The sequence below is a fragment of the Lytechinus variegatus genome, chromosome 2 (genome assembly GCF_018143015.1).
Source record: "Lytechinus variegatus isolate NC3 chromosome 2, Lvar_3.0, whole genome shotgun sequence".
Taxonomy (NCBI): Eukaryota; Metazoa; Echinodermata; class Echinoidea; order Temnopleuroida; family Toxopneustidae; genus Lytechinus; species Lytechinus variegatus.
This window is the reverse complement of record NC_054741.1, coordinates 71,726,259-71,798,347: the sequence shown is the minus strand read 5'-3', so window position 1 is coordinate 71,798,347 and position 72,089 is coordinate 71,726,259. Positions and strand designations below refer to the sequence as shown.

The 72,089-nt window shown below is 34.7% G+C and overlaps 1 protein-coding gene and 1 long non-coding RNA gene across 3 annotated transcripts; one reads left to right on the top strand and one right to left on the bottom strand.

Moving 5' to 3' along the window:
• Positions 1 to 18,855: 18,855 nt before the first annotated feature.
• On the bottom strand, positions 18,856 to 23,583 carry LOC121408903 (kin of IRRE-like protein 2). Its single transcript, XM_041600609.1, has one exon. It carries the CDS (start codon positions 22,435 to 22,437, stop codon positions 20,932 to 20,934), a length of 1,506 nt encoding a protein of 501 aa, XP_041456543.1. The 5' UTR covers positions 22,438 to 23,583; the 3' UTR covers positions 18,856 to 20,931.
• A 14,419-nt stretch (positions 23,584 to 38,002) lies between these two features.
• On the top strand, positions 38,003 to 55,402 carry LOC121409626. 2 transcript variants are annotated; one of them, XR_005969186.1, is made up of 3 exons: positions 38,003 to 38,044; positions 39,954 to 40,044; positions 55,281 to 55,402. It is a non-coding gene; the product is annotated as an uncharacterized LOC121409626 (long non-coding RNA). The 2 variants fall into 2 exon arrangements; XR_005969187.1 differs by lacking the exon at positions 55,281 to 55,402 and adding an exon at positions 40,383 to 40,538.
• Positions 55,403 to 72,089: the final 16,687 nt, after the last annotated feature.

Below are 72,089 nucleotides of genomic sequence, written 5' to 3'. Positions count from 1 at the left end.
TTTTGTGGGGATACAGCACAGTCCTATTTGGGTATGATCAAAAGTAGAAATTTTTTGTCATTTGGCATAATGTTTTTTTTGTTTGATATGTTAAAGGGGGAGGGGTATTTCTTCATACAGGGCTAGAGTGCTTGAGAATTGATACCTACATTTGTGGGGATACAGCACAGTCCTATGTGGGTATGATTAGAAGTAGAAATTTTGTGTCATTTGGCAGCGTGTTTTTTTGTTTGATATGTTTGAGGGGGAGGGGTATTTTTTGTTATCAATACAGGGCTAGAGTGCTTGAGAATTGATACCTACATTTGTGGGGATACAGCACAGTCCTATTTGGGTTTTATCAGAAGCATAAAGTTTGTCATTTGGCAGATTGTTTTTTTGTTTGATATGTCGAAGGGGAGGGGGGAGGGGAGTTTTGTGATATATATCCAGGGCTAGAGTGCTTGAGAATTGATACCTTCATTTTGTGGGGATACAGCACAGTCCTATTTGGGTTTTAACAGAAGCATAAAGTTTGTCATTTGGCAGATTGTTTTTTTGTTTGATATGTCGAAGGGGAGGGGGGAGGGGAGTTTTGTGATATATATCCAGGGCTAGAGTGCTTGAGAATTGATACCTTCATTTTGTTGGAATACAGCACAGTCCTATTTGGGTTTTATCAGAAGCATAAAATTTTTGTCATTTGGCAGAATGTTTTTTTGTTTGATATGTCGAAGGGGGAGGGGAATTTTGTTATATATCCAGGGCTAGAGTGCTTGAGAATTGATACCTACATTTTGTGGGGATACAGCACAGTCCTATTTGGGTATGATCAAAAGTAGAAATTTTTTGTCATTTGGCATAATGTTTTTTTTGTTTGATATGTTAAAGGGGGAGGGGTATTTCTTCATACAGGGCTAGAGTGCTTGAGAATTGATACCTACATTTGTGGGGATACAGCACAGTCCTATGTGGGTATGATTAGAAGTAGAAATTTTGTGTCATTTGGCAGCGTGTTTTTTTGTTTGATATGTTTGAGGGGGAGGGGTATTTTTTGTTATCAATACAGGGCTAGAGTGCTTGAGAATTGATACCTACATTTGTGGGGATACAGCACAGTCCTATTTGGGTTTTATCAGAAGCATAAAGTTTGTCATTTGGCAGATTGTTTTTTTGTTTGATATGTCGAAGGGGAGGGGGGAGGGGAGTTTTGTGATATATATCCAGGGCTAGAGTGCTTGAGAATTGATACCTTCATTTTGTGGGGATACAGCACAGTCCTATTTGGGTTTTAACAGAAGCATAAAGTTTGTCATTTGGCAGATTGTTTTTTTGTTTGATATGTCGAAGGGGAGGGGGGAGGGGAGTTTTGTGATATATATCCAGGGCTAGAGTGCTTGAGAATTGATACCTTCATTTTGTGGGGATACAGCACAGTCCTATTTGGGTATGATTAGAAGCAGAATTTTTTTGTCATATGGCAGAATGTTGCAGAAATTTTTTGTCATTTGGCAGAATGTTTTGTTTGTTTGATATATTGAAGGGGGGAGGGAGGGGTTGGAGGGGCATTTTGACAGATATCCAGGGCTAGAGTGCTTGAGAATTGATACCTACATTTGTGGGGATACAGCACAGTCCTATTTTGGTATGATCAGAAGCAGAAAGTTTTTGTCTTTGGCATAATGTTTTTTGTTTGTTTGATATGTTAAAGGGGGGGGGGGGGTATTTCTTCATATATATCAAGGGCTAGAGTGCTTGAGAATTGATACCTAAATTTGTGGGGATACAGCACACTCCTATTGGGGTATGATCAGAAGCAGACAGTTTTTGTCATTTGGCATAATTTTTTTCTGTTATGTTGAAGGGGGGATGGATTTCTTCATATATACCAGCTTTTTTTTGTTGCAAAATTTGTATTGTATATGTTGAGAGGATGACTTTATATACAGGGCAAGAGTCCTTGAGAATGGATAGGTACATCTTTGGGGATACAGCACAGTCTTGTTTGGGTGTAATCAGAGGTAGAATATATTTGTCATTTTGCAGAAGTTTTTCTGTGTTTGATATATTGTGGTGGGGGGAGGGGGTTAGAATCTTCATAAGTATAGCTAGAGTGCTTGATAATTAATACCTATATTCCGAGGATACAGCGCAGTAAGATTTTCATAGGGAGAGATAGACCAAGAAAAAGGAAGGGAAAAGAAAGAGAGAAAAGAAACAAAAGAAACAAAATGAAAGAAAAAAAGGGGTAAAATATTTAATTTTGTGAATATTCTGTCTATATCACCAAATTGTATTTTCATAAATTTTGCTTGCTCACTTTAAAAAAAATTGCCGCCTTCCACGTTTGGCCCCCCTCATTATTTTTTGCTCATTATGCCACTGGCTTGAGTATTAATACACAGGAAAGAAGGGAAAGCATAGGCAATAGTACAAACATATGCAGGAATAGTAAAATAAGAAATTTTAAGAAGCAAAAGTAAATGGGAAAGCCTGCTAATTGCAGTAACAGAAATAATATTAAAAGTGAAATGCCTTTTGGAAAGCTAATACAAATTCAGAAGCAAATTTAGAAGCAAATGCAAATTGAGAACCATGAGTAAATGCGGAACTTAACAAATGCAAGGTGAAAAAATTTCAATGGAAAAGTGTGAAAACAAGTGAAAATGAAGTGTTAGACGATTGAAAAATGTAAGTGGATCTTCAAGTACAAATGCTAAAGCAAAAGCAACATGAAAAATAAGTCAAATGCTGGTGGAAAAGCCAAAGCAGAAAAAAACTTCCCCCTAAAAATAAACGACTGTGAAAGAAAATCTGTAGGATTAGTGAACAAAAACAAAACAAAAAACCTGCAAAAATTAAAAAGGTAAAACTATGTACAAAAGTAAATGCAAAAGTAAAAGAAAAAGCTGAAAAAGCTGAATCAGGAAAAGAGATGAGGCATCCATGCTGTCAAGCTCCCAATTGCCAAAACCTACCATCACAGATTCAGCTGAGACAAATGTATTGATGCTACTGATCAACAAGGAAGAGAGAAAGTGAAGAAGAGATAACAAGTTGATTCCAATTAAGAAGATGGCATCATTAGTCAATAGGAACCCCTGCTCATACCAGCTACCTATCAAGCTTGCTATCATCATCAGGAAAAAAAAAACATTAAGATGAACATCCTTGCCAAGCGGTGCCAAGCACGTACGTACTTGGCATATGGTAATGACTCGGCTCAGCGGCTGCATGTTTAATGCAAATCATATTAAATTGTGCGGTGTAGTGCGTCGCAGTTGGCGGCCTATCCCGGCATCCAAGTGCGTACCTCTCTCTCAGCCGAGACACGACAATCTTTCTGTTAGTAGCACTGTCAGACCCTCACCCCTTGACTTGGTTCCTAAGAGCCTGAGATGATGCAGCAATGTTCCAATTTTTTTTCAGTTTGCAAGTGAGACAATAATTGCCATTTGTCAGTGCACTGCACACTTAGTGTCGGGTTGGGTTTGTGGTGTAATTGATATCAATAAAAGGGAGGTCATATAAGACACCAAGGTAAATAGATAGGATTTGTGCAATATGGCATTCAAAAGGCATTCATGTCAATATTTTGTTACTGGGTGCTTCATGGACTATTTTTCAATGATAAGACACCATCTGTAGTAGTAGTCTGTATGCATGAAAGCTTCACTCATTAATTTCTACAATAGAAAATAAAATCTTGACATTTGTTGGGGGGAGCTGTAATATGGTCACCTAAAGGCATGGTCACACCGCCCGAGCGTTGTTGGAGCGGTCGTGGAGCGGAGAGAAAAAAAATCATCACCGCTCGCTACCGTTCACCATTTTCTATTTCGATTGTTTTTTTTTGTTTTTCGATTTTTTCCCCAATTTTGTGAGCGAAATTCGACTCTCTTTCCCTTCCGCTCCACGACCGCTCCAACAACGCTCGGGCGGTGTGACCAGGCCTAAACTTAGATTTGCACCTATGTTTGATTTTGGACCCAAAGTTTACTTACAAATACAATTGATTGCAAATTTCTTGCAGTACTCCAGTAAACCCATTAAAATAAGAGGAAGATATCATTCTGGTTGCCCAGTAGCATTAATGGAAATAAGGTCATGGATCTGTGTCTAATAAAATGCAAGAGAGAAATGAAAAATGGAAATGAAAGATTGATGATGGAAACTAGAAGAAAAAATAAAGATGTACGGATTGAAATTGTCATCATCTTACAAATTGTAAATGGAAATTATGTGCATTATATGTATTTGAGAAGGAAAAGAATATTATGCGACAGATTTTAAAAGATTGAATTGTAAGGAGAATAAATGGAACGTTCCTATGCATGAATATTGAATAAAGATATAAGAAAAAGTTATAAAGAAATTTTATGTACATAGAATATAAATAATATGTAGGAAAAAATTGGTTCAGTCTGCAATGGAAATAAAAAAAAATCTTGGCATTTGTGTGTCAGGATAAAAAGATCTTTACTTTGGTAATTATTTATTGGAGATAGAGGTAAAAAGAAAAGGAAGACATATGTGTAATTTGAAGATCAAACAACATGTTTTTCTAAAGCGAAGAAGGAAAATGACATAGTTACATATTATAGAAACATTACAGATGCTTTCATTATCAATTGATAGATGAAAACTGTAAGATGTTGACTTAGCAATCAGCATTTTTAAGGTTTTGCCAAACTTAAATGAAAGTTTTGGACATATAAGGCGGTTTCAAACCGCCTCGATCACAAGAATCCCCGTTAAATTACGAGAACTTTTTAAGGCTAAAAAATACCCGTTAATTATTCCTGCATTTACACCGCCCCGAAACACATCCTTCGGGATAAGTTCCCGAAGTTACGAGCATGCGCAGTGTGGTCTGATAAGCAGGCAAGGCGGGAGATTCAAAATCTCTAGCCCAGCAGCCACCCAAGCCGCCGCGCCCAACGACACGCTGGGATAAAAGTTCCCGTAATTTGCTTTCACATCGCCAAAATACCTGCGACCTTGGAAAAATCCCCACGAAAGTTCTCGTAATTTCGCCAAGTACCTACTATTTAGCGGGTATTTTCTTTCGGGGAGATTACGCGTAGTTTGCTTTCACATTACCAAAATACCTGGTATTTTCTGATCGGGGTAAATTTCCCGATCAGAGAATACCTGGAACTGGCGAACTTCGAGGCGGTCTGAAACCACCTATAGTCAGTATTGCATCAGGGATCACCTGAAAACACATTTTTGTCTTATCTTGAATTTGGTTTCTTATTATAGCACATATTAAAGGAAACCTATACATTACACTTAACAACCCCGTCCTCCCTCCAAAATAAGAGAATGCCACAAATGCATGTTTCTAAAAAGTTGAAAAACTAGTTGCATTTGACTTTTGGATTAACAAAATAAATATCTTAGTGTATCAACTAAAGCACAATTTTATTTCACATCATTCAAAACAAAACAGATAAAGGATAGACATGTTTTATAGATCTAGAACAGTGACAGACATTTGCAAAGATAGTCCCTGTCATACTATCTAAGGTAGATGTAGAGTTTGTGCTGTCCATGGTTACATGTAGCCAACATCCATACTCTCTATTGGATATGTAATGAGACTGTAGGTTTATGAGCTTAATATCCACATATTTTTCAAAGATTGAAATACCATTTTCATATTTTTAAATATTTTTTATCCGACTAAAAGCAATTATTGTTGCCTATGTCGGAAGTGAAAGCTTACTGATTCCTACCTCAAGATGTCTCTATATTTCAATTGGTTTTTGTGCCCATCTTCCTTTAAAATAGCATTATGCCCCGATGACTTGTTGTTTTGGGGATGTGAATTAATGCCATTGATGGTCCTAAGTAGCTTGTACTTTCCTGTGCTTGAACTCTCTGAACCATGAACCGTTGTGTCTCTGATTAGGACTATCCCCTCACTGGTAGTCCCATCTTGTTCATTTCTCTAGGTGAAATTAATTGCTCATTTTGCCAGACAGATGTTCATAAAATTGAGGCAAATACACTGACAAGTGGTTGGGTCTGCGACGTGCACGTGAAAATGTCGGGTACCTGTGTATGGGCTGCACAACTTTAAGGGTATATTTAATTATCTTAAAGGGCTTGGAGTTGTTTACAAAATAATAGGAATGGATCAAAAGACAAAGGGTATTGATTTCTGCTGTGTACAAAAATTGAAAACAGTGTGAAACGGGGTGAGTAAAAGTTTTGACAAGTGTGACAAATATAAGAATATGGCATTATATATGTCTTTATATAATAAAACATATATTTTGAGTAAAACTACTGAATAAGATACCATCTTCACTATTTTGTGTATTGGATGAAAGTTGTCCCCTCTCTGCGTGGCAATAGAATCATCAGATGCCAACTACTTTTGAACATTCTCAACTTTCTTATTTTTTTCATTTGGGTGAGATTCCCCTTTTTGGATTTCTGAATATTTAAACAGAGGGATAGATATATAAGGGGAAGGGGCACACTCTAAAAAGGGTTAAAAAGATTGAAAAGAGTAATTAAAGGGAGGAGTGACATAAAAAAAAGAAAACAAATCTCAGGCACGCAGATGGGGACGGGAGGGGGATGGGATTTATGTACACCAAATGCCCTTCCTATGAGATAACCTTTTTCGGCTTGCCAAATTTTTGGGAAACATATAGTACCCCCCTTTATCCTTATTCCATTTATGGAGGTCGGAGTTGAGGCAGAGGGGATGAGTATAGTCGGAACGAATGTTGGACATCTTATATCATTTCACAAAAGGTGAACAAATTTGGGATACATTAATGAATATCTTGCAACAGAAGTATGAATTGATTAGTTCGATATACAAAACAGACCATATAGGCAAACTTGAAATTGATGCCTGCAGTCTATTAAATTTCTAGGGAGACCCCAAGTCATATATAACAAATATCTAGCCCCTTTACATAGACATTACAGCTAAGTCAGTTTAATAACTCTTCAACATATAGTTTGTAGTCATTTTATAAGCAGGACTTGGTGTCCTCTCTTGAATACAACTTTCGGAGCGGGATCCCTTTAATTGTAATCGGTCATCATCATCATGAAATTACCGTTTGTGCTCTGCTACGCCGCGCGCCGCCGAGCATCAAAGTTCATTTGGACGTGCTTGGTCGGGCCCGCCCTGTCATTGCTGCTGCCCCATAGAAACGTTCCCCCCTCTCCCTGTTATTAGGCAAGCCAACCTGGTTTTCAAATTCCCTCCTAATTTCTGTTCGGAACGCATTTGACACGTTTGGGGAGCGGAACGTAGAGAGGGAGAAATGGGGAGAGGAAGAGGGAGAGGAAATTGAAAAGATTGTTAGGCCTGGTTGACTTTGATGTCTTTATTTCAAAACTGGAGGAAAATTGAATGGTTCTCAATGTGGGGTCCCACATTAAAGGGACACTGGTCTAAAAATACAGATTATCTCTCCCCCTTAATTGAAAGTTTCCCAGCTTGATACCCCAAATGAAAGCAATGTTCTGTAAAAACTCTCATATTAAACCTGCCAAGTTTCATTTCCATGGGCATTGATTCAAATTAACAAAAAACATGTATTTTTAGATTTCACATAGAGAATAGGCCTTACATGCAATCATGCACCAGCTGGATAGAGCATAGCCTAGGATAGAAATGTACAGAACATGGAGAGTATGCTAAATGCTTTTTAATCCCCAAATAGGAATAAAACATGATTTAAAGCAATATTCAGTCTACTTTTTATTATTCATATTCCTATTTACTGTGGATACTGCATTTTAAAATACCTTGATTGAAGAATCATGAAATTTGGTATGATTATGTTTGTGTTATTATGTATATCTTTCTATTTTCAGTAGAATGAATCAAAACTTTGATATAATGAGCATTATGAGCTATATAACATGTGCAAGTTAACCTATTCTGGAAAATCAATGTCCTATTTCATATTCACCACCCGATAGGAACTTACCCCTCTAGTAGTACATTATTCACTCCCACCCTAAGAGCATCTGATTTCCAGAGCCAACAGTTACGCCTTAAATGTTTCATCTATGAATGATATGACATTCATCCGTACAACCGAGCAGTCGTCAAATCTAACGCCTGTGCTAACAAGCCCCTAGCACCATTACTGATGCAGCCCCCTACTTCCTGCCGATGTCCATTCACCGCGAGAATACGAATTGACTGACTGACTGACGTCTTCATAGATAATGATGACACCAACAAGATAATCGTGATCATGCTCATGAAAAATAATAGGATTTTCACGCCTGCTTGTTAGCAACTATGGATTCATTAATATTCAACAAAGAGGGTGCATGGTTGTAGCGATTCTACTCAATGAAGCAGGAAAAAAAAAGACTTTTCTTGTGTACAGAGAGAATTTATGTACACACCCAAAGTTAATAGGCTGAGTCATAAAGTGTGATGCATTTTTTATGTATTTTTTGGGGGAGGAAGAAATTAGTTTTCAGGGATAGGTATGCATGGATTGCTTGTTGATGGTATTTTTTTTCAGTCTCATGTTGGCATTATATAACCTATTTGTAAATTTTGTTTTTGAACATACATGTAAAGCCTGCAGATTGAGCATTTTGTGACATACCCTTTTTTTCATTATTTGTTGGTATATAAGGCAAACCATCTATGCCTTGCATGTTATTTAATTGGTAAAATCATATGCAAAATCAGAAAATATTGAATTTTAATTTTAGTTTTAAATTTTAAATCATAGTTTTAGATTTGGGTCAGATGGCTTAATATGAATTCACATCTTCTACTGCCAACATTAAAGGAAGAGGAAACCTTGTTGTGGGTAGGTGATAGAATTAAGAAGGATTCTTATTCAAGGAGAAAGGATAAACCTAAGAAGGAAATGCTATGTATATGAAGTCAGTGCAGAAATGACATCATCTACACAAAATAGCCAATGATGTAATCTCGTTATCAAGAGTTTGACTTAAAAACCCAGGGCACAGACATTAGATCAATAGTGATTCATAAATGCTTTGTTATCATACAAGAAAGCTGATAATTGTGGTTATATTTTACCAGTTTTGTAACAATAGAGGACCACCAAGTTACCCCTTTGAGCCATCCCCACATCACTGGACCATGAATAGGTTCGGTCAATAGCTATGTTTTTACTGGTTTGACTCTACCACAATAAACAATGCCGCTCATTCACAGGATTACTAAAGTGAAAAAGGATGATGCAAATATAAAGTGATTTATATCATTATTTTCAATCACTGATCTTTATGGCAGAACAGAAAATTCTGAAATGTGCATGACTGGCACTGAATTCAGTATCTGTAAATCTATTGATCAAGTTTATAGCACATTAAAAAAGAAATCTCATAAGAATAATCATCAAATTCAATACAATCAGATTACAGTTTACTACATTAAGTGTCTGCATTTGATTTTAGGAGATTAACATGGAAGCTTCTTATTCATGGACTATTATTTAAAAAACTTTAGAGAGCTACACACCGCTAATTTCACCAGCCACAAATCAGTTAGGTGAGGCTAGTTTTATTAGCTCCATGGTTTTATCAATACAGGACATTTATACGCGGCCTCATAATGTCTGATAATATTGTATTTTTAGGACATTGAGATGCAGAAAGACATTATGATTACTGGAAAGCCCTTAAAATTATCATTAAAAAATTAACTGTTTGGTCCCTAAAACTCTAGTTGAAATTCTCCCCAGGGAGTGGAGAATGTGCATAGATTGTGTGCGGGCATACTAAGATCCGATGACCGGGGTAATAAGCGCTTGGAAACAAAGTGTAATAAGCACTATATAAATGTAACTATTATTATAAGAATTTGTTTTTTTTAACAAATGGTGTAGTAGGTGGGTTTTTTTCCCTCAAGTTGTCTCTAATATGCTTTTCACATTGCATTTCCTTAACCCCATACTATCCTTAACCCCCGGACTATCCTTAACCCCATACCATCTTTTTTTCGATTCACACTGTCTTTCTTAACCCCATACTATCTGACTATCCCTCAGTTCATGAATATTTATGATTTTACCAAACAGAGCGTGATTAACGTGCAATTCGACTTCTGTGATTGGTTAATGCTCAATAGCCCTACTTTCCTTAGCCCTGTTTCTTTTTCACACTGTATCTCTTAGCACTGCAATTGTGGTGCTAGTACCACAATAAGCCGGCTAACCCTGCTTTTTTGCAGGGCCAGATAGTACCGTACTATTTACCTTGCTAGCCCACTTTGCTAAAACTTAGTGTGAAAACGAAGTGGGCTAAGCTTAACCCCGGGAAATGGGTGGGGCTAAGACCCCCCTTAGCCCCACCAATTTGGGACAAAAAGTTGAAAGCATATCATATCAGTGTGGAAAGCATATCAGACTATTGTCTGTTTGGTGGTATATTGTGAGTCACTTTTGTTTCTGTTCAGAGTACAGATCTCTTGTGTTTGTTTGTACAAGGCCCTGTTTAATTTCTTTTTTTTGGGGGGGGGGTGGGATCCTGAGCAAACTAAAAAAAAGGCTACCAAAATTCTGTTAGTTTTTTGGCTAAAACCATTTTTTTTATAGAATTCCGTTTATATGTCACCAATAAACATTTGATGAAACAGGATGCCTGATAAGATTTTGAAATGGTCTACACTATCTTCTGGTATCTATACCCTTAAAACAAAAACCTCACAACCATATACTAATTTACAAATAATATTTCTACCTGTGTAAAAACATTTGGCTATTTTACAGAAAAATATGTGTCACATAGTAAGCAAGGGCTATACCCACTGAGTAATTCAATTGACTTACAATTTACATTACGTATTCAACCTTGATTGATGCATGCATTGTGCTTTACCTGTTTTTAAATACATTGTTCTGTGATAGAAAAAAAATCACTACCATAGAGTTAATTATGATTGTTTAAGCTAGAGAAAATTGCAGTACAAAGCACATTGGCTTTAATTCATTCCACTCTGATTATGTAGTGGATTTAAAGGGTGTTTCCCATTTTGTCTGGTATAAAGCCAAGGACCATTCCTATTGCGTAATATTAACTGAGTCACTATTTTCTAATTTTTAGGTTAACTTAACGTTTGATTTTCAAGCAATGTACTGTAGTTGTATTATAGTGGTCACTTTGAAAATAAATAAGTTTAGTATCAGTATTGATGATTTTTTTTAAATATGACTTTGAAAGAGCACTGTGGGTTTTTTGGGGGGGGGGGGGGGTGCTTGATGGGTGTTTCCCAGTTCGTCTGGTATTCAAGAGAGAAAAAAAGGCTTTCCCCACTGAGTAATAATCTGACTCACAAAATTCTTGTAACCAGTCCAGGTTCATCTATTGTTCAATGAGCAAACTAAATGGTGTGGTAGAGGGCTATGCAAACAATGATGAATTCATAATAATAGAAATATGCATTGATGGTTTTAATCTGTGAATCCTTTCGCACAAGTGTTTGAGGGTATATACTGGGCTAAAGAGAGAGAGAGAGAAAAAAAAAGATAGAGCATTTGAAATTCAGTTCTGATTATGGAGTTGAATATGAGGGTATAAATGGAGTTTAAGTCTTTGTTCATGGTTGCTTATTTTAGAGTGTGTATATTGCCTGAAATTAAAGAAAACAATAGTTAAAAGATCAATGTATTTCAATTTACGATTCTCTGTCATATAAGTCTTCGAGGTTATAATTATTATTATTTTTTTTGTGGGGAGTGGCACAAAATAAAAGAACGTGCATAGAATAAGAGTTTTATATGGCTGTGTATAGCACAGAAGTTGTTTCATATATCTTTCTATGGGTTGATTGTATAATTGTATCAGGTGAACAAACTTTTTTATTCTTTTACTTTGTTTGCAATGTTTTAGGTGATCACAGTATTCTAATATCTTAATTTTGAGCTTACAAAACATTTTTATATGTATATAAAAGATTATCTTTCTTGATAATGTGAATGCTATAAAGATATTTCAAGCAAATTATAGTTTCGTTAAGTGTTTGCAGTTACAACAGGTGGAACAAATTAGGCTATTTATAATTTAAAGTGGTTGTATATTGCAATAACAAGTTTTCATGCAAATAAACGATTGATATCAATGTCTTATCTGCTAAACCAACAAATGGAGCAGGTGTTCTGAAGCCTACAAATAAGGACAATTATATTAAGCCGAATGGAGAGGTTATATTAATTTTCAGATCATAACAATCACTTTGCATAGGTGTGCATAATGTATTATTCAATTGTGCAATTCATGTAGATTGTATGCCAAAAATCAGACCTATATATCTTGTGTTTATTAAATAGTGTTTATTTAGATTAAAAATTAAGAAGTGTGCATATTCCAATTGTGAATGTATTTGATTTGCACAAATTTCAAATATTTTTCCTTGTTCCAGCCACCCATAAAAATAGAATACCAGTAAAAATACAGCATGTCTCGCACTGTAAACTAAATGAGCTCTGAAACAGTGATTAAATTAAAACACAGATTCTGTTTTCGTATTGGAAGCATTATAAACACAGCCTAAAATACACATTGCAAGAAAGTGAAGAAACTTTCTTGGTCTGATATATAGTTCTAAGTTCACTTTTCACCAATTGGACAGCAATATCATATGGAATATAATTTTAACATGATTCAGAAACTCCATTGATATTCTGCTGTACATGTACTGTATGTGCAACAACCTTGAAAATGCGTAATGACTTGTCTTCATCATGCAGTTTGTATGCAATTGTTGATATTTTCATCTTTTATACCCCTTATATTTAGCACATTTACAATTTTGTGCAATGCACTGACTGCTCAGACTTAGCGGTAGTACCGGTACATCACAAAAATGTCACAGCTGCATGGCTATTGTTGGAATTCCGATTGATTACGTATGTAAAGATAAAAAAAGCAAAGAACCATTGAGTCATAACGATTTTACACTTTCAACTGTACTGTTCAATCGATAATGAATATCAGATTTGTTTATCTTCCCTTTTTTTTGCTTTTTTTTTACAGATGCACACTACATGGAAATTCATTTATACCTTGGTCACATTTGCTCTACGGCGACTTACGGCGAGTCGAAAACAGCCGTTTTAATATTTTTGTACCAGCTACATATAGATGGTTTGTATACAGATAATTAATAAAAACGATTGTTTTCGACTCGCTGTACGGCCGTGGTAGAGCAAATGTGACCGAGGTATTAATTCAGTTATGCTACAGAGAGAAAATGCAGTCTTTATACACTACATGCCTACCTGTTGTATTCTAATGGTACCCAGGAACTTACATATTATTTTTTTGCATTATTTTTCTTCTGCTTTGTTGAAACAGGATTTCCTGAGCAACATTGTTTGTCAAATCATGACACCTATTTATCTTCAAATTTATGCAATATTGATTTATCATAGTATAGGTAATAAAATTTACGTCGATTAGGAAAACAATAACATTAAGTTTTATATTAGCAGTGGCTCCATAGAATAGGTAAAAGATGTTTGTTAAGAGGTGTTGTGACTCAATGGATAATTCTCTAGACTGTGAACCACAATGTCCGGGGTTCAAATCCCACCGCAGAACTCGCGTCCTTTGACAAGGTGTTTATCTACATTTTCCACTCTCCACTCAGGTGTAGTAAATGGGTGCCCGGTTGGAAGAATTCCTTGAACGCTCAAGCGTCTGATCAGAGTAGCCGTGCTGAAGCTGGGGGTATTATGCACCTCTTAGAAACATTTGTACATGAATTAAGCACTATATAAATGTTGCATATTATTATTAAAATTATTTCTAGTCTGAATAATTGTTTTTTGTGGGTCACTATTGTGGCCTAACCTGATTGTTTGTGGCTTTGATTGACTATGATTTAGTCATGAAAGTGTTAATTGTTCAAATATCTATCAAAATATGTCGGTGGAGGAAAGTGTTTTTGCGCGATTGTCACGGCAGGTGATGGAGAATGATGGACCCCAAAAATCGAGGTGCAAAATTTACGCATACTCAAACTAATTCATAACATGTTATGACCCAGTGGGCTGAAAAAAATCAGCGAAACAAAAAAAGGTCCATCACTGCAAGTTATGATTGATGGGGAAACTACCCTTTAACACGTGACCGACTTCTGACCAATCCTATAGCAAGATTCTTAGTATGTGGAATATAATATGAAATACACATGAACAATAACAACAAAAACAAAAATATGACAAAAAAGATTAAGAAACCAGCCTTCCTACAAATTGAAATAAATAGAAATTCAGGTATATCACCATGAATTTTGATATTGCAAGTAAATCCTACATAAGACTTTGTATTGGTTGTTTTTTCCATAATGTATTAATCTGTTATGATACTGTGTGAATGCAATAGATGACATAAGTTACCTTGAAATAAACAATGATCCTATTGCCCACGTGGGATTCCCTGAAGGCATTCAAGTGTCTAGAAATGGGGAAATAATTGTGTATAGTTACTAGTTGGCATGGTTACAAGATGGGATGCAGACAAGATATATACATACTTATTACGTAATTAATAAAGATCATTATAACATAAGACGGCATTGTTGATAAAATCATTGTAGTCATAGACATGTATATCTGTGCTATTTTCCTATATTATTTATCTGTACTATTTCCCTATACTATTTTTTTCATAATTTTACTCTTCTATACACTTGTTTGTATGATGTATGTTGTATATTGTATTTTGTTTCCATTTCATGTTGATGCTATGTATAACTGATAATTCATACTTTGAATAATATAAAATAAAACATTGCTACATTCAATATACAGAAAATTTATACACTCTATGAATAATTTATTTTTTATTAAGAAACAGTATGCAAATAATAAAATTTGATTATTGTTGTATTTTTTAAATATTACCTGTTGTTCAATTCTATTGTGTGTGTAATACTGGAGTTTTGTATATCTTCACAATATGAGATGTTCAATCTTTCCCTTATTTGATTCCATTTTAAAAGAAAATTCTTGTAAATTTGAATATAATTCTAATGACCTTTTCCAAGCAACTATTATACTGTCTAGATTATGCATTATCAAAATTAAGATATCTAATATGATGATCATATTTTTTTTTAGTTGATAGATGAATTGGAACACATTTTGAAGTAGGGAAGTAGAGAGATTTGGATGAGATACCAATTCAGCAAACAATTATGTTTTCAAAGAGAATAGCTTCAGAAACATTACTGAACATGTCTGAGTGAAACATATAAAATAATAAATGGGATATAGTGGAGGGATATTTGTAAACAGGAATGAATTACATTGATAAACCTTTCCAGAGGGTACCTATTGAGGAGGTAGAAATGAAGACAATCTGGTCATTTATCAAAGCGGTACATCATCATCGAGCTCAGTAATGGACAAGATGAGACAAGGAAGATAAGGTTTCAACTCCTCTGCTGATGCGTATCTATCTAATTTGATGAAATTGTTTCATTTGGAAAGGGAGGCGATGTTGATCGGGCGGGGTTTGGGACTCTGGAGCTGTCGGCGCGATTCCATTGTAGGGATAGTGATACCTGGAGGTTGCTTGGTCTTTGTTCCATTGGAATTTTGGGGATTGACAGATAGAAAGATTGCCATCCCTTGGGAAGGAAGAGGAATAAGCAGAAGGGGGGGGATATAGACTGGAAAGAAACAGTAGTGGTTTAATTAGCCAAAATCCACCAGTGTCTGTGACAAAAGAGTATTGAGTGAGGGGAGCAAAAGAGCAACTTTTTCAAAAATACTTTTTTGAAATAAAACATAATTTTGTGATAGATTTTAACAAAATATGCAGAAAATAACATATCTTATCATTTACCCTTTTCTTTCTTTCTTTCTTTCTTTCTTTCTTTCTTTCCTTCTTTCCTTCTTTCCTTCTTTCCTTCCTTCCTTCTTTCTTTATTCTTTTCCATGTTTTCTTAGTTGTCAAATATTTTTGGGTCCATGATCTCAAAGGCCCGCCCCTCTATTTTAACCACCATCCCCACCACCACCACGATCATCATCATTGTCATTATCATCATCTTTATCATTATCATCATCATCATCAACATCGTTATCATCATCATCTTAATCATCATCATCATCATCATCAACATCATCGTTATCATTACTGTCACGATCATCTTCATCAATTGTCGTCAATGTCAGTGTAAACATCGTCACCATCATAATCATTTTCATTACCACCACCATCATCATCATCACCACCATCTCATATCTTATCACTTCTCTCTTTGTAAAATCATTCAGGATGTTTCTATTGCATTGCACTGTTATGCTGGCAGATAGGAGAAATGCTACCTTTTCCAAATATTGTTAGATGGATGTAAAGACGTGCATTTATACCAGTAATTGGTAATGCATTTGCAGAATCATGATGTTTTTGCCCATGCCATCTTTACATCTGAACAATACAGAGTTTTAAAATCTTTGAAATATTGCCACCTCCATTTGCATTGTTTTTTTCCATAAACTGCAATCATATGATACAATTTTACCATTTCTTTGAGGATTTGGGTATACATTTTTCTGCTCCCATCTGGCCATCTATCATCGGAAGCCAGACACAGTGAAAATCAAATGCAAACGTTCATACTCAAAATTACAAAGAGACTGGTAATGTACGTTGCAATTTTTTTGAAATTTATTCAAAATAATATCACATGTTTGGTGAATTGACATCAATAAGTTACAAACAATTTCATTTGAAATTGTCTTTTCTGTTGAATGATATATATACTGGCAATTTGTGAAGAACAACAACAATAATAAACATCAGCTGAGTGTACAAAACGTTAATATTTTTGTCTGCTTTTGAATAACCAGCCGGTTATATGTGCTATTGCCCAAATGGCTTAATTCATGTTATGATATATTGCGATTTTACATTTACATCAATTATGCGAGAGACATATACAAATATAACTGTCAAAATCATAATTGATCATACAATTGTGGATAAATGGATAATTGATATGATTGAGGAAATGAATATAATAATGGCCCAAGTCCATCTCTTTGTTAAATTGAGTAAAACATGGGATCTTATTTAGTATACATAAGCCCACCTTGTATGTAATTTGTATCCTGAAATTTCACCCAAATACCCCATATGAGTGAAAAAATACTAAGATCCTCAGTGGATATACACACATCCACACACACAAAATAATTACTCAAAATGAACTATCATGGACTTGGGTCATTCTTGTATTCATTGAGAGTGTGAAAAAATGTGGAGAGATGGGGGGGGGGCGTAGGTACAATGTGAGTGAGAAAAAAAATCATAATAGAAGTAGAAAACTGAGGGCAATAAGAATGAAATATGGAGATAGACAGTGAGAGAGAGGAGAGAGAGACAAAAAGAAGAGAAAGATTGAGGGAGAAGGAGGAGAGAAAGGGTTGGGTGGAGGGGGGGGGGGAGGGATGGGGCTGAGAAAGGTAAAGGGGAATGGATCTGGAATACAGGAGCATTGAAGAAAGTTTACAACATTGCAATTCGAAGGCCACTTTTTGAACTAAGAATCAATAAATAATCTTATCAGAAGTTGCAGACTATATTAGGACAGTAGCAAATATGCTTTGCAATCACAAAATATTAAAAAAATACTTAAGATTGGCAGTGTAGACCCTAGTAGAAGACTTATGTTACATCAATGACCATGTTATAAAAATGCTGCAAAAGTTCTTACAGATAATTTTGAAATAGACTTGAATACAAGAACCATCCTCGAAACCCTCAAAATCACAGATCTGTCATTATTTGATAACTTTTCCTTTGCTTTTCTGCTCACATCACTTTCAGAGTGCAACAAGAAAATACATAACAGAGATACATGGCGTGTATAGAGACTTGAGTGTCTTGCTTGAGGAAAAAGTGAGGAGAAAAAAGGCAGTATTGAATTTCATTCTGAAGTTCTGGTGGTAATCTTTTAGACAGCTGTTTGATCGCTGTATAGCATGTGGCAGATTCGTAGTGCAGCCCCTGGTAAACTCATCCTAGCTCAGTTACGCTCTCTCGTTTAATCAAAATCTTAGCCAGGCCTAATAGGAACACCAGCTTCAAGAAAGCATGACTGAATCATATTAAATAACTGCCAATTTTTGGGAAATCATTAACGTTACGTGACCCTTTAAAGAGACAAGGTGAAAAAAGCAGTAGTAATATACAATACAAATACTCATTTTTTTGCAAAGTGAATTGCTGCTGGTAAATGAAGGGAGCCCAATGATATTTATGAAATGTTTTGTAAGTTTGCCTTTTAGAAAGAGAAAAATATTAAAATAAATATATTATGTTAGAGTAATGTGAACAGCTTAAAAACAAGTAATACAGAAAAACAGTATATGCATACTTTGTATTTTAGGTCATTTCAAATAAGACAATGCAATGTTTTGACATACACTGTAGTACATTTTTATTTTCATATTTTGTACCATGTTACCATTCATTATTTTCTCACATTGCCAGATCTACATATTGAATGTTGAATCTTGTAATAAACCATATACTTCCACAATATATCACATCCATTGCAAATATATACAATTGCATCTATACTGTATATTTTTTTGTAAATAAAAAGATGTACATCTGAAGGTATTTTCCCCTTAATTAGCTCATGTCTCCCGACTGTCCACTTCCCCCTGACTTAAGACATCAACTTCTGCCAAGCTGTGCGGTTGTCAGGTTTTGCGCCTGTTTTTTTGCACAATACCTTTAATATGTGATGAGGAAAATTAATTTTTCATGACAAATAATGCAGATGTCGACATAATCTAATAAATTAAGCAGAAGCTTTGACATATATTGCACTTAATGACAACAACAAGGCATTTGATGGTCCTATCCACTGTTCAGTAGCCATAATTGTCCACTGCTTGAGCCTGGCTTCCCGATTAAGTCATTATTTTATTACGGTGGATAGGAATTGAGTTGAAAAATTCAATGGACTAATTGGCTATAAATTGAATTGGGAATAAATGTGTATATGATTAGGTTATTACAGCCATAAATTGCATGACCATACTGAAATATTAAAGAAGAGAATATTGAATTTTACATCTTGATTTTTTATGGAAAATTGTTTTCTAAAAGATAAGATTTTTATCAAGTCATAGTGACATCAGCTTTTGCAGTGGAGATAATTGTATTCAAAGTAACAGAAATGGCAGAAACTAAAGATTGTAATTGCTTTGATTAAGTAATGTTTTACAAAAACATTATAGTATTTTTTGACAAAATCAAAATAACAACCATGCATACATCACAAAGCGAATTATTTGATATTCATCTTGATTTTTTTTATCAAATGTTACTTTAGTTGTCACCATCATGTATGAGAAAATATGCAAGACATTTCTCTCCACAGTTGCATGAACAGTAAGCTGATAAAAGTCACAGGGCTTTACGTTTACGACCAAGACCAACAAAAGTGGATACTTGTATACTTGTTAGCAAAACTAAAACTAATATTTTCAAATTTTGGCAGAAAAAACACTTTCTAAAGTTTATACAGTCTGTGGTTCATTGATCAATTACAAATTTGTGAGATTCGCAATCGATTGCAAATAAGTTTCCGGCAAAATCTTCCTTAGTTATTTATTAAGTATTACCAGCTGTGTTCTGTGTAACATTTTCATGGAATGTGAATTATCATTATTTTGGATATCATTTATACAAACATAGTTTACATGAGGCACATAATGATTAGTTATAATATCGTTTTCAACTTATCTTGCCCGCATTAGGGCTGAGTTATTGGCAAAAGAATGGGATGGTATTTAACATTAAGCAAACATCTAACACAACAGTGTTCATGGATGCAAAAATTAAATTGTAACAATTGAAATTAGAGAACAAATATTTTGAGCCTGCTCATTCATTAAAAAATAAGGTAGGAATTGCAACTATTTCTTTTTCATAAATGTAATTAAAATACAACATATTTCAAATGTAAAACAAAATCACATGTACAAAAATTGATCCAAGTGGATTTCATCAAAAATAAGTGTTTGGATAGTATATTTACTTATGTACATAAATTTTTTAATATAAATGCTGAAATAATTTATAAATTTGTAATTATGCAAGTGATAGATTTACATTGGATTTATTGTTTCTTTTTTGTCTTTAAATGCAGCAATATGTCCCTGATGGTAGCCATAAGGTATGATATAGCACAGTTAAGGAGAAACAACTCTGCCTTTGAATATTGATGACAAATAACCAGCAAAAATCAAATATTACCAAAAATTTAACCTCGATCATTTATTATTGCTGTGATATGCATTCATATATATAAAAAAATGCATATCATTTTTCTGTAACCTCCCATCGGTTTAGACAAATTCATTTTCAGGGCTTTTTGTATGATTATAGATATACTGTATATGAAACTTAAACATTATATTCATTTGAATACCCTTTCATATATATCATTTTGATATAGCAACACTCCATGTTTCTTAGAATTGCCCCTATAAGTCCATTCTCTTGCAGTGCTACCATGCATCTTGCATTACAAATATAAAGAGCAAAACAAATCGGTGATTGCTTTTTAGTTCATTGTGAAGATAGGCGAGCCCATGCTCTTTGAGTCTGATGTTTTTATTGGAGCAGTTAGGGTGTTAGAATCCTCCAATCTGTTTATGCATCATTCAACAGATAGGCATTAGAGTGGACTGTAACACTTTAACAAAGCAAAGCACATCCACCTGGACCGTTAGCACTTAAAACACATTTCAACCATCAGTTGCCGAAGTTTTGAGATGTTTTGTATTTTCTCATATTTCGTAGTAGGATGTTTAAAAGAAATTGCCTGTCATGCTGTTTATTCCGTGATATTGTTGAATGATTGTGGTTAAGAGCCTGCTTTTTTTTCCTGTATAAGATATTTGGATCTAAGCTTGTAAAAAGTTGAAATTTGCGCCAAGGCTATATTTGCATTGTGTACGTACCATCGTCCCAGTCTTGTCCTATTTCTTGGTATGGAGGATCTTCCTCCTCGACATGGGGCACTTGTACACTTACATTTCTTTGCCACACCGGGCGATGAGTCCTCTGCCACGTGTTGAGCTCTCTTAAATGATCCTTAGGCTCAAAATAAATACTTGTTTGGTCCCAAATGGGCCTTTCATGTGGACCATAGTTTGGCCCGAAGGTGGATCCGTAGACGCTGTTGTCGTAGGAGCCTTTGTGTTGGACAGGGAAGCATCTGCAGAGATATCCAAGGGTTATAACAAGCACTATGAGAATCAACAGACCGATGATACCAATGATGATTGCAAGGATTTCTGGGCTCAAGGGCACTGATTCTGAGGCAGAGCTACCAACATCTGGCTTGTATGGAGTGGTGTCTGTTGAGGTTTTTGGTCGCATGGTGACAACGGTTGAAACATTACTCTTTGGAGTGGTGGTTTCTACAATTACAGGCTGGACAATCATCAGCAAGCTGGAAGAGAGACTTCCAATAGCATTACTTACGTTGCATGTGATAAGCGTGCCATTGTCCATATCCCTTGGACTAATGATCATTTGCGTTTTATCCTGAGAGAACTTGACACGCTCTGCAGGGATTTCAGGTGTTCTCTTCCAAACATAATGGCTGGGTCCTGGATTGGCATCAGCAATACATTGGAAAACAAATTCTTGATCAGCATGGACAGCATCATTTGCTTTTTCAAGGCTAACTCGTGGTTTATACAACACATTGAGACCACTTAGGACACAGTGCTCTGAATATGTATCATCGGCCTCGCTACTCGCGTGGCACTCAAATGAGGCACCATTCAAACTTGCGTCTGCCTGAAACCTGTGTCGCAGAGTACGGTATCCTGTTGTAACAGTGTCATCGATTTGAACTTGTGATATAAGAATTCCGTTACGCTTCCATTTGAGGGTTACCGGTGGGTTAGCTCGCTCGGACTTGCACAAGATTGTAACAAACTCACCTTCGGTGTAGTTGGGCTTTGTCAGGGGCTCACAGCGTGGAAATCTACTTCTGTCAGGGAGATGGTATATTTCCAGGCGAGCACTACGGGATCTTAAAACCTCCTGGGTCACCCCTGCATTTGAGATGCTCTCGACCGCACACTCGTAGCTATGATCATCTGATTTGGATACAGAGCGTATGTGAAGGTTATACTGGCCGGAGTTGGTGTTGACCATGATGGAATACCTGGTGGCATTGAGCTGGTGACCAACAATCGCTGTACCATTGCTAAGGAGTATTCCACCTCTGTACCACAGGACCTTATGACGTGAGTTGAGGTTGCTGATGCTACAGTCCATTGTTGCAGCTCTCCCTTCCAGTACTGCAACCGGACTTGGCTGCACTGTAAATTGAACCGCCTGGCTTAGGACTCCTAATGCAAGGTGTAACATTATCAATGCCTTGCTCATGAGCAAGATGTTCAGGTTATCATAACTGACCATGGCCATTTCTACTTCAGTTTATATCTTCCAGGTAAGAAAGTTGTCAAAATTGTTATGTACTCTAAGGATCTGCTTTCACCTGAGCATATTTGAAAATATTATCACTCAATTGAACTAACAAAGGAGAGTCAAATAATTTGTTGAAGAGTTAGGTAAAGTTTGAAGAAGCAACTCACAAAATAGATTCCATTAAGTTATCTCATTGACTGTACAATTCCAATATGAAATTGATTTCAGTGTCCTGATCGAAATGCAAATAGATTAAAAATTCAGAGACATCTCCAGTTTGCTTAAAAATTCAGACATCTCCAGTTTGCTTTGATTCCTGGATGTGAAAATCCTATAGATGTACACCTTTGTAAATAATGTTTATTGCTGCATATCCTTTATTAACACCAAGTACTTGAAGTGATCTGTGGTTCCGGATAGAACAAGGTGATCATCAGAAGAGGTCAAGTTGAATTCCAGAGAAAATTAAGGAAATTAATTCATAAAAGCCAAAATATGAAGAACAATTTTTGTTGTCAATCCTTGTGTATTAACCAAAGTACCGAGTTCCTTCACAACATATGCCGGATGAGCGCTCGTTATCCAAATCGCTGTGAGAAATAGAAAAAAATAAAATGAAAGTATGTGATATTAGTCATCCACTCTCGAACATAATTAGCTGATAAACAACGACAACATTCTAGCGATGAAATGTTATTTACAAAAAGAGGTTGGCTGTCTAACAACATATATCGCAGGTTAGGTGGCTAACTGGAGGTGTTTTGATCGAACAGTGCTAGCAAAGGCAACTAACTATACATCCAGTTTTTCCAAGCAGGACTGTAATGATATCAAAGATAATATAGTATCCCTCTACCATCATGCATATGCATGATTCTTATTCCCCTTTACAATGACTCAGAGCCAATCACAATCCCTCCACTGTGTTGTAGACATTGTGGAGCTTTCTATGAGTGATTTCATTTGCACCCTGCTTTGTGAATCATGCATATTCATGACTAATTGCTAAAGTGCCTGAGCCAATTAGGGCAGAGATGATGCAGTGCACAGCTGTGCGAAGTGTACTCACTGTTGTGTTTATCAAGAAAAGACCCCACACACTCTTCTGCTCTGCAAGCCCCGCCCACCCACACTTCAGGCACACTCCAAGCCTTAGGACACGCCTCCCGCACACTTTTGATGCTAAGCCACACCTACGGCACACTTTTTAGGGAAGTGTGTATTGAAGTAGATATCTTGTCTTGAGCTTCAGAGAATAGAGATAGTTCATACTATTTGACTGAAAAGAGTTCATGTTTATATTTCATGGTCATTTTAGAATGGTAATGAATTGAAACGTACTCTAACATGATTAATGGATGAAGGCACCCATTCTGTTATGTCATGGACAATGCATGAAACTATTAATGTAGCAATGTACTGTAGTATTGCCTTGTGAAGCAGCTATACATATAGATGATCTTCTTGGATTATATTTTCTTGCATTTTTATCTCCTACTTATCTGTAGCAACCTCAATGCTTCTTTCCTGTATTTAGAAATTTAATCTAATTTTATGGTGTTGCTTCCTTTGCTCTCTGTTTTTCATTTTTTTAAAATTTTTCTCTTTGCTCTATCAGTCTAGATATTATATTGTATCATTCTGCCTCTCCCTCTCTTTATTCTTTATCCCCTTTCCCCTTTCTTCAGAAAGACCGGCTACTGTGTGAGATACCACAACCTTTAGCTCACTGGGGTGCAATCTTGCCCCCTTGAGTCTTTTCATGGCATGTGTCTGGTCCGACCTTCATGCACTGACACTGATTGGTTCTCAGGGGGACTATACAACACCCCTGTCTGAAAATAACTCCTTAATTATTCCAGTTGTCTTTCCGTTCATATACTTTTAAATTTTTTTTTCATTCTTTTGGGGTTGTACTTTTGTATTCATAGCAATTTATTGCGCTGACATTAATGTTTATGCTCATAGTTGATGTGGTATTCTGATTATTTCATATTTGATTAGCATATGTCTTAATGTGCCATACTGTTATCATTCACAATGCTTGCATTCATTAAATCAAGTTCAACTTCTTTCTTATCATTTAACATATGATTCTCATCCTCATTTTCATTGTCTATGTTTCTTTGTTACATTAAGTTTGACTTCTAAAATCTTATATCTTTTAAGAGTTGTTTGATTACCAAATATGGACATGTTGTAGCTCTGTCAGTCCCATCTTAAATGTTGTATCATAACACTATTTTGCATTTATCCATTGTCACCCTGTTGTTGTCTTGGGTGTTATAAGAACATGTTTTATTTTATTCATGTAGTGTATATTTTGTATATATATTTGAAAGTCTGTATATATGTGTAATGAGATACCTTAACATATTAACTATTAACCCCCACCTCTCTGCCCTCCATCCGTTCCTTCAGCTTCGCTGCCTCAAATCTCAGATTTCTTTCCACAGTTTCCTCCTGATTTCAAATCTTGTCCCTGGAAAATTGTCATGGGATTTGCCTAATTAAAATTCCTTGTGCCATAAATATATCTCAAATGATGCTTCATGGTGATAAACTTGAGTTTGTATGAGGAGGATGGGAGGTGGTGATGGAAGGGGAGGGGGGAGGGATATAGCCATTCCAAAGTGATGGGAATCTGTTTTATTTGGAATCATGCATTTCTAAGGAGATAGTGATGAGGGGAATTTACTGCCTATTCTAAAGTAGATGCCTTTGATGTGTGCATTATGTTAACTCTTCAGTTGATCTTGAACTGGTATTGTTTGTGAGGCAATGATTCTGTTCAATTCTATTTCATATTTTGCCATAGCACTGTGAAAATGATTATGATGAGAAGGTATTGTATGATTGGTTATCTGAATAGAAAATATTGTTATAGGTTTGTAGTTAATCTAGATTTGAAGAAAGTTTATGATCTATGGAAAGCTAAATTGTGAATGAACCTTGGTGTCTTAAGAACCAGATAGCAAGGTATTTTTTTAAATTTCACTTTCATTTTTTATTACCCACACTGTTTCTGTCGATGTTACTCAATAAATCCGATTCTAAAAATCCACCTAAATCTATGAAAATAATAGGCTAATACCATGAAGATTTTGTGCGAGCTTGTGGTTCTTATCATGAGTTGTGTGCATGTCTTTTAGTGCAAATAAAACATTTTATAAAATAAAGAAATCACAATGAAAACCATGTTTCTTCATTAAATGTGATCTCCTCTGAAGTCCTTGACAATTTCGAAAGATCCAGTTTCAGTAGAGCACAAACCATTTGAAGAGAGCAGCATTATTTAGTTTGTCTTTGGAATATCTTCAATTGGAAGATATCTTTCTATTTGCGTTGACAGCATCAGTGTCACTATCCAGACAAGCATAATGATGGATGTGAGCTCATACAAATAAACCCTAATCCCACAAACGTCTCAATTTGCGGAAAATCTCTCATTTCGATATTGAGAAGGATGGCTTTTATGGTCGTGTTTCACCGGTAACAGAGCCGTATCAAATACCATCAAATATCGGCATTATGGATAATTCTGCTTTGATTTGTGTCAAGGGTGGGTTTTTTTTTAAAAGGGGAGTCTGTGTGGGAATTTGGAGGCCGTATTGAGGTGGGTTATCAATGAATATAAATGGGCACGTGCCATGTCTTTTCTTGTGCAGGGGCGCCTGTGATTACAATGAATGGTTGTCGTGGGATGGTGCACCAGGCAGATTGAAAGAAGAACCTGGGCATTGTCATAGTCTCTACTCAAAGACACAGACTGGTATGGTTTTCACTTTGGATAGCAATAGAGGTTTCAAAGTAACTTTAGCCATCTTTTCAATAAAGTGATAGATTTCTTCAATATTTCTTATTGCTTGATATGTGTCCATCACATCATAGAAATGAGGGCACAAGGGCTTTGTAGCCCCTACTCCCAGTGTGTTTAACTTTTCCCTGATACTGAATATTAGTATGCAGAAGATGTAACAAAAGCACGCTCTACCATCCCCTTCTGCATCCTCCTCTGCTTATGAAGGTAATTTTCTATTGTTGTGCTGTATCATTGTATAGATTTTCAGAGGCAGAATAACCAGTATTAAATATTACATCACCAGAATATTGTCTATCATAATCCATTTAGATCATTGTTATGATCAGGGCCCTGTAACATAAAGGATAGCGATCGATTGCTAATTTGAAAGAACAATTCTGATTGGTTCCTAGTCAGTCTACTGAGGAAAACGATGATCCTGATAGGTCATTTCATTGGGCAATTAATCACTATCCTTTGTGTTACGGGACCCAGATGTTGTTATTTGTCTGAGAGATAAGAAGCAAACCATTTTTGGTTTCTAAAATATTCAATTTTGTTTACAGCCTTATTTAGATTTATAATTAATATACTACAGGCATGTAACTGATGTAAAAAATAAGTCAATTGAAGAATTTTATGAAAAATGTATTTATGTGGAATCTACAGAAAATGATCCTTGATGCATTGCATCTTGTGTTTAGAGATGTGGAAATAATTTCAATTCGAAATTTCAGAATTAAAGTCAAAAGTATAGTCAAAGACTTGCCACTACCTGCATAATAGTCATTTCAATTATGATTTTGTGATTGGTTAATGAAAATTTTAATGGGCTTATGATATCTTCGCCTCACTCATTTGCGTTAAATTAAGACCAGTCATGCGCTCACTAGTGTTTTTATAAAAGTGAGCATATCTTTACAATGCCATAGATTATCTATGTCTTATCTGACTTTTTAACATACATTTTATTTACCGTTTCGTTAGTGATTAAACTCAACTTGTATTTTGGTTGGACTCTGTCTTTATTTGACTGAGGAGGGTTACAAGTCATTGCCCTCTCTGACTCCAATCATCATATTCAAACATAACAAATTAAAGCCTGAAATATGAGAATAGTCAAATTTGTGTATCATGGAATTCCCTTTTCATTCAAGCCGAGATTTTTAATATCTATCTCCTTTTCATGTCTTTTATAGTATTTGGGTCTCCGTAGCGGGCCGACCGGTGGCGGTGCGACCACAACTTGTGCGGAATCGAGGTTAGAGCGGCCATTCATGCCGAGTGACCACCTGGTTCCGTGATTTACCACGAGAGACAATGCCGTTTGTTTTCTGTCCATTGAACTTCAGAGAGCTAGCACCGGGGAAGGGGGCATTGGTTGCGAAAAAGGAGGGAAGGGGATGCAGAAAACGCGGGAAAAGAGGAATGAATAACAAGGAAAGCGCTTCCTTCTCTGTGCATGTTTATGTGCATGAATCAATGCATCTTTAGGGTGGGGGCATTTCTTCTTTTTCCTGTTTGTCTTCTGAAGGAAGTATCTGTAATCATGCTGATGGATTTGACCCAGTGTTCATTATGTTTGATAAAGAATTATTGATAGCTAGATATTGGCTATAATTAAAAAAAAAAACTTAAAGGAAGGCATGGGATACCTTAATAGTCCTTCAGAGTAGTTACGAGTATTCTATCATATTAAACCATATGATTAGTTATTATTTCAAGTGTGTTGGACATAATGAAAATAATGCATAGGCATGCAAATTGAGTTAGTAATTAGGCCTCCTATGGAAAAGTTGGTCAGATATGGAAATATATTGAAAGAAGGATGAAGGAGAATTATAATAAGATATCAAAATATTAGGGAAATTAGGGAGGGGTGGAGGTGAAAGCTGACAAAAGTGGTAAGATAGTAAGAAATTGAAGATGGTCTGGAGGGAATAATGGTTTATGATATTGTAATGTATGAAGAATGAAGAATAAAGACATGAAAGAGAGAGAATATAATCTGGAATGATGACATATTGAATCCATCTTGTAGAACACATTGACTGAACATGAAAAACTCTCAACGACTCCCTCCCCTCGCCTGAAAAACAACAAGCTAATGCAAGGGAAAATATGAATAATAATAATTAAAAAATCCTCAAAATATTGAATTACAATTCTGTTTTTTAATTAAGATTGAAATGAAATTATGAGGCTAGTTCAGTTGGAGTGCCAAAGAGGTCATTATCGTTGTAAGGTTGTAGTAGAGATGATAAATTACCCTGACAGAGAAAACATAATGGGGAGTCCCATCTTCTAATTACCGATGATACGCTTTATCTCTAGGTGGTAGTTCAAATAAAGGTTACATCCGAAGATGATGACTCAGATTAAAGAGGAAATCAAGTTCGATTAAAAGTCGTTAGAATAATCCTTCAGCTTTGCTTTTTTTATCTTTTATAGTAGAATATTCAAATTACATTGGTGATTAAATGAGCAAAATGTTTGAGGAAGCCTTGCCTTAGTATGAAAAAAAATACAGGGTCCAATTGGCTTGATAATATTCAAGGAAATGAAACAGAATGCTATATGAGAACACTTTGTGCACTATTAAGAAGGGTAGGAATTGAGAGTGAGGGGTTTCCAGTGTCTAACCTGCTTTCCTTATTGAAGTACAGTAGATCTGTGGTTTGAAGAATGCTCTCTGAAATTGCTTTACCAATTTCACTTGGTGCATTGGTACAGTGCAAAAATGAGCCTTAGTATGTTACTGAAGAAGTAATCTGTACTTTTATTGTCAGTGTTCTCAAGAATATGAAAGAATATCTGAAATAGATGACAAATTGTGTGTTGTACTTTTAATTATTGGATGATAGTGCAGTTCTCTTGTAATTGTCTTCATTATTACCAGGTTTTATGGATTAGATGTCAAATATATCCGATATTTTGATGTATGATATCCAATGAGGCAAATAATGATAATAGTAATAAACCAGTGCTTATAGAGCATAATCAATTAAAATTTCTCTATGTGCTATATAGAGCTCTCCAATATTACGCTTCCACAGGCAATAAATGAAATGAGGTCAACAAAGCAAAATTTATCTTGGAACATGCTAAATGGGAGAGAGAGATCTAGTTTTTGTTTTGTCTGGCTCACCCCCATTTTCATTCATTCCTCACTATTGCAAGCCATGGTAACTTGAGAGCATTATTTTACAACTTTTACTATGAACTAAAAACCATGCAGAGACAAATAATTTAAGGTTCCCACAGGTAGGGGGAAAGACATACATGTACACATGTATAAAAATGCCCTGTTGTGGAATTAATTAATATCTTGCTATCTGCCTCTTCTCTAAAAACATGGCTTGATTAAATGTGGAAACGCATGAAACAACCTTACGCCACCATTTACTCTACCGTCAAATTATTAATTAATTTGATGAATTAATAAACACATTTTCCTCTTTCTATTGATATGGTTGCACTTATCTAATCATTCGCGTCTAATAAAAGTGTATCCAAGTGATAATCCGAGGCTTTAACAGTGGATGATAATTATCATGATTATCACGATGAGCGCACAGCAACTATGTTTATTATGACGAAAAGGGGTAGAGATGAAATTCTGTAAATTAATTGCCGTGCAAAAGATGTCAATAGTCTATAAATGGATTAGAATTGAGCCCTATTTTGGCATTTAGGGTAGTAAGTGCAGGATGGTTGCCCTTGGGTGCGATAGACCTAATCATTGTGACCATTAAATAGATGAGGACGGCACTCTTGTAGAGAACTGGGAGATTATTGTAAGCTGGTTTAGCAGTTAATAATATTTTATGAGTTGTGAAAGATGAGGAAATATATTGCTATGATTGAGAGAGAAAGGGTGGGGGAGTGGGTTTGGGGGATATTACAGATTGGAAAAGATAAATAGATGCAGAAGCACTTGAGCAAAGGAGTATCGGATTAAAGCTTTAACATGGAAATATGATATTCAAATAGATATTGTGATGTGAGTCTACAATTTAGAATTTAATACAGGATAAAGTAGGATACAGACGGAGAAAATGAGCTGATACAGGATTAGACTCATGGTAATGAATATGTTGTAGCTGTGACTATGACAATTGATTCTGAAGATAATTTATAAAAGTCCACAAAATAAGGGAAAAGAACCAAAGCAAAAGCCATTAAAAAAATTGCTGTAGATATTGTTTGTTTATTTTTGTTTGTTTTTGCTATTTTTGAGGTCTAAAATTTTGTAATTTGATTTGTGACATCATTAGTGGATCGAGGGAGATTATTAAAGGGGAATGAAACCTTTGGAACAATTAGGCTTGTGTCGAAACAGAAAAATCAAAGAATAAGAACAAAGAAAGTTTGAGAAAAATCGGACAAATAATGAGAAAGTTATGAGCATTTGAATATTGCAATCTCTAATGCTATGGATATCCTCCCATTGGCAACGCGACAAGGATGTGTGATGTCACTGTTGAACAACTTTACCTTTGATGGACTATGAAATACCCTGAAAATGTGTCTTTTTGCTTTTTTGTATGGTGATACAAACTCTTTATCCATGATGTATTCTTTAAAAATCTGTATTACATGCCCTCCTGTAGAAAGAATACATGTTCTACTGATAGATGTAATAAAAGAGGCAATTTAAGTGAAATATATACTAAAATAATGGGGAGAGTTGTTCAAGAGTGACATCACACATGTTTGTCGCATTGCCAATGTGAGGATCTCCATAGCATTAGTGATTGCAATATTCAAAAGCTCATAACTTTCTCATTACTTGTCCGATTTTTCTCAAACTTTCGTTGATCTATTTCTTTGATTTTTCTGTTTTCACACAAGCTATCTTGGTCCAAAGGTTTCATTCTCCTTTAAAGACTGAAATTTTATGATGAATTACAGTCTAGTTTAAAAAACAAAAATGTGATTTTCTATGTGTATACACATGAAAGCAGTGATGCCTTGTGCATAAGCCAGTGATATTGCTGAGGAATGCTTGTGACTGAGGCCTATCCCCATGCATTAATTGTTGTGCCGTAGTCTGCAGCTAATTAGTCCAATCTCAGTAACATGATCTCCCGATAATAACCAAGATTGAAGCCTGACTGAGATGCCCCACTGTGTTTCTAGCGGAGACCTGGCATGGACCTGACACCACTAATGGACATCAACTGTTATCCATTCTTGAAAAAAAGACCCCTCTCTCTCTTGTCTCTGAAATGATCGGAAGATTGAATTCGTTCTTCAATACGTATTTTCATTCAGGAATAGGTGAATAATCTTAACCCTCTGAGCTCTATGAAATGGGTCTATAGGAATGACAATAATTGATATGGGCTATTAAGTTATGTTTTAGCTATTTCTTGTAATTTTACTTTGAAGTTTTTCCAGAGTCTTTAATTCAACAAAGTACTATCATATTTTTAATAATTGAATATGAAGTTCTAAGCTGTGCCAAGTATAATATGCATTTTTTGGTGCTAAGAATAGTGGAATAAGCAACTGTGTGAATTTAGTCTTTAGACCCTATCCCAATATACCATTATCATTGCATATTGGGCTTTTCATTGTACAACAAGGAATGTCTGGTGAGAAATGGAAAAAAAATGTTATCAGCCCCCTTGAATAAAAAAAAATGAGATAATGAATATATTTTCAAGATTGTAAGAATTGTGGGGCGTATTATTGAAATCAAGTGCATCTCCCAAATCAATGCTTACTCTAAGAATTTTCATGCCAAGGTAAAGTTAACGATTTATCCCTCCTCTTTTTAGCCTCCTTTTTGAGGTTTTTATTGAAGAGGTTGTTTGTCTCTTTCTCATGTCTCCATCAAAACAGACAGACAAATAAATGGATGGGGTAAAGTATCTGGCTTTTATGGAGAGAATGTGAGTAAGAGTTATATGCATTTATGTATCTAGGATGACAGCTTACGAACGGGACATGTATGGGCTAAATCTGGACATTGAACTCGCAAGATAATAGGCTTTCTTTCTTCCCTTTGTGTAGTCCCACCTGCAGGAAATATTGTAATCATAATTCTTATAGCATCTTACAATCAGTAGGCCTATATATATATCTCTGAAATTTAATAGAAATAATAAATTGATGATGCAATGTGAACAAACCTATTTTGAAGTGGATCTTTATTTCAATGATTATGATATAATTTGTCTTGTATAGTATCACCAATTTTTCAGTGGTGCATGAAACATGTCATACAGTGATAAAAAGTTATTTGATAGCCTTCTTAAAAGCTCCTTTCTGGTATTTTCAAATATTATTGTTGATGAAACTGGCTTATGTACTTTTGTTTGAAAATTAGTATAAAAATAGTGAGATGGAAAGAATAATAAAGATATCATTGTTTACTTTATAGAAATAATCAATTATGAATGTTGAAGTGCAGTGTAGCTAAGGAGCTAAAATTTTATGATAAATATTATTTACCTGAATAGAATTGCTTTGATAGTGTGTTCCAGTAATCCCTATAACAAACAAAGCTATTGAATTTATTCATCAACAAGGCACAATTGTTGCACAAAATAGGCAACACTGCAAGCCCCCAACCATCAAACGGTGCCGAGATAGAGTAAGGCTATGGTAAGAGGAAGTCTGTCTAAAGCTGGCCTCTTGGTCTTATCACGGAGGGACCCAAGCAATTGTGCACTGGACCATCGCCAGGGAATGGGGATAGTCGGAAGGGCTGGTAATTGTTCACCCGTCCATCGTCTGTAGGTGGGACCGAGGCAGGTGATTGTTACACCAAATTAGCGGGAGGATAATGGCGCAACTGACTGTGATTCGGCAGGGAGATTGCCAAATTTTACACGTTTTTAGCTGGTTTGCTTCCAAATTTCTGTCCCTTTTTTTACAAAGTAGTAGACCTGCATCTCTTATTTGCCTCCAAAAGACACATGCAATTTGTTTTAAACACGTCGCATGTGCAAACAAAACAAGTTGAGCAGGTGAAATAATGGGAGTTCCATGTAAATACTGCTTGCTGAAAGTGTGGGTTGGTGTGCTTCAGGCTGTGTGCATTCTCATCCACTTTAGGTTTAGCTCAAAGATATTTATTTGCCTTTTGAATGTATTATCAGCAATCTCATAGGCTGTGAGGGTTCGCCACTTGTATCATTGTATTGCTGTAATTGTCATACAATAAAACATTTATACTTTGAATGTTCTTCTGAAAAAATAAAGCTTTGTAATCCTTGGTGACAGCTCTTTCATACTTTACCTTCTGTTAAACTGTTTGATATAGGTTGATACCAGGTTTAACTGACAGCATTTTGTCTTTTATTGTATGTTATTGCTTATAAGTTTCTCCTTGACTGTAACATAATTCAATTTATTAGAATTAATCAGCGTTGACACACCAACAATAATACTCGTGAATATACATTCTAAGACTTTCTTTCTCCTTTGAATGCCACACTCCATTTAAAGCTTTGAAAATGTGACATAATCCCTGACCCAGCTGACCAGTCAATCTTGCATTTTCCTTGAACTACAATAATTTGTTTTTGCATCTGCATCATCTAAAGCCCCTCAATCCGTGAAGACCAGTCCCTGTAAGCCAACCGTGGTGCCACCCTTCGCCTACCCCCTCTTTGATCCCTTTAGGGTAATGTAAATCCATGCCATACCACAAACATCTTCGGGAGATCTCAGGAACAATTCCTTGTTCAGAAGATGGTGGAAAGTAGTATTGGAAGGGGGGGGGGGGTAGTTTGTTACTATTGTTACTAGAGCCTCTAAACCTGATCTGGGTAGGATACCTATTTGGATTTTAATTCAGAAAAACATGATCTTTTTATACAGCCAAAATATTTAGTTTTCAAAATATGATTTCAAAATCATATCCCATATTTGTTGACTTTGGGTGAAAAGTCACCCCTTTGAGCTTCCCACTCCTATACACCTTAGCACGTATCTACCATTTCCCTCCCACCCCCGGGTGTGTTTAGTATCTTGCCTCTTGGAGTCTGGTTTGGGTAGCATCTTGGGTCCGTTGGGGATGTTAGCTGAGAGGACTATTGAAAGATGTTCAGATCTACTCTAGATTAGGACTGAAGGGTGTTGAGAGCAAAAAAGGCTGTAGTCCCACACCACACAATAGGATTTAGCGCCCTTTTGATTCTGATGGAAGGATAACAGAGCAGATACTTCTCTTGACCCATTAACATTCTTTAACTACAAAGAATTTCCCCATAAAGATGGTGTCTATATTTATCTAGTTACGCCATTCATTACAAAACTGACACTCAATACTGCATGGTTTTGGGAAGAGATATTATGAATGGAAGAAACTCAAACTAGAAAGCATTCTGATTATTGTCAGATGGATTTTCTAGGTTTATACAGTATAGCAATTCATCCATTAAATTTATCATCCTTCTGGTCCATGAAAGATGAATGGGGTGGACCTCACTTTTGGATCTCTGATATACTAAAAGTAGATTTAAAAACAAAAATAAACCGATCTAAGAATATATTCCTGCTGTCATAATTTTTTTTCTTGGTCCATGCCTTTGTTATCTTCAGAATCACCATCCCTACACCTTATCTTTTGGATCCATGAAAATGAGTTGGATGAATATTACTCTTAACCTGTGATAAAAGTAGAAGGAAATGTCTATCATAGTCAGATTTAAGAACATATCAAAGCTGTTATGAAAATAATTTCATTTTGAATACTGAAGCAATTTTCAGTTGAAAAATATGCTGTATTTGTGCAAGAAAACATTATTTCAATTAATTGATTGACTTTGTCATCTAGAAACAAGTTACAAGAACGTTTTTGCTACATGATGTAATTGTAATGCACACCAAAAATTTATAATGAAGGATATGTTTAAATAAGCCAATGTAACAAAATTTAACATTTAAATGTAACAACATTTCTGGCTCTCAACACACATACCTGTATACACCTGGAGCTCGTTGCAGAAAGAGCTGCATTTAAACTCAACTAAAAAGTCAATCGCAAGTGCGTAATATACACCTGTTTCATTGGTTGAAAATCAATTTACATTTGATTTTTTGAGTTGCGTTTAACAACTTTGTAATAACATGCCCCTGATGTTAAACCATTAATTAAATGAAGAAAAAATATTTTGATTTTTTCGAAATTTCCATTATGTCAAGGTGATGAATGGTAAACATTGAAATCAATTTGAATAATGAAATTTTGTAGTTATTAATGTCAATTTTTATTTCTAATGTAATTCACTGTTTTATCTTGTGTAGGAAACTTATCAGGGGTGCACTCACTATTGGTGTAAAGAGTCATCTTCTTTATGAGAACTGATTGGCTAAAAAGTAATGAGTCACTCTGGAGGTATATACTCAGTTCAGAAAAATCATCTTGAAACAGTATTCCAAGCGTTCTGAGAAAATGACAGGGTAAATATAGATGAGAATGTTGTGAGCTGAACCAGATGACATTTAGTGTCTCTTCATCTTGCTATCTTCTTTCATCCTCCATTTGATATCCTTATTTTTACCCCTGCCCCCTCTCTCCCTCATCATCCTTACCCACTCTGAATCTCCTGCCCTCGTTCTTTTATAGTGTATATCCTCCCTTTATCTGCATTCTCATACTCCACATCATTTAATATCTCCATTGTCTATTCCTTACTCCCATAAAAAATCCTTTTGTTCCTGTTGGTAATGATTTGTGCTTTATTCTTCTCTACTTATCACTCTTCTCATTTCCTTTCTTCTGTCCCTCATTTGCTCCTCCATCAGTCCTATTACTCTCATCAGTCATCCAAAAATGCTTCACATCTTCTCCATCATCCTTATTCTGCCTTCCATCTATGACTCTGTCCACCACTCCTATCACTGTCCACCACTCCTATCACTGTCCATTTTTCTTCCCTGTTTCCCCCTCCTCAATATCTGAGCATATCCTATTTTAAAAAAAATTCATATTCAACTTACCATTGTTCCCTTCACCTACTATCTTTGTTACTTCTGTTCATCTTTTATTCCCTATCTTCCACCCCTCTCTTCTGTTCTCCTCAAGCCCCACCACCTTCCCTTTTCCAATCTCCCTGGAATTAAATGATGTTAATATTTCACCCATTCTCACATCCTTTACTTTCATCCCAAATCTCAAACTTGCACTCTCCACCCTTCCTGGACTAGGATGATGATGATGCTATCCCCATCTTTTGTCCAACTCTCTCCCTTTCATAAAAACCTGTGTCTTATCCTCCTTTTCCTCTCCTACCCCAAGTCCCCATCTTCCATCCTACTCTTTCACTCTTCTACCAAAGCTTCTACTTTCATTCTTTGGTTTCCTTTACTTTAGGATGATGTTAGTTTTCCCATTCTCTAAGAAGCCTCCATCTTCCATGGTCTCCCTGGACTAAGATGATGTTGGTCTTGGGTTCAGGTTAACATGACAAAGACTATTGACCATGATCACAAACAGACACAAGTTTGCACTGACTTTATCAGGGGTTGTTCACACAAGTCATTTATTAGTCCAGATGAATAGAGGTAATGTACTTCCGAGTTTTCATGTAACAACTATGGTGAATTTGTGTATGTGTGTGTGTGTGTAAACTTTGTTCTTGCTCTTTATGTTTATTGAGGATGATATTATCTCATAACCCAATATAGATTAAGTGTTATTTTCTAGATTATTTTTCTTCTAAATTGATATGGTATTTGTTCTTGTGCCAGTTATGTACAATAAGGTTATTCAATTCAACAATGATTGAAATCAGTGCATTTTTCTTTTTCTTCCTCCTGGTACATCTTATTCTCTTCATTCTCCATTTTTATTTCACTGTGTATGCAACATAATGTTTGGCACCTATCCCACATCTTCATGTAATAATGATTTCAGATTATTGTTTAATCTTACCGTCATTATTATCTTCATCGTAGTATAATTGATATATATTCGTCACCGAATTAGGCCATGTTTACTGCAACTGTCAACTTTCCAATCTGACATCCACCCACTACCACTCATTAAGGACAGAACTTATCATGAACTTTATATCTTGTGCGAATGACCCCATTCTGTCTTTTGACCACAGTCTCTGTATCTCGCTGATGAGGACCTCAAAATAAGTGGAATTCCCCTCATACTTGCCTGACACTTCTCATTATAATTAAATTTGCACTTTTGCAATAAGGTTCAAATTTCAATCCCATTTGCTTGAAAGTAGGGTGTCTGGTAATGATGCTATTCATACCGTTTCCGACCATATTTGTGCATAGTGCGTGCATACGCTAATTTCATTTGTGATATTTTTACACTTTCACATTTTTTGCCTCACTGTGTCTCCATTTATGGAGTAAAAATCAATACCATGCACTTTCTTCATGTTGACTGTCATTCTATCTTGATATTTATGAAAGGTATAATTTTTTGGAATTGAACTATTCATATTAGTTAGATATTCAGGCTTGATAACACTACATTTTATATTTCTCATGTGAATGATATTTAATTTATTAATATAACACAATGATAATTGTGTTGGTAGTATAGTGTAATCATCCTTTGTAAATGTCAGAATGTATGCCACAGTGATACGAAATATCAAAATCAATAATAATTTTTTTTGCCAATTGCATCTATTTTTAAAACATTTTTTTTATATATGATAATATGGCAACATTATTTCAGTCAATTATATATTTGTTTATTTTGAAATAAACATTCTAAAAGTTTGCTTCATCTTTCTGTGTGAAAGAAAACCACATTCTTGCATTCACTTTCAGGATTTGGGTCTTCGTGAAAATACAAAAAGAGTGAAAAAGGTGAGTTTGAGTTTAACCCACGGTTTCAATCTATTATGCTTTCTACAGTATGACATCCAACAATCAGGAAGGATTTTTTTAATGTTATCTTTCTCTGAATGCTTTACTAAGGACCTGGCTTTACATTGTAGCATGTGAGAACCTCATCCTTGCACATTTTAATTTCTTGAACTTTGATTGACAAATTCTGTATGGTTGTTTGAGGGGATTTACCTGTTGCGACCTGGGCAAGTATTTTCCTCTTGGATTCAGAGGGATTTCCCCTCAAATACCATTGTGTTGAAAGCGTGAAGCAGCAACACCTTTTAATATTTTGCCTCGGCACCAAAATGCTGTTATCTCTTGTGTTTCATTTTGTAAGTTGATTCCTTTTTCGCCCAAATAGACTGGACGTGGCTAAAGAGTACATTTTTAAAAGTGAAATGTTAGATATTAGTATTTACAACAGTGTTTAGATCATTGTCAGCATTAAAAGATATATTTACAGCACAATTGAGAGAAAAATAATTGAGAGAAATGAACCCTTTAGAGAAAAAGGACATTAAAATAATAAATGGGTTAATTCCCTCTGGTCTCAAACTTAAGAAATACTAAGCGGTCCCAATGATTTCATTACTTCATATAGAACTGTAAAAATGATAGACACATAATAGGTTTATTTTATATTGAGAAGTTCAAGAAAATTTTATTAGAGCAACATGAAAATTGTTTGAAATTTATAGAAGTGATTGAATATAATCTTTGGAAAATAGACCTTGTTATCTAAACGGGCCTGGCTAGTATTGTAAACAACATATATCTGCTCATCATAACACAGAGACCTTGTGCACAAGAGTTGTGTTCATACCACAACCGTTCATCTGTAATTTAGGTTTTAAACTTGTAATTTAAAATATAGCTTTTTAAATTATAAGCTACTTCCTACAAGCAGAATTCTCAAATAGCATTGGTTTTTGTAAAAAATAATCTTTTTATGGGCTTTTGGAATTTAGGGTATGATATATCACAATCATTACTACCAAACAGTGAATCACCAAAATCAGAATAATGGATTTCAGAATGAATCATTTTCTTTTTCACTCCCTCTTTCACCCTCTTTCTCTCTTCATCTTAAAAGTCAATTCATTCAAGCCCTATCATCATGATCTCCTATGTGAACATTGCTAATGACAGTTGTGGTCATGATGTTAGGTTATTGCCAGCTAATTATCCTTGTGTTCCAATCAACACATATCAGTTGGTGGATGTCTGGTTGTGGAATCAAGAACATAGCTTGGTTTAGTTTGGGTCAGAGCATGATTTATAACCTCAAGGAAAACATTTCCTTCCATGGATAATTGAAATATAAGATGATCATTAATTGACATGGTCAGTAGGATTAGGGGCAGCAGTTAGAGGGGGAAAGGGCTTGAATATATTAAGCTGTTTCCAATCCCTGCCCCAACTCCCCCCCCAAAACCCCACCCAAACCAAACAAGCCCCAAACGACCAAGCCCCAAAACAAACAAGTCACAAACAAACAAACAAACAAACAAACAAACACACTTTGCTGTTGGCAAGTGAGGCAATCAAAAAGCTTACATATTTTGAAAGGTATAAATTTTGTTATTGATTTGGCATACATGTAGACAGAAATATTTGATATATTCAGTGATTAAGCAAAAGTCATCACAAAAAAATCAGGGTCTAGTCCCCAGAAAGTCTTCTTGGAATATCAGAGAACTTCCATCTCATGAAAATACATATATTTTTAAAATCTAGAGGTACACCCCTTTCATGTGTTTTATCATATCCCTCAAAGAAAACGAAATGTAAAGACTCCAGTAGATAGTACTTGATGTGAATTTCCCATAAATTTACAATATCATTTCTATGTCATGTGAGAGTTTTCATATTTTTTTTTCTATAGGTGATGATGTCATTGTTTATGGAAGGATGCTACATGTTAACAGTTCAAAACCAACTTAGATGTGGTCAAACGGTCTCAAATTATCTCCAAGGTAAAGTATCCTTACAATGTAAAAATGGTGGTGTTAAAATTACACCAGTGTCAAATTTAAGGTGTTAGGTGTAATGACAACATATTCTATTTGTTATTGTTTTTGTAACACTACATTTACACGCATATGGTGTTAAGTCATATGCTTAGAGATGTGATGGAAAGTGAGCAAATTTACAGACACAGACTTATCAGAGCAAAACGAATGAAGATGCTTTCATCAGAATATACTGGTATTACTGTTCAACTATAAGGTTGTGTAATATGAATACTTTTTTCAATTCATTTCCAGGAGTGTGCTCTAAATTAGAACCATCTCTAACTCTTACTGCTTTACAGCTTATATTTTAGCACAGCCATCAGACTTTTGCTTGCCTGCACAAAATGTATGCACTCTTCCCACTTCCTGGGGAGTATACTGGCAAGAACTTCCAAAATCAAATAATACGCATCTTACATCTATAATACTGGATGGAGTATTGAACTCTAATATAGAAAAAGGTAACTATGTTTAGATTTTCATACATTAAGGGGGAGGGGGGGAGGGGGTACTAGCACTAGATGATATGCTGAATCATCATGAGATGACATTGTGTTAATCTTGTTTTTTTTTCAATGTGTTATAATAAGATATTACTCACCGAAACATTTGTAAATCGAAACTGAAGATGATGTTTGACCATATATAGCATTTACCTCCATACCTAGTCTTATAATTGACATCCCCAAGAGTATCCACCATAAAGTCTGTTCTCATAGACTACTTTAAGTAGAGTATATTGACCCCATTGCCATGTCAATGTGATTTGGACGGTACAGAATATGAGCCCTTTGATACACTGTTATTTGTAGTTGTCAAATAATGATACTAGTGATGTTAGTTCCAGATGCATGGGGTGACTTTGCTTGTTGTGTTGTGAAATTAAGGGGGATGGCTAAAATCATTAAGTTGTTGTTGGTAACTTCCGCCTCGGCTAACCTCTGATGGTCTCTGCCGACTGACCGTCCGACCCGGTCTGTTGACTGGTTGGTCGGTCTGTAGACTGGTCGGTCGTAAGGAATGCTAGTTATGTCCAATAAAAATTGCTAATGGTCACTTGTGGATGGATAGAAGCATTAGCTGTAGAGAAAGAGGGCAAGGAAGATAGCATAATTAAGTAGAGAGAAGGAAGGACAGATTCATAACTCCAAAAGTAAAATATTCCATATGGTATCTGATTACGAGCATTGGCCAGATGTAATAATTTCATTGACACATTAACGTCAAATTGGAATCCAAGTAAGATGAAAGAAAAATGAATTAATCAATTAGAATGGTCAAGGTGTTGGTCAAGGTGTAATTTTTACCCTATATTGGTTAAATAAGCTTTTCTCATTGGTTATTTTAACCAATATCCTGTCTGATGGAAACAAATCAGACTTGGTCAGTATTCTCATAGACAGCGATGAGTGAGCTACTTAGGGTAGAAATATTTAGTGTAATTAGAAGAAGGATGATTTTTTTTTCTTCAATTCTCTATGTTTCTCATTATCAAAACCATTTAAAAAGCCAAATTCTTTTCTTTTAACATATTTCTGCATGTTTTCCACTATATGAGTCTGATAAACCATACATTAAGAAAGAGAATTCAAGAAATTGCAAGAAATCCAGACAAATACATACAAAGCAGAGGGATTGAATTTCTATCCTTTTAACATCCGTTGTAACTGGCACCATTCCCCACTAGAATTACCACTGACTAACTTTTAAAATTTGAAATGAAAAATGAAGTGATAAATAGCCAAAATGGTTTCGAGACAAAAGTTGTAGACAAAATAGGATTAGGGTAAAAAGGAACAAGACTGTAGATGAAGACCTTTATAGCAATTCACCTGGCAAAAGAAGATGAACAGAGGATAGAATGAGCAAGTTTCATTTTCACACTGAAAATGTACAAGGCAGGTTGGTGCAGTTATTCTAGTTGATCAGTACACCTTGATCAGTATGAGTCACTGGTCAAGAATGCTTATTTCATTTACAGTTCTCAATTATGATGTTGTAACAAGGAGTTGGGTTTGCATTGGGTGTATGGGGATACACCCACTGTGCTAATGAAATGATTGAGTTTGAGGTGAAGAGAGAAAAAGAGTGAGTGGGAGAAAATGAAAGAAACATGTCAGAAAGAAAGAAAGGGAGAGAGAGGGAGAGAGAGAGATTGAGGGGGTAACAATCTATTGCTGATGTGAACGTGGCAAAGTATAAATCCCCATCCTGTGTCATAGTAGGAAGAACATTTATACTCAGAGAAAGGATAGATAAAAAGATATGGTTTCATAGAGGTGGGACGGGAATGGAAGAGGTTTTGGGAATATTTTTTTCTTATATGAAATTGATTTTATCACTTTTTTCTTTTAATGGATATTTACATTAGTAGTTAAGCTGCATGTATTGTCCCATCCAAATATTATACATTATATAATTTTCTGGCAATAGAAATGTGGTGGTTGCACATCTTATTTGTTCAAGAAGGGGAATAAAACTCCTAGAATGAAATGGGAAGGGGTGGGGAGGAAGGAAGCAGGAGGGAGTTCTACGAATTCTCAGAAACAGTTTTTTGGATAGAAAACATAGAGCTTGTTTCTTGGTAAACTGTTGAGAAGATGACTAGAAATGGGTGTGCTATAAATATTATTCTCCCACCTTAGTATTGTCAGGGGTGTAACTATATTTACGGGAGATTGCTATCATAGATGCATGGGAATATCAACATTTCACAAAGTTATCCCAAGGCCCCATAAAATAAAGCTTTAATAGCGATGGATTTCGGGCCTGATTTTTATGGTTGGTTAGAATAATCAATGTAATTAATCGTAGAAATCAGCCCATGACCAATCAATCACTAAGCTTTATGTTACTGGGCTCTGGACACCCTGGAAGTAACCAGGAAGGAACAAAGTTGGTATTACAGATCTCATCCTCTTCTCTTTCACTCAGCTGTACCCTGATAAAGGTTCTAGTCATCTACCATGACGGTCCATTTGATTGAGTTTGAATTAACCTGTTACTCAAGACAACAAACAACATTGAAATGCAACACACATTCAATACCATCAATGCGCCCTTTCTCTATATCTTTAAACCCGACGTCGTTTTAATGAACCTAAGAAACATGATCCAACCTATGGAGGGACTAAGGGCCGTAAGTGAATAACCAATGGAAAGGTCAGAGTGCCAAATTTGATTTTCGGGGATCTAATTGTGTAACCTGTACCCGGTGAGAGCCCGGTTTGGAAGTATTTGGACAAATTAGTCCATTTTGGAGAGGCTCCCCTGGTCTCTCTTTCACACTTGCATGTACTAACCCAATCACACAACTGAATCTGTGAGTTGCAGCCTTTAATTCAGATGGATTCTGAATTGGTTGTTTACAAGGAGAAAGTTTGATAGTTTTTTTCAGACTTGACAGTAATCGAGTCTGCATTGATAGCATTTGATAGCATTTGATAAATGCTGTAAGAGACACCATTCGTCTGGTTTAATATGATTTTAGGGTTTGTCGTGAGTTATTGCAGGGAGCTTCTAGGTGTTTTTGTGCTCTTGTAGAATTCCTAAAACCAGTGATTTACACAGATGTAGAAGATTTTGAAACTTGGTTATGGTGATTTTTTATGTTGAATGTTAGATAGTGATATAAAAAAATGGATGGGGCTAATAATTTTCTGGAAGTCAGTTTGAAATGTTGAATATTTGTGGAACAGTCGAAAGATATATGGTGTTAAACAAGGGCAAGATCATGGGGGGGGGCAGTGGGTGGCAACTGGCATGACTTTTGAAGTAATAACACAAAGAAGAGGGCGGAAAAAAGAGAGCATTAAAAACGGTTGGTAGGTCATTGATTATAATCTTATTCTTCCATTGAGGAAACACCCCTAATCCAAGTCCAACTTTGGTTTGTTTCCCCCATTATGAAATTCCCTGGTGCCACCCTTGGTATAAAATATTATCATTGAAAATTAAAATAATATTTGCTTATTTGCCCATTTGTTTGCTTTTTTTTATATGTACATATACGTTCTAATGAAATTGAAACTAGGGAGGGCCAGATGTTCATGTTTAACAAGAATAAAAAGCAAAAAAAAACATTAATTTTTTTGTTCTACTTTATCACTTGATACAGGATATCAAACCATGTATTCCACATTAGTGTTATTTCAGGATTCCGCCCCGAAGACGAAACCTGATTTAATATTGTCAAAATATTGTTATGACAGTGAGGCTTGGCAGGAACAATCTTTTGTTAGTAGATATGGTATATTGGGCTGTTTCCTCACGAGTGTTAACACACCATGTGCCTGTTACAACACATTTGCATTGTGTTTGTGTGGAAATCAATTATTGTCCTCAGGGTAAAGTCAACCCTGAGCAGGGTACTAACAGGGGAAGTCAACTCCAACTTTCTTGTCAAAATGTTTTGGGAGGGGTGTACCAGGATTTATTCAGGCCAAGAATTTTGTAAGCATGAGTAGCCATATTGTGTGGTGGTGCTCTGTTGGATTCTTGCTTAAGCTCTTTAAAAATGTGCATTCTTTTGGAAATTTAAGTAATTTTTTGTAGTTATCCTGGATTTATAGAATGAGTATTCTTTAGGTGTGATGACAGCTGTATATGTTAAAAAAGAGGGAAAAACACTACACAGATTACAAAGAGAAGATAAGATTTAACCTGTAAAATTAATGCAAGATTCATTTTATTAGAGAGGGGGAAATTAATATATAATAAATTTCTAATATGACAAAGAAATTTGATTCAACAGGCAGAAAGATAGAAGTGAAGAAAAGGGTTTTTGAAGTAGAGGAGCAGAGGTGAAAATAAAATATGATAATAAAGTAAAGTGAATTAAGTCAAGAAAGAGAAGAAATGGGAAAATCTTACAATATTAGAGACTTATATGGTAAGGGTGTGCAACTTCAGAAAAAATGAATGTTTACATTTTTTCCAACACATGAAAATAGCCTGTTTATTCAGCTGAAACACATTATGTGAGGAGTAACATGTGCACTTATACTTTTCTGCAAATGCAAATTGAAAGCAGTTTATTGATATCTACTTCGTATAATCTAGGTTAATTGATATCACCGATGTGGTCTATTGGATTCTGATTGAATGTATGGAAAATGCAATAGTTATAACCATGTTATTATGAACATAGAGGGAGAATATCATGAATGTGTTATTAATTGATTTACTACTAGTAGTAGTTTTTGAATTGCCCTCCATCTATGTAGGTTGAATAACACAGGGATAACTTTCAGCTGGTAGCCAGATAAATCATTCTGGCAAGGGGGATGATTAAGGTTTGAACATCAATGGTTGTACTCATTAATCTGAAATCCCAATGAATATTAATTGAAAGTTATCACACTTTGCAGCAAGAATGGAATCGAAATGCTTGATTTTGATCTTCCAATTCTAGGAAATTCTTTCTCATGAAGGAAATTATGATAGGTTTAGTTCAATATGGCTTATTGATCGAGAAAAGGGACTTTAATACCATACTAGCAATGAGGAAATAAATGATATGTGGTAGAAGTATTAAGGTTCACATAATTGTAGGTTTATTTGTTATGAAATGTTGATTTGATCCATTCAGTCATTTGTAAAGTTCCTGAACAGTAAAGACAGTAGTTGTAGCAAACAATTATTTCATCAGAAAGTCTTATACATCAAGCTAAATTGTCAAAATTTCATACATCGAGATCTGGTAAATTGATATGAACTTATCTCTGTAAACTCATGAAATCTTAGCTCAAAATCGATAATTTTGATGATCACTAACACAGAACAGCATTTGTGGGAGAGTGTATTAATATTACTTTGAAAAATACCCAACATTATTTTGATGGAATTCTGTGCTTATTTTGCTCATTTCTAAGCAGTTACGTATTTTCTTCCAGAGTTTTTTGGCACATATTTTAATTTATGCATACAAACACTTTGGTGGCACTTTCATTGGATTCTGTTCGAACTCATTTTGAGATTGTTACTACAACTGGTATTTATCTTTAACGATTGGGAGTTGACCAACTGTTGTAAAGATGAAACTTTTGGAAAAGGAATCTGCTATTCATAGTTTATATCCACTTGGTCTAATGCCACCAGGTCTATTACCATTTGCTCCATATTACCTGCTTATCTAATCAGAGAGACAAAGTGATGATAGACTAAGTGTGTATGAGATGAAATTGGTGAATCCTAACTGGAAATTGGGCAGTGAGGAAATGGGCTGAGTGGCATTTATAGACCAAATGGTTATTATAGATTTAGACTTACTGGTTGTGGGCAAACTTGAAGTAGGCCGAATGGGACTAGACAAAGTGTTACAAGACCAAATAGACCAAAGTGAAATCAAGCTCCGTTATGAATATAGAGACAGAAGGCGAAGGCAAAGACGGATGTTATAGAAAATAGAGCAAAATCAATGCACATTTTGAGCATGTGTATACAAATCAATAAGCACAGCTGCTCGTGTGCCAGCGATTTCTCGAGAAAGACAGATACCAAGCACAATAGCACGGTTATTGATTATTGTGTGATTTGCATGGAAGGTGTTGATACACATTGAAACACTGCACGCGATAGCACACTTGTGCTGTTATACCATTTAGAGATTGGTACGACGAGGGACTTTTAACTTTTTTAAAATGTTTGTTTATTTTGGTTAATGACTAATAGGAATGTATTAACTTGGCCTATGTTATGCTTCCAGGGAACATATTTTCTCAGAATTACCCATCTAACAGCAAATAGTGTTTGTAAACAAGCACACATATCATTTAGCTATTTTTGTATAGTTTATATAACCATATTCACCAGTTCACTTGGCATGTCTACTTGGTCATACCTCGACAATTTTAGTTTCTGTTTTTAATTATTGAATCAAATGATAACGAGTGTTTCTAACTGTTAAGTGAAGCTGTTGGCACACCTTTTACAAAGACTTAAGTTGATTGGTTTATGCAATAAGGCTAGTTGGATTGCAGGATGACAAGGATGTCAAGCAATGCTCAAAATTTCATGAATTAGTTGTCTACCTGAAATATTTGGGTTCAAATAAAAATAAGGTTGACAATTAAACATTTAAATCTGATTTTTTTATAAAGCCCTAAATAAAGATATGCTTGAATATTTTCATCTCACACTTATCACAAATTCAATAAGATTGGTTACTTTGTACAATTAGACACAGTTTTGTTGTTATTTTTAAAGATTCAACCTTTATTTCAATCTAAACAATTTCAAGTGTATATTGAAAGGCACTTTTAACATGACATTAAAATCTACCAATCAATATTACTATTTGGGTGAATGATGCATTATTGTGTCACAGGAAAGTAGTAGTTACAAATTTTCTAGATTTTAGAATAGGTGTAGATATGATATATGAGGAATAAGATACAAAAAGATCATTGCAGCAGAAGATTTTGTGATTATTATCTATTGAAGCAAACATATATTTTTCTTGTTACTATGGGCAACAGACTACTTCCGTTGATCATTTTGATTTACAGATATGGCAGTTATTCTGTTAATGAAAGATTCTTCGGATATTAATGTTTACACTTTATTTGATATCCATTGATGAAGTGTATCCTGTATTTGAAATAAAAAAAAAACAAATTGCATCGGTACACTGTATATTTTTGGAAGCAGTCAATATTGCTAGCATAAAGATTTTTATGTGATGGTTAAACAGAAATTATGCAACACAATACAAACCTTGTGGATCAATTCCTGTTTTCCAGGTTCTGTAGCAGATCTTTAGCAGATTTCTAAAAATATTTACAATGTATTGGTGCCATGATTCTGGAATCAAAGTAATATGATACATGTAATGTCTTTCAGGTATATGTCCTAGCTCTAAAAGATAGTTCCATTGGAAAAGATATAAGAAAAGAAGATAATTTTGAAGTGCCTTCCGAATCCTTGATAAGAGTTGAAAATGCATGCATGTGCTTTGAAACTCACTCTTTTTTATGGAACATAGAGGTCTAATTAAGTGTATGTTTTTTTAAACATTGATCAATAAACATTCTTTTGTTATTTTCAATGTAAGGATAGTAGAAAAACAAGATTCCAGCAGGATGCAAAATACTTTCTGTCCAGGCACTTATTTATAATTAACCTTTTCAATAGAGCATGAATATGGTCTTATCGCAAAGTACAGGCTGTGAGACCTATACCCACATTGTGCATGTTCATCAGAGTTTGTTCTAAATGAGAATATATTTGACCATTTATCACAAGCAAATGAATAGAAATTTAATAGATGTCATGGGTAACAATGAATGGTTGGAATGGCCATGGAGAAATGCAAATGGAACAAATTTTTATGTTCTATCCATCTATTTTTTGTGAGGTATATCGTCGGCAGTCATCCGAACTGTCGTATCACTCTTACGACAATGGTGCAAAACCATTTTAGAGAAAGTGAACTTCAAACTTTATTATAATTTTCACACCTAGGCCTAGTTATCCAGTCTTTGAAACATATTTATTGCTAGAAAAATACATTGGTTGGAAAGACCAAGACAATTGCTTGACATTGGCATCCTTATTTTTACACAAACCAAGGATCAGAGAAAGAATCGCAAAAAAAGCTACATGCTTGTAATTTCGGTTTGAGCGGTTTAGATTTTCCCTGTACAAACACACCATAGGGAAAATGCAATACAACGTTTTGACTGACTGTAATTTCAATGTGCGCGATCAGTCAAAGTGTCGTATCGCTTTTTCACATGCAAAGTCAATGCAGTGCCAATACAGTGGTTTGGCTGACTGCGCGCATTGAAATCGTGGTCAGTCAAAATGTATCGCTCTATTGCTCTGCTACATACACGTTTCCAATGGGATTTGCGCAATTTATCATATAAGTTTATGACATCGCCTTAAAAATCCCCTCATATCTCCGAAACTAAAAATTCAGTTATGATTAGAATAGGACTTGTAATTTCATTTTCTGTAAAAATCCCAAAATCAATTTTTGGACTGAAATTGACTGATACGAAAGTTCGGATGAACGTCGATGATATATTTGCCAGAAAATTGTATGAATGATATATGCTTATGATATCTTGTGTAAAGATTAAGGAGTTGTTTTTTTAAATCTTGTATTGTCTCAAGATGCTATCAAAGGGATGTAGCCACCAACCAGTTTCAAATCAATATTATTTACTCACAAGAGAGACATGGAGAAAGATAAATAGATAAATAGATATTGAGAGAGAGAGAGACTCTGAGGGAGAGAGAGCCAGTAAGGTAAAATTAGCCGAAGGGATAATTAATGTATACAAATGTCAGTGTTCAATACTTTTTGATTGAGTTTGTAGTATTAGTGCATGTTTTCTTTCTACTTATCAAAAGATGTCTGGGGAACATGTGTGATTACAATTCAATGCTCTCAACAAATTTGTATTTACAAGATCTTAGATGCCTCTAATGGAATAGAATTTTTCCATTAGTGTTTTTATGTTACTGGCTAACTAAACTGCAACAAGACACCCACCCCCTTCTGCCCCAATTTCACTTATTGAATGACCAGAAGCAGTACAAGAAGTCAATTAATGTTATCTCCACATCTTAAAACACAGGTGCCTCTAGTTCTGATATACCTTGAATGGGATATATGTAGAACCAGGAAGGAGTCAGACCAGTATTGGAAATATTTGTTATAAAAGCCCCCTTTTGCTCTAAGCTCATGATTAGAAATGAAAGTACTGATGCTTATCTTCTTTGAGTGAAATACATGTCTGGGTTGAAGACTCTTATGTTATAAACACACGTATGTGTCTATCTGATATGGGGATATATCATGTAGAATCGCAGAGTTTGTACGTGCACACCAATTTACCCCTTTGCCCGTTTGTGGTTTGCTCTTATACATGTAGGCTTTCTCAGTTTCCCTCAGACAATGGTCAACACCCCATTTGAAACCTTATCTTTTCACAAATTTTGTGAAAAAATTATGTGAACAAATTATGTAGTAAATCGAAATTCACTTTTGCTACACATGTTCTCCATACACATGTTTGAACCACACATTTTCTTTCTCATCATACTCATTCTCTTCCCTATTAAATCATTCATGCACCCCTTTACTTGTACATACCTTGTTTTGTACACCCCTTTGTTATTCTTCAATTTTTCCTTTTTGTACTCCTTTCACTCCTTAATCACTTTATTTAATGCACCCCTTTTCGACCCTTAATGCACACCTGACTGGTACATACATATCGTGCACCCCTCTTTATTTCTCCATTCCTTTTCTCATTAGTCATGTACATGTACCTCTTTTTACTCCCATCTTCTATCACATTAATCCTTCATTCCACCCCTGCCTTATTCCTCCTCAATCCTTCCTACCTGTATTCTCCTCTGTTACCAATACCTCATTTGATCACAATCATCTATTCTAAACAATTATTGCTCCAAGATTTGTCATGTTATCTATTTACTTCCCTAAAATGCAATGCTTCCAAGTCTGATTTTGAGCGTGTAATAATGTCTATTGGTGATTGATTTACTGCCAACCCTCTTATTTAGTAACAAAGCTGGGGAACTCAAAATTATGCATTCACGATTACTACTTAATATTGGCACCTAATGGTAGCTTTAAACTCACTTAGTAATATTTAATAAGAATGCCAAACTTACCACAATATACCTGATGGATTCATGAAAAAAACCCTCTTGACTTTTCCTTAAACATTACTAAAGAATCCAACAACAAAGTGTCTTCCCCTTCCAGTGTAAACTCCGCTTAGACCTATTAAACGCTGATAGCTGGATAGATGTAAGCCTTTTGTTTTAAGCTCTGAAATGGTTGCTGACGCAAATGCGATTGCTATAGAACCATCCCGAATATCGAAGCCCTAAGAAAGCATACCTCAACCTTACAGGAAAGATATGCCTCCTTGCCAATCATAGGCCTGTACTGTACTTTAAGAGCTACTTGGTGAACAACATGTGATTAACAAATTTAGGAGCTAAAATTGTTGCATAGCTGGCAATTACATGAGCAGAGAAGCTCTGCTGGAAGGGGTATCAACATCCAGCAGTTTCCAGAAATCCACTGCTGTTTGTGTGCAAGGTGCAAGTTACCGGTTCTATATTAGTACACACAGGTCGGTAAATTGAATAATTTCTCTTCCCCGATGAGAGGTGGTATCAATTCAACTTGTAGTTGATTTATTTCAGTGGACAAGGGGGAGTGAGCTGGTGCATTGCTATTCATGATTTCACTCAGAATTAGAGCAATTATTTCTGCTCGTAACAATAAAATAGAGTAGATTAATATTGCAAGAGTTCATGTGCATAACAATAGACAGTTTACTTGGGCAATACCAGTTCATATTCACAGGGCTTTTGATGGAATCAATTTTCTGGTAATTGTCTGTGTTTGTTAAATTGTGTTTCTTTTCAAAGAAGCTTATGAACTTATCATGAAAACCAATTATGAAGACTTACATTATCAGTTCATATTTTCCACACAGAGTTTATCCGTGTCTCTTTATTTTTTTCTTGTTTCTTGTTTTTGATTTTTATGCCACTATCTTAATATATCTTTATTTCTTTAATTTTTTTAATTCTCTTGATCTAAGTTTATATTCTCTTTTTAACATCTTTTTCTATTTGTTTTCTTTTCCTCTATCTTTTGTCTATATACCCCTCTTTTAATCAGCCTATATTTTGTCCTTTCTTTTATTTTAGTTTTTACTCTGTCCAAAAGTATATTTCCATATCTTCCTCTAGTGTTATAAATTTATCATAAATTTAGGGCTTGACCACAAAATGAGTGCTTATAAATTCATCACAAATGTAGATGAAGCAAAAGCATAGCTTAAGTTCTTAATCCCCAAACAGATGTTTATCCTGAAAATCATATATCAAACATGAACCATTCGTTTATTTTTATGGGTTTCTATGTTTAACTTACAAATAAACCTAAACACTCTTTATGAGCGTGTTACTGCTATGAGGGCGTTTTTTGTCTATTTTCTGTGATTATTCTATTTAACGTCTGTAATTTCATCTAATAATTATCTCCTGGATAGAGGAATATTACTAGATATATATCACTATAATGAATGTTCTATTTAACACCTGTTTTACTTTTTGTCAATTGAAAGAGGAAATTATTACTGAAAATGTCTGAGTTCTCTATCTTCTTATTCATATTATCTTATAGTTTCATGTATGGTGTTTGGATATTGGTTACAAATGATATCTTCCCAGGCATAATTAATTAAGTTATTAACTAATGCTATTGAAACTTAAACTACCATAGTGTGTAATTTGTTAAAAATTTCGAATAATCATTCAAGTTTCATATTGATTATTAACATGCAAAAGATGTCTTTTGGAAAATCCTATATCATACCAACCTTTGAATAAATATTGGTGTCATATAACAAAGATTATAACTTCCTGCTTCTTTCAGAATATTGCGATGATTTAAAGTATTAAAATAATATAAACAATTCCTTGTCTACCCATCTCCAATACAAGCCACATCAAATATTGAAGTGAACTACATGCACCTTGGCATAAATCACCCTTGCCCTACCCCTCTCCCAAGAAAATTGTTAATTAAATCTGGCCCATAAATCAGCGTGTTTTACAATTCCGCTTGAGCGGATTTTCATTACCGTTGGATTTTTCACTTGGAGTGTGAAATCACATTTTTGGTTGCTTATGGATTATCCATTATTACTTTCTAGATATATCACCTGCCAGAAGTTTTGCCCTCCTCTCGACTGTCCCAAGATGTGGGAAGGCAATGGGGCAAGGATGGTGGGACTGGTGGACCTGCTGATGCATTCTTGAAATGTACCTGCTCATTCTATGAAAAAAAATTCTTGATAGTTAATTCAAAGAATGATTATCAAATCCTAGTTATGGTTGCATCCTCCTATATGTTTTTCTTGTATTTTTCTCTGAGATGCCACTCATGAATACAGTCACATCCTTCATTATCATGTACTTTATTTGTATTCGCCCTTGGTAGATTATGCACACCACCAAAATAGCTAGAAATACACATTTTTAAAAGTAAGACTCTTTTCACTCGAATTCTCAGCTCTCATATTATCCTTTGTCACTTCACACTGTGAAAATCAAGTATTAGAGAAAACTCCTTTGAACATTGAAAAAGCAATGGAGTTAGGATGGAAGATCAAATTGATATCCGAGAAATGTTGTGTCATTGCTATTTTAAAGGAGGCAAGTTCACCAACGATACAGTTTTATCATCTGGTATATTTAAAAAAATTCTTGCATCTTGAATTTCAAGGACACCACTTTTTTTTAGTATTACAAAACAAAAAATAATGTAGGTATGCATGAATATTAATTACAAAAAATGAGTGCAAGTATAGTTCCATATTTGAATTCTCAAACCCATTTCACATTCATTTTTGCAGTATCTGCATTGTCAACATTTTCATGCTACTTTTTCAGATATATACTTCTGTTGATTTTAACTTGATTCATGAAAATTTATTGTGTTAAATTTTTGTGATTAGATTACCAAGTGAAATGATTATAATTGATGGAGTCATTTAAGATTGAAATAAGTGTGTAGTTTTAATACTTTGATTAGATTTAGACAGCAATTGCACATTTCTAGAAATTACTCTACTCATGACTTAAGTTGAGTGCCATGTATTTTATTTGTCACAATCTGGACATCATGTGTCTGACAAGAAGAGATGTTATGTAAGACCATAATATGTGATAGGCAGGCAAATAAGAAACAGATAAGCCGAAAATAATAAATAAATAGACTTAGAGAAATGTAAACACGTCTTAAGTGCTTCATTTAAAACCCTTTACAATATTTAAAGGAGTGTAAGTGACAGCGGAAGCAGAACATACAATATCCTGCACAGCTGAGATTATTCTAACTCCTTTTTGAATTCATAACGAGAATTGTATTGTCACCCTAATGCTACTGCTTGATGCATTAAAATGAACCAATGGAAGAAAGAATTGGCAAATGACTCAAGATAATTATATATTCAGGTGGTCTTTTCAAATTTATTATAGATATAATAACCTTTTGCAGGATATTTTGATTAATTTACACCAGTTTAATATCTACTATAGATTATTCAACCATTCGATTCTTTAAATGATTAAACTCTCCCTTTAATGAACAAGATTATTAATTTCCTTTCTGACAAAAAATCTTTTTGTCCTACATGATGTCATCATGCATTTGATTCTTTGCAATCATATTTCACAAAACTGATTTGTAAATGGACCCTTTTCACTCTTATGCTGCTGGTTGATGCATTGAAATAAAAAAAATAGAAGAAAGAACGCAAATGGCTAAGAATGATTATATAAATATTCAGGCAATCTTTACTATTTTATTATAAATATAATAACCTTTTGCAGGATATTTTGATTAATTTATACCACTTTAACATCTACTTTAGATTATTCAACCATTCCATTTCATATTGATCAAAAGGTTAATATGATTTATTTATTAAATGAATTAAATAAAGAATTATGGAATACATGTTTATTCATTCAGTTCTGGGTGTTCCTAGAAAATGTTTCACAAGTTCAACATCTACCAAAGATATCATTATCCTGAACACAAAGGTTGATCATTTGGGTTCAATTAAGGACTTTTTCCCTTAAAAGCTTGTGGGGCTTGTTTTTGTTGGGAGGGGGCAAGCTAAAAATCTTTGACAAATATTTCTCATGGATGAGTTTTGTTGTTTCAGAGGAAATCTAAACGTAATAAGTCAGTTTTGAAGAACTTGAACACATACAGATCTTATTAGATTACATAATGAATGAAATTGCAAATGATTTTAGCATGGCCTTTAAATCTTGCATGGCATAGCTTTGCACATCTTATCTGATAGTATGAAGTAGCAGCAATATGAAAAGAGATAGAGACATGAAATCGGTTATTACATCACCAGCATTGTTTATATCTGTGAGTTCATACAAAGGTGACAAGAGAGAATATTGAGTGATAAACTTTAACCATAAAAAATGAGTGACATAGAGACTACTTCATAATGAAATAAGCACTATTGTTTTTTTATATTTTGTGGAATGAAATTTGATGTGATTTAAAGACTTTGAAAATAATTATTTGAGAAATCAAGACTATTGGACAAGACATTTGTGTTTCTTATGTTTGATATTTCTATAATATTTTGTTTTCAACCTTTCAGTGTGCCCTTTAACATGACAAGAGTCTGCATGCAGCATTTGATTCAGGAAAATGGCTTCATTCATCCTAACAAAGGTGAGATATTACTGTTCAATACATTCCTGTACTACTGCCATCTCTTTCGTGGAATCCTGTTGTGTTGTCCCCGGGAGCATTTTCACGAAACAAGTAGTCCTAGATTTTTTTACTGACAATGGTTATAAGCTACTGAAATCTTTGCATGTGATTGGCTCAGAGTGATTCTTGCTGTGAAAGTATCTATGACAAGCTGTCTTGTGGAACACTCCCCCGGGTCATTCAGATAAGTTGTGTCATAGCATACAGACTTGTTGACTCGAGAAGTGTGAATCTACATTTATGGGTAACGGCTTACTCATGGATTTCCTCGGCATTTCACCTGCCATCGTCCGGTAGTACGACCCCAGGAGGAGTCAAACCGGAAGAGGACGTGGTGGACCCCCTGTTGATTGAAAGTGTGCTTGACCCCCCCCCACCAGAGATCATGTCTGATTTATCCTATTCAGTAAACATAATTTAAAAGTGATGTTGATTATCCTTCTTCAAATTCGCAGCATTGATATCTTTATTGTGTTAGTACATTCTTAGAATAAGGAATGTTTTAATGAGAAGAATTCATATATTTGACAATTTTCACTTGGCTTGAAGCAAATCCTTTTTTACATCATGACCTATTTTTCCATTGAAGAAATAGCTATTTTCCCCTGTGAAATTTTCGCTCACCTTCTCCATCATAAATGAAATTAAAATTCTTCAATGAATTTTTAAAACGTACCAGGAACAATAAAGAAATGTCTTAAGGCTACATTAATGGCAACAATTATTTTGGCTCTATTAACTTTAATATCTCCTAAATAGATTTATGGGAATTGGCTTGATGAAAAATGGTAAAAAGAGCAGACAGTGCTCTTGAATGGGGATGAAGAAAGCAATGGGAGTCTTTAATTTTGGTTGATAGTTGCAATGCAATGTCCAGTCATGCCATGTCGACCACCTGTACGTAAACACCAACTTCCTATTTGAGAGCGCCCTCGATGAACAGGAACAATAGAGTGCTTGGGTGTGTTCAAGCAAATTTCTTAAGCTAGTATCACTAACGTGAATTAGAAATAAATGCGCTAACACAGCGTGTTGCTACTTCGGAACAGTTATATATGATCAACATGGATTCTGCCTCATATCATCACTGCATCCCCTATTGTACAGCTGACCCAGCAAGCAAAGGTCAACTTTAAGTGTACATACGCAATATATCTTAACAGAAAGCAGGCTACTTCAGTGATGTCATAGAATCATGATCGACATCTTTGTTACGTGAAATTCATAAATAATCATTCAATCTAGGGAATGGTTTAACACGATGCACTATTTCCCCATTCAACATTCAAGACCAATGACAATTATGCTTAAATCCAACCATGTTTTTAAAACAGTGCCTTGTAGAATGTCATTCCAGATCGAAAAATGATTACTTTAACACAGCCCCGAGACCCTATATGCCTACTGGGGTATCAGAATAATCGTTAGTTGGTACAACCTTTCATTCATTCCAGCCATGTTGGGGAAAAATAATGTTACTTAAGGTCGTGAATGTAACCTGAGGGTACCGTAGCCATATTTTAAGTGTTGTATTTGATTCTGTGATAGGTGAATGTCCTTTTTACAATTCCTAGTTTCTTCTATATTTCATCTTTTAGTTACCTTTTGAAAGTAACAATAAGAGCAAATAATAAAAAAAATTAAAGAATGTCTTATACTTTGATGATTTTACATTGAGGAGCTGAAGTACTTTTTTATCTCTTTTTGTTCAAGATAACTGTCAATGAGCCTTTTTATTTTTCTGAATCTAAAATTTGCAACCAGTCATTACCTACAAGCATATGAAGAAACCAAGTTTGTAATCAAATGACTGAAATGCCCCTTCCAAGAAAGGGGTTTGTTTTCCAGGCATTTCTACAGTTCTCATCAACGTAATAATGAAATGCAGAGATTCATTTTAATGACTGATCACATTGTTTGGTTTTTAATCAAACAAGAAAAAATTCCCTTATGTAAGGATAATATTTTTATAAATTCTCTTTTACAGTCCTTGATAAAGTAAAGAATTGTAAAGATTCATTTTCCAAACTTTTATCTTGCTTCTTCATTAATGAGAAACCTTGCAATGACTACATCCAAGAGCATATTAATCTCCTCACAGAAGGACATTGCAAATAATGTATGGGTTCAGCAGTAGGTGGCTCTCTTGACTAGAAGTTGTTGTTGTTTGTTGAATATTAATGGCGACCAGCCATATTTGACTATTACCGCCAACTCGTTAGGCCTATTATTATTTTCTTTCTTTTCTTCGACGTTTCCTTTAAAATCGTTCTTCACCTAAAGCAATATGAACGTACATGTACATCTGGCTGACATGATATGGTTAGGATTATGCAGATGGTGTGTTCTAGTGTTTTTTTTATGCTGCTTACCCAGTAGTAATTCTTGTACTGGAAACTATTATGGTGAAATCTCTGGTAAATTAATGTCCAAATATGAAGTAAAAGCTGTTCAGTTATTAATCAATAATTCATGCATGCATACATGGGAAAATATACTTAATTCATGATGAACACTGGTCTTACAACAATATCAAATGGATTTCATACTGAAATTCTTAAAGGGAACTCCATACAAAGAATTTCCATATTCTGTTTGTAATTACGCATAAATCTGCATAAGTGGCTAGAGGGTAGAGCGCCTTTGTGTGCATGGATTATTAAAAATAATATTGGAAGATCCACTGCAAAGTTGGAAAAGTAATTTTCTTCATTCTAACATCAATTGATCAAGGGCTTATATTGCTTTTAATATAGACTTTGTTCATGTTGAGGGTAGTTTATGCAGAAATATACAGTGCTATGGATGTAAAGTTTCTGCTCTTAAAGGAGAAGCTCGCCTTGACAAAAAGTTTATTGCAAAAATAGCAGAAAAAATAATTGAAAAACATTGACGAAGATTGGAGAAAAATCCATCAAAGAATTAAAAAGTAATTAGAATTTTAATTATTTGATTTGTGATGTCATAAGCGAGCAGCATTCCTACACAGCAAATGTTAAAAAATCAATGAAATGTCATTTTCTTAGAAAATTTAAAATGGGTTTTACTGTCTCTTTTGTATATCAAAATACAAATCATTTCACACCCGATCATTAAAAAAAAAATTAATCAGGACCCATTAAAATATGAAATTCATGCATTTTATATTACATAACATGTGGGGCAGCTGCTTGTTTATGATGCCACAAATCAAAAACTTAAAATTCCAATTACTTTCTTTCTTAATCTTTAATGGATTTTCCTCAAACCTTCACCGATATTTTATTATTTTTACCACAAACTTTTCTTCAAGGTGAACTTCCCCTTTAAGTTCAGATGAAAATTGGGTAAGGATTAACTGGTCAGAGATCATCACCAGAACATAGTCATGAAAACGAGCAAGAAATTCCAGCTGGCTTCCAGGATTTATGCAATCTGGGTTTCTTCTAATTCAGACCATCTGCATACAAAGTCAATGGTAGAAGTAAACATGAGTTATGCAATGAGGGGGTGTTGAAATATTGACTCATTATGATTTGGAGTGGTGCTTCCAGCATCTTAATTTCCTTCCATCGAGTGGCGAAAAGGTTAAATTGGAGTTTCCAAGCGAAATGTGGAGTAGGAAAAGCATGATGCTTGGTCTTTAATTGGGAGGGATTCAGATACGGAATGATGGATCATAAATATTGAAGAATGAGAAGAAAACTCAGGAGGACATCAACACAGTATCCCAATGGAGAATTGTCTGCTGTAGAATGTACTACGGAAACAAAGAAAATTATTTCCCTTTGTAAATTGTCCTACAAATGAATTTTTTATCCGATATTATCCCTTTTCATTATAGTTTTATATATTTTTGTGATTACATGTTGCTCTATGCCAAGGCTGTTCCTACATCATCTTCATTGAATTATACATATTATTGAATTTCATTTGTTTATTAAATAAATAAACTGTGTTTAGATTGTGAAGACTGCAGTGATTCTATGTCCATCAGTATTACTGAAGTATTAAAAAAAAATAAAAGAAGTATTAAAAAAAAGGATAAATTACTTCAAGTAATTTATCCTTTTTTTTAATACTTCTTATAAGGCAGACATGCAGATACAATTTCAGTAATATGCTAAATAGATAACTTAATACTATAACTTTACTGTAATTTGCACTATATAAAATTGAGTTTTTTATTATTACTATAAATATAACAGCAGATATGACCACTAGGCAATAGCCAACTTCATCGTTTTACAATTTAGCATTGATTTAAGCCCTGAAGCTTCTCTTATCTTCCTTATTGAAAAGTATCAAAGACTATACAAATACTTGTTTAAAATGTTTATTCATGGGCTCTTAGTATAACAACAACAGTCTCCTTGAATGTATCCCTTTATAATTGGCAGTCTAGTGATGCTCCCTGTATGGTCTTGGGTGATGAAATGGAATAATAGACAATTGAGCCCATACACCCACACTGAGATTTTGTCAGCTGAGTGTGATCATTAAGTATCTTTATTGATCATTAGAGTATGGTGCTAACAAGCTCTTATTGTCTCGTTATTAGCGCTAAATAGACCCAAGTGGACAGTAGCATAGGATCTGATGGGGGCAGTTACCTTCAACAATTATGTCTTGCTTTAATTGGAATGTGATGGTATAGAGGATTGGGATGTTGGAGTAGTGGATCAAGATGGGAGCCTTGGAATATGATTGGCAGACATTGTATAAAAAACATCATGGTGTAGTGGTTCTGACTCTCAACTTGTGAACAAAGGGTCATGTATTCAAATCTCACCATGGCCTAGCATCCTTTGGCAAATTGTCAATCCACACATTGCCACTCTCCACCCAGGTGATAAATGGGTACCTGGTAGGATGCCAAAGCCTATATGTAGTATTCCCAGCAATTGAGTTTTGGAACTCTTGTTGGAATGCTCACTATTGAGTGGAGGAAGTAATTCATACATCGATTTATATCTGTAAAGCACTTTGAGACGTCATTCCAATATATTTGCGGAATATTTTTATCGTTTTTGAAATTAGTATATGAAAAGTCATTTCTAGTGATAAGTTTGATAGCTAGGTATGGTAAAGTTTTTTGAAAAATTATTTTGGAAATTGATTTCTTTGGTAGCATAAAAGTATAAAATACATATCCATTAATAAGAACAATTAGTAATCAAATTCCTGTATCTCCATTTTTTTTTAATGAACTGTTTTGTTTCAAGGTCTCCAAAATGATTCAATAGCAAAAGAAAGAAAATGAAAACTCAAAGATTAGGAATTAGGTAAGGAGAGAGAAAGGGTGGGTTTAAGAGGGAGAGAGAGGGAGAGAGAGAGAGAGAGATGAAAAATGGAGGATATTTGTGCACTCAATGGTGTTTAAATCGAAATTGGAATAAAGATATTTACATGGATTATATTAATGCAATATTTAATTATTCAACAGTACATAATTCTCGATTTGACAAACATAAAATGAGTTTAATACATCACCGCAGAAGCAATAAATATTAAAACTGAATTGTTGATAGTGCAATTGATTTTTGCATCATATGCATACAGGCAATGCAAATTATTGATATATTGACATTACCACGTACTAATTAGGTATCCACATCAGTTTGTATACTAGTATGCTATGTTTGAGTGTCAGTGCCAGTGAAATGTCCATATTTTGTTGAATATAAGTCCTTGTATTTTGTATCATTGGTTTATACATCACCAGGGTCAAGAATGGCAAAGTTGGGTCAGTGCTGTAATATAGAAAATGAGGATAATAGGGGATTCATCCAAAGTGTTGGCATTAATTAGAATATTGTCTCAGTAGCATACATGTAGGCCTAGGTAGTGAGCACTAATAAGCAGCAAACCTGTTGTCTGGGTTGGGGAGGGGGGGGGGAGGGGTATCATGTTGTCCCCACTTGAATAGCACAACATGATATATTTTTCTTAGTCAATAGTCAACAGGCGATTATAGTCTCTGGTATTGCACTATGAAATAACATGTAGGAAACAATAAGTTGAATGGTAAAGGAAGTACACTATTTGAAAATCTGTCTTTTCAGTATGAAGCATTTTTTTCGTGGAATAATGAAAGAGCAGGTTTTTATATAATCTGCTAAACAGGAAATAATAGCAGAATGTTCCTTGTTTGGGTATTGTCTGGTGTGTGTGTGTGTTATTTGGCATTGCAAAAAAAAAATAGCAATCAATTACACATTGTTTTAAGGTCCTTGTGACAATCCTATTTCTTGCAAGGAATGTGAAATTTGCGATTGATTGATGGCTTTATTTGCTCTACAGTGAAAAACTGATCTATTTCAAAAGGGAGATTCTGGTGCAATTGATTGCAATGTTTTTTTTTTTTTTTTTTTTGGGGGGGGGCAATGCCCCTTGAATACTTTGCAGCACAGTTTCTTTTTAACTTCTTTTAGCTCAATTCACTACATTTTCAAATATTCTTAAAGCTTAATAGTATTGTTGATTGACCTCTTCATATTTGTGTGTGGTTAAAAATCAATATTGAATGGTACTGAATAATTCCCTTGCATTTTCAAAATAGAATAAAGAGAAAGTAAAACTGAGGGGGAAAAGAAATAAGGTTTTTCTCATTTTATTCAATTTTACAAAATCTCTCCAAATCGTATATCTGCCACATTGCCTATTTGCAGAACCATGCTCCAATCCTCTTAAACCACTCAATAGTCAGTTTATTGATTTCATCTACAATTTTTCAGAGATACCATACCAAGGCAAATATGATCACAATTTTACTCCAGAAATATATTTAAAAAAACCGCCCTAGGAAAGAGAAGTGGCAAGGAGGGTAAATTGGTAAATCCTTGAACATGTTCAATAACCCTGGATGTAGGTAGACCTTCGTGATAAGGAGAGACAGGGTAGATTTGTAGTTGGCATTTCCTTGTCAAAATTAATTGTCTTTAGGAGACAATCACATGCCAGTTTTGGTTGGGAGAATGGACGGATTATGGAGAGTCACAGACGGAGTAGCAGTGAATCACCGAATAAGAAAGTGTTTGGTGGACAATGAAGTTGTGGAGGTGAAATGGTCAAGTGGTTTGAACAATGACCTTATGCTGGTCATGGGTTCAGTACTCAACTTGGCCCTATTTCTTGGCAATATGCTAACAATTATTTGGACCTTCCTCTACGTGCCATAGAAGTTATTCTATTATTAACCATTTATATTCATATTTTGATTTATTGATTGTCCTTTATGGCATGTTATCATTCAGAATAAAATGGTTACAAAGTAAAATGAAATAAATCCTTTATGGAAACAGATAAAAAAAGTTAACAAAATATGTTGAAGAATGTTAATAATGAGAAGCTGGATGATATTTTGCTTTTTACAACTGCATTGTTTTGCTGTGAGAGATGATTTGACCTGTTTTTTCATAAGTTATCATGACATTGGAAATGACCTAAATTTTCTGTATACGTAGATTGAATTATGCATGATAAATTGTTAGTATGGTGATAAGACAGAGTACCATTTTTCACATCTATCCAAATTAAGATAGTTGAAATTTTAAATTACTGAGCCAATCAAGTGAAATAAAGGTATTTTTTACTTGACAATTATAGAGAATGCAATTTTGAAAGCTACATTTTTGTGTGATTGGTTGTAATTGACAAGAAATTCAAATAAGTTTCCTTTCATCTTGGAGTTCCTATCGGGTGCAGGTATTTATACATGTTTGTTATTCCTTCTTGGCTTCATAATGACGCAGGCGGACATTGAGAAACATTCAATCGTGTATGATAAATACCTCAACTGACGTCTTTTGCGCCACGCATTTCCTGCGAGCGAGGGATATCAAGAGCCGTATCTGGGGCATATTCTCACCATTGCTGAGTGGACAGACATGAGCCTGAATTCATTCATTCCCAAGCCTCTAAATTAGCATCGGCGCTCGGACCGATCCATAAAGTGCGTGCTTGTAAACACTCTACTAGATACAGAGCTAATCCCGCTCTATTGATCCAATAATCCGCTCAATTAGATTTAGCCTAAGCCTGCCCCCTAAGGAAGACATGCAATCTGGCTCAGGTCGGGTTAGATTAGATTAGTGTTGGGCTCGCAGACCCAGGTGGTCCATGTAAATGAAGATGGTAAATGAAGACGACCAACATCGGTGCTCATTGGTAACAATATCAGCAATTGAAAAGTGTTTTACGTTTGTTATGGCAGTATATAGAATGCCAAAGAAATTATCAAGAAAAAATGTCTGTCCAAAACTCACATTTTAATTTGAAATTAGAAATTAATCAAAGATGCGATAACATGAAATGAATAAACTCTTCCAAGTCCTTTGTGACTTACTGAGTAGTGAAATATTGACCCACCTTCCCTTGAAACTAATATCCAGTAATTCATCTTGGCCTGTAATTTTTTTTTAATTGAACCTGTTTATATCTTACCCCAAATCCAATACTAAAATAAAAGTTAAATGTTGTTTACTCATTTTAGTTAAAAAGTAATAATCATTGCTTTGATTCCAAATCTCTTTATTCTATGGAGAACTGAATTTTTAATCAATCTCATCACATAGGTTTTTGTGTAATCTTTAATGTCAAATGCATGTGCCTATTTAGTCATGCAATAGCACCAACACATCCTCATTCCTCCTAATAAAGTCTAGATGTTAGCCTAGATTTTAGACTTGTTCATCTAACATTAGGTGATATGTCAGACTTGACTTACATGTAAGTCTGCTTCAGGGTCATTCTTTAGAATGAATGTATTTTTAGAAAGACAAGATATTGACTATAAACCATTTACATCTTCCCTAGTAAGCTATAGGCTTGCTGTCAGAGACATCAAACTTACGGTATTTGTTTTCCCAGATAATCCGGGTACTACTGTACGTTTTTGCCTTGCCTAAGGAAACAATTTGCAGAATCCTTGTTATTGGATTAATGTGATCTTGCTTACAAGATTATACCAACCATTAATCTAATGAACATTCTTTTGTTCGGATAGTTTTCTTTCAATGTCAAATTATTTGTAGATGTGTAAAATGTGAAAGTGTTTAATTCAAACAACAGATATTAGATTTAATTAACAGCAGTGATAAAAGGGAGAATAACAATAGTCAAGTCTTTTGGTATATTCTCATATCTGTCAGACCTAATACTTAAAAATACCTTAGAATTTTAATATAAAATTTTACATCGCTGCTAAGACAGTGCTTTGGTATGAATTGGCATTCATGAAACCTGAACTGAGTGTGGCAAATAGTCAATGCCTTGCTAGAGGAAATGTGTACCATGTAGTTGTTTGAATACTTGATGTTTGAATTTATATACTGTAAAAACAAACAAACAAATAACATATATATAGATTATTATAAAAAGTGGTTTACTTTAATCAGTTGCTCTCTAACCCTTTAAACAAATTACGAAAATTTTAACAACAATGTTCAAATCAAATATTTAAAACTGAACATTACTGCTTGAAGTTATTAACATCTTGTCTAAAATTCAAACATTACCTGATAAGTCTTTATAGTAAACTACCAGCTTATTGATATTTCTGCTGGAAAGAAGATATAGTCATCACATTGCATTAATAGACAACATATAGTCAACTGTATGAAAACTGTGTCCACAGTATGAACACAATAAGGATATGCATGTACACATAATAAGAACACAGAATTGCCACACCGGGGATTGGCACTGTGCGATTTAGCTTCTTCATGTGTCATACAACAAACACTTTGAGTTCATATAGTTGACCCATAGTTATAAAATTACTACCCTGCAATTCATTTGTCACAGTGTGTTTACATGCAGTTCCCTTGCAGCGAAGATAACCACTCTGTGAAGAAGATAGCAACTGTGTGCCAATCGTTCAACACAGTGTCTTCATATAGTTTCACACAGTGACCACACTGTGAAGAAGATAGCCTTTGTTTTGTGCGGCATTCATTCAGAACAGTGTGATCATATATTTCCACAAAATAACCACACTCTGAAGATGACAGCCACTGTGCAGCATTTATTCAGCTCAGTGTGTTCATAGTGACCACACTGAGGAAGGTTTTCACTCCGGCAATTGTTCAGCACATTGTTTTATTCTTTTTCAAAATTATTTATTACTGTGGGTAAGTCACTTTATATAATTACTGACACACTGTACCACAGTGTGAAAACATGTTCCATTTTTCACAGTTCAATCACTATGTGGACACTGTTTGAAACACTGTGTTGTCACATTGTGATTCCCAGTGTGGTTACTGTTTGTTTGTTCTTTAAGGCAGGATCATTCCGGGAGGCCACCTCCCTGGTTTATTCAAGTTGGTCAGGCTGTCCCATTACCAGTTATGTTTGAAGAATCACATGTCATTAAAATGACACATGATTCTTAAGTACTTTAATGCAAAAGTGAGATATTCTTTCATTTTAATGGTCTGTGGAATGAATGTGCTTGATGTGTGAAGGAGTTTGTAAAGATTGAGAACATTTTAAGGTAGTTGATGAAGTGAGGAAATAATTTTTTAAGGAGGCTGACATTGTGATTTGATACATGTATGAGGTGCCTTCAAACCAACTTGATCACAAAAAATACCTGCAATAAATCAATATAAACTAATATGGATAGAAATAAATGAAATTTTTGCTAAATTTTGAGGTAAAAAAATCAAATCTGTACTTAAGTTAACAGAGTTTTTAAGTAAGGATAGAATTTGATTTGATGAAGATGTATTCTAGAATGAGATATATATGGTGGATGTTTATTTTCAGAATGCCGAATGGTTAGCGTGAAAGAAGTTGAATCTAATAAATATGGAAATCGAACATCGCATTACAAGGCTAAAAAAGTGCAAAACCCTCAGCAGCATACGAGTAATTCATTTACAGGGAACATCAAATTAAACACCCTTTCTTGACATAAGTATTGGGTACTTCTAGTGATGATTATTAGGATTATTGGTTTCAGCAAGGAGTTGCCTTAGTCATGGCTGCTACATTCATAAGAGCATCTAGGAAAATAGTAAGAGAAGAGAGAAGAGGTATAGATAGAGAGAACGATAGACAGAGAGATGGAGGGAGAGAGAGAGAGAGAGAGAAAGAGAGAGGAGGGGGGTTGGGGCAGTGCAAACTAAAGGGCAGAATAGAAGGAAAGAAAGTTAGAAAGAAGTACAAGGAAGGAAAAGATGGAGAAAAAAAACAATAAGAAAGACAGAGAGAGAGAGAAAGAGAGAGGAGGGGAGTTGGGGCAGTGCAAAGTAAAGGGCAGAATAGAAGGAAAGAAAACTAGAAAGAAGTACAAAGAAGGAAAAGATGGAAAAAAAAATAATAAGAAAGACAGAGAGAGAGAGAGAGAGAGAGAAGAGACAGACATGTGGACAAACAGAATAAGTCAGGGCAAGGATATTCATGTAGAGATAGAGAGAGAGAGAGAAAAAAAAAGGAGTGTTGTCTGGTATAGGGAGGGGATGGGGAAGAGAAAGAGGGTACATGGATAGGAAGAAAACATTCAATACAGAAGAAGGCTAAATCCTAAGCACTTTTTTAAAAATATAACCTCATTCAAATACTCCAGTATTGGATTCAATTTGTTTCAAAATCTTGTAAGAAATACGCCAAACAAACCTATTGATGTTGCGCTTTACAGAACCATGTCTGGGCTTTGGCTGGGTAATTGAACGAGCTGCAACCCTAAGACGTGTAATTGTTCATTACTGCTGCCTGGGATATTTGATATAATTAGGCAAAGCATAAATGGATTTTATGCACTCTCTATGTCACCGCTTGATGTGGTAATAACCGGGTACACGTTCAACACATAGCGAAATCTCACCTGCCATCATTAGGATGAAGATTTCATAGCCTATGTGTCAGTTAAAGGGAGACTGATAAAAAATACGGACTTTGATATTTCATTTTTTAAATGGTTAGTTGTTTGTTTGAGCACATATATATTTCCAGCATGATATATACAAATAAATCATTTGCATACACTCTATAAACATTTTTTCCTCATCTAATGGGCACTTTTCCAACTAAAAAAGTTGACAAGCAATGTATATATATAAATAAAAAGAAAAAGAAGTTATCATTTTCATTTTACTGGAACATTCCCCCCAGGCTGATTTAAGAAATTGGGCCATGTGCTTCCTTTGCCCTCCTACATCAGTACCTGGTATAATCTTTTGGACATTTATGTAATGATAGTTTTAAGTCAATGCCTTTGATATTAATATGATTCATGGTGTCAACTTCATATGATATAATGGTGACCTTTGTACAATGGTGGTACCGTACACCATTCAAATGGATATTGCATCTTCAGTCAGTTAATGTGTATAGATCACAATATCTTGAACCTATTTGTCTTATGAACGATGACAAATGAATTAACCAAACATTGATTAGGATCGAATTTCAATAAAAAGGGTGGATATGGCAGTTGAATGGTACTGAAGAATCTTAGTCATTTTGCGTAATGATATTATTTTATTTATCACCTCTTATTACTTTATTTACCAGTTGACTGGCTTATTTACCATTACTGGTTTACGCAACTTGTCGGATTCAAACCATATGTTACCATCCAGAGAACCAACTGTGCGTTTGCTCCGAGACACACACATGAATTTGATTAGAAAGTTTAAATAAAGGTTGATACAAATTATACAGATTCTATCAGTTGATATTTACAAAATTAATTGCATTGATTATCTTTTTTCTTATTCATTCTTTGTTTTTAATTACATTCTTGATCCATATGGAATGATCTTTTATGCCATTTGACAAAATATTTGCTGCCAGCATGCAAGCCTTCTTTGATACAAATTTACAGATTGCTGGAATTAAGAATGTTAATATTTAGAATATTTCATTGAAAAAAATGCATATTTTAAAGTAATAATAGATGCAATTTTACTAAGCTAAATGGAAATAAGTTTTTCATTTGGTAAAATGAAGATAATTCAATTTTGATTCAATCCTTATATCTCTAGAAGCAATTTGATTCATAGAATTTAAAGAACAGCATCTGAAATGTGGAAAATTAATCAATGGTTTCGCAAGCACCTTCATATCACAATTTCCTTTTCTTACAAGGAAAACTATATCCTTGTCCTTTAAACTATTGCAAGGATGAATAATGCTTTAATAATGCTATTATCTGTGTATGTGAGTTATTATTTATTCATGACATAATCTCAGTTGACAGTTTCTTCTCATAAATCATATTTGTGAGTTGTTTGATGTGAAAGCCGGATGAATCTATGAATGGTAAAAAGATTACAAATTATTGTATTGCAATATGCTTCAATGAGATCTCATTCTCAGATTTATATACAGTGTATCTTGCTTGCTCTATCTCACTCTACTGTAGATCTTTCTCTATCTCTATATGTATGTATTACTTATTTTATTATACTCTATTTATCTGAAGTTTAAATTCTACATTCAGTATACTCTATCTCTCTCTCTTCCTTGCTCTCTTTTTCTCCCTTATCTCATATTCACCTCTCTAATTTCTCCTACATTTTCTGTCTTATATCACTTCTCTCCATGTGTTATCCCCCCTCCTGAAATTTTTATTTTTTCCATTCATCTTACTGTTTTGTCTTTATTCTATTCTTTTCCTATATTTTGTCTCCCCCTTGTGACTTTTGCCAATTTCTTACTACTTTTATATGTTGCGAATAATAATATTTGAAGGTACATCTTTGGAAGATATTTTTTCTTCATATCTTTCTTTATTTTGTTCTATAGCTCATAGCGATGACAAATCATATCCTAGAGCAGTGTTAGTGTAATGAAATTGAGACAGTGCCCTTGGATCAGGAGTATCATCATTTACCCATTCCTCCAAGAGGATGTAAAAACTGTTGGTCCTCTAGTTGCTTATGGACAATCATCCATACTTTATATTCAGTCAGGTAAATAACCAAGCATCCTACAGTTCTTTTCCCAAACAGATTTGTATTTTCCCCCCAATATATTCTGCATGTTCATCCTCAAATTCCTTTGTTTCTCTTGAAACAAAGAACACTCAAATGAAATTTTGTCATTCAATCCTACCCCATATGGTGTTGCCAACTCAGAAGCCAAATGGGAAGTAAGGATCATTTGACTCTAAGCTGCAGACGAATATGGACGTGCCAATATTACTATTTCATGCTGTACTTCTACAACTAGTAAAGATCCATAGATTTTTATATAGTCTGCACCCAACAATCTATGATTACTCTGGATTTTATGAATATGTTTTATTTTATTTATTTATTTTGGGGCAATAATATTTTTCATTCCAAACTTCTTTTACTATAGATTTTGTCCCTACCCATTCCAATTTCAACCCCTAAGTTGATGATATTTTTGATCAAACTGTCATCCTATAATCTAATCATTATGTACAATGAAACATGATCCAGCATGAATATTAAATTTTAGTTGAATTTCTGCTCAACAAAGACAATTGGCAGTATTTGTGAATATATTCCTGTATTTGGGATGATTCCATATTTTTTTCTGTTTTTTTGGTTAAGTGAGTAAAACTTCCTTTATTTAGTGATTCGGGTTACAAAGAATCTCTTAATTCCAAGTTTTAGTTGCCATGGAATCATAATCACAAACATTACATTTGAAAACTATCATCCAGCTGTCATTCAAAGTGTTTATGATGATCATAAAATTGTTAGTCAAGATTTTTATACAAAGTGTGGAATACAAACTTAACAAACTTGACATTAATAGTCTAAATGTTACAAGGGGACCTGTGAATGGATCTTATACATCAGTCTAGTTGAAGTTGGAATATTAGGAAAGATTAATAAAATGGAAAAATGGATTAACAAAGAAAGAGAAGTTTTACAGATTGAAGTCACCAGAAGGCCTTTAGACTCTAGACAAAGACAATATAAAAAGAGTACAAACTTTTTTTAAAGAAAGGGCAAGCTATGAAATGTAATAGATTGGTGCCTTTTGGGGGACAAAAATGAATAAATGATCCATAGAGCTCTGTTAATAGCTCTATGAATGATCTGTGCATGAACTAGGAAGGTATATAGCATAAAATTTAATATCTGACCAGCAGAGATAATAAACAAGTGTGTTTGGACCCTAATATTATGAGTCAGTGGTCATCTTGATGTATAGTCTCAGAATTGAGACCTAGTCATTGTGGTATTGTTTTGCAATTGCTGTTTGGAGGTGTTGATATACAGAGCCACAAGCAGATCTTTATTCATTAAAAACAGACCCTTTTTTCCAAATGATATTAAAAAAATTGGTGATACTTTAAGACAAAGGATTATTATCTGATACCTCTAAACTATGGTACCTTCATTAGTTCTCAGGTTGGTAATCATCTGTTCATCATTATTAATCTCCTCTGCCATGATATCATATACTTGATAAAAGCATTAAATGAAAGAGTTTTAGTTTTTATTTTATGTTTGAATTATAATGGCAAAGGGAACTTATTCATCAATTTGGCCATCATGGTAGGGTATTTTATAAAAAAATTGAATTATTGATTTATATAAAATTACTACTTTAATTTAGTCCAATATTATCCAGCATGCTGCATTGAAACATTATGGAAGCAAAATTAAAAGGATAATTAAGGAAAAATATCTTAATTTCATGTGAATTTGTCCTAGGTTACAGATACGTCTATTAAAAAATAGCAACAAACTCATCTCTTTGATTTGTCAATGTAAACTAGATTGTTTATCACTTTTTGATGATTTTTAATTGAATAATTGTCTCCAGTTTTTTTAAGCATGCTTGTATAATTCATTTTATTAGGGGAAAAATGAAATTTGAATGATGAACAAAATTATTATTTTTTCTTTATAAACCATTGAATAGTATGGGATATATTAATTTGTGCACCCTGATGATAAGATGGGTCTGTAACTTGAAGACTAGTTTGGAACTTTCACGTCAAGATCACCTCCCTATGATATATGAACCACTCTTTGATATTGTCTTCATGACAGGTCAAATGATGGACAGGTCACTGACTCCATCTGGTCATCTAAATTCAACGGTCTTTGTCCTTTACCTTTGATCTTAAGATGCCCAATATCTTGCAAATTGCCAGATTTTGACATTCTATTTTGTTTGCTAATAGAAACATGGCAATATTCAAATTAGCCAAAAATAGTTAATGGCCTTCACACTTGTAACATGAGAGCCATATACTTTCCAATGTTTTGTGCGCCTGCTTGCTATACGCTATTAACAGATGCAAATCTATTCCAATATTTCCCTTTGCTATATAAGCCTCAGGCTCAAGTTGTGTTTGAAGTCATAGTGTTGTCCATGGCTAACACTGAATGTACAACTCTTCTGTCTCTCAATGCCTTAGTTTTAAGGGCCTCCTGCTTCTTTAATTGCAAGCTAAGTTAAAGAAATTCCCTTGTGATCTTCTCCCAGTCACAGGTGCAAGTTGGTTAACAGTCAGAAAGTCATCCACTCATCAAGTTCATGTAATTTGCTCTGCATTAACATTTTTTGTTACTTATTTACAAGGAGTAAAATGCCCCCTGTTTCTCAACATGTGCTGATAAAGTCAAAATTTCACGTGTTCTGAGCCTCAGGTGTCTAATTGTGTTAGCAGTATTGTAAGGATCTATTCATGTCATCTCCACTGAATTAACAACTTTCTGCCTCTCATTACATACAATTTAGGGTCTTTTGTCTCTCAACTGACCCCAGT

Coding starts and splice junctions, on each gene's coding strand:
- LOC121408903 (XM_041600609.1), bottom strand. CDS start 22,437: ATGGCCATGGTCAGTTATGATAACCTGAACATCTTGCTCATGAGCAAG.